Below are 71,394 nucleotides of genomic sequence, written 5' to 3' on the forward strand. Positions count from 1 at the left end.
TGAGATTTTTTCTTAAAAAAATTTTGAAATTTATTTTTTCGAAAAATATTTATTTTCTCAAAAAATGTTGTGAGAAAAATAAATAGATAATTTTCGAAAAAAACCAATTTTTTTTCTCAAAAAAAATAGTTTCGAAAAAAATCAGAAAAAAAAAAGTTATTATTTTTTTTTTGAAAACGTGGGACTATAGCCTATTAAACCCCCAAAATTTTAGGGGGGCTTACTTTCTGGGGGCCTTTTCAATTATAAAATTTTTTGACCCCTCCAACATGTGGGCATGAGCTAATAATTAGGGGTTTATCAAATTGACAGTTCTATATACAATACTGACTTTAATAATTTAAAGTCGATTTTATGGTTCAATCAATTTAGACAATAAAATTAAAAAAATAATTTTAATGTAACTTTTCACTGGCGTTTGAGGATTTAAGTTTTTGTTGTTCATTGGAATGAGTATTGCACTATTGGATCAATGGTTCAGTTTTATAAGATTCTTTTTTTTTTTTTTTTCCAAAAAAATTGTTTAGTTGTTTATTTTCATTAATAGCAAGATAACGATTTTTCCAAAAAACTTAATGATATGATAAGGTTGTTCAAATTAATGATTTTTCATTAATGACATGATAATGATTTTTGTTTGAATTGTTGTTAGTCATGATAATGATTGCGTCTTTAATGTGAGTGTCATATATATACAATTAGAACTGTCAAAAGGTCCCTCAACTATTAGGTTTCTTAACTTTTTTTTATTAAACTCTTAATATTAGATCCCTTATAAAAATTACTTTTTTTAAATTTTGGCTCATTATTTCATGGGGTTTACTAGAGGGGGCTCAGGGGGCTTGTAGGCCCCAATATTTTGATAATATTGAGATTTTTCTTAAAAAAATTTTGAAATTTATTTTTTTCGAAAAATATTTATTTTCTCAAAAAATTTTGTGAGAAAAATAAATAGATAATTTTCGAAAAAAATCGAATTTCTTTTATCGGTCAAAAAATCGAAAAAAAAAAGTTATTATTATTTTTTTGAAAACGTGGGCCTATAGCCTATTAAACCCCCAAAATTTTAGGGGGGGCTTACTTTCTGAGGGCCTTTTCAATTATAAAATTTTTTGACCACTCCAACATGTGGGTATGAGCTAATAATTAGAGGTTTGTCAAATTGACAGTTCTATATACAATACTGACTTTGAAATTTTTGTTGTGATTTCATTGTGAAGTTGTTTTGAGAGGAAGAAATGGCAAAAGCTACAATATTTTTGGTGGGGTTTTTGATTTTGCATTGTTGGGTAGCTATGGCTGAAGCTGAGTATTTGAAATACAAAGATCCAAAGCAACCATTGAATACTAGAATTAAGGATCTTGTTGGTAGGATGAGTTTGGAAGAGAAAGTTGGTCAGATGGTTCAGATTGATCGTACTGTTGCTTCTGCTGATGTGATGAAAAAGTATTATATTGGTAAGTTTTTTTCTTGTAGTATGTATTTTTAATTTAAATTTTAACAAGATTTTTAAAAATGTTTGGCTAACGCGAATTGAGTTGTGACATCAAAGGTTTTTATATCTCTGCGTTTATGTGAGTGTTATCACAACTGATTCAATGTGCATCAACCACATTTATCTGTAATTTAATGTAATATTAAAGATTTTAATGTGAGTGTTGTCACTATTTTAAACCTTAGTTTTGAATAAAAATTAATAGATATTTCAAATGGATAAATTGTTGTTTTGACTCTCGATATGTGAGGCGAGACTACTCTAACAATAATTCATGAGTTGAAAAAAATTACCTAAATATTTTTTTTTTAGTCAATTTGACTTTTGAATTAATCTATTTAGTCATTGATATTATGTTTCATTTATCAAGTTAATCCTTAAAATTATTAACAAAAAAGATACCTGATGATGTGTTTGTAATTTCAATCTATTCAGTGATCAAAATGGTTGTTCACTATCTATCGAATAATGTGAATTATAAATATATTTTTTTGTTTGTTAATAAAAAATAATAGAAATGAAAAATAGTGTGAATTAGGAAGAAAATTTTTTGTTTGTTTTTATAGGGAGTTTACTAAGTGGTGGTGGAAGTGTTCCTAAGCCACAAGCTAGTGCAAAGGATTGGGTTGATATGGTGAATGAATTTCAAAAGGGTGCTTTATCCACTAGGCTTGGAATTCCAATGATATATGGAATTGATGCTGTTCATGGCCATAACAATGTCTATAAAGCAACTATTTTTCCTCACAATATTGGTCTAGGAGCTACAAGGTAAATGACTAAAATTCTTGTATTCTTTTATGTGTGAATTTTTTTTTTTTTCAATTCTTGAGTATTAATCATTTCTTGTATTCAAAGGTCTTGTCCTGTGTGTTGAAATATTATAGTTTTATTGTCTACAAGAAATGAAAAAAAAAAAATCTTTGCAACCAAAACTTTGTCAAATTGTGCTCTCATTTTTTTTAGGTTGGTAAACTAACCAAATAAACAATTATGATTAATTATTTAATAAATAATTAATTACAAGTGGTTGATACTCATATTATACTGCAAGATCTTAATTACTTTTTAAGATTATGAGCGATGTTTATCAAACTTTTCCTCTATTAAAGTATTCATATTTTAATTGCTTTAGGTAAATGGAACATGACATTTGTGTTTAGACTATTGTTGAAAATTCTCCTTCTTTTAATTTTTTTATTTATAATTTGCCTAGTCTATTATCTCAATGACGTATCAGATGATTTTGAATTTGTTTAAAAAATTACACAAAGATAATTTATATGATATAAATTTGTAATCCAACAGTTAATTTGATACAATACATATCGTGTAAAAAGTTATTGATGAGTGTAACACTACTCAAACATTAGTTTAATGTAATTTGTTTTTGTATGCTTCTTTGTATTGATGATGAGGTTTATTTCTGAACCTATAGAGACCCTCAACTAGTGAAGAAGATTGGTGAGGCAACTGCTCTTGAAGCTAGAGCAACTGGAATTCCATATGTATTTGCGCCTTGCATTGCGGTAATTGAGATAATCACAAATTTATTTCTTGAAGACTCTTCTATTCAGTGTTGTCAAATAGCAGCAATAACGTTATAATGTAGTAGAATTTGAATAAATTGCAATTATTTCGGGATATGTTTTTTGATACAAAGTATTTCGAATAACGCAGCTATAGAGGTATTGTAGCACTGTAGTGGAATTTGAACAAATAGTTATTTTCTGATATATGTGATTGACAACACTTATCCTACCTTATAACATATTTGTTTGTATAGGTTTGTAGAGATCCAAGATGGGGTAGATGTTATGAAAGTTATAGTGAAGATCATACAGTAGTTCAATCTATGACTGAGATTATTCCAGGACTTCAAGGTGACATCCCTTCGAATTCGCCAAAGGGTGTTCCATTTGTTGCCGGAAAGTAAGAATTTATATTGTTGATGTTTTATTTATATCCTTGTTTCCTATCCTTGTTCCATTTTTCCTTACACAATCTTTCAATGTTGGTAAATAGCAGCTATAACGTTATACTATGCTAGATCTGGAACAAAACACTATTGTTCTATGATACGTTACTTGGTCTAAAATGTTGTTAAATAGTGACGATAGTGACATTATAGCACTTTAACGTAACGAAATTTGAACAAACCTCTATTTGGTGTTTAATTTTTGCTGTCATTTGCTTGCACAGCAAGAAAGTTGCAGCTTGTGCTAAGCACTTTGTTGGTGATGGTGGAACAACAAAAGGAATCAACGAGAACAACACAGTTGTAAGCAGACATGAATTGCTCAGCATTCACATGCCAGCTTACTATAACTCAATTATTCAAGGTGTGTCAACCATCATGGTCTCTTACTCAAGCTGGAATGGTGAAAAAATGCATGCTAATCGCGATTTAATCACTGGATTCCTCAAGAACACACTCCGTTTCAGGGTAATAATACTTTACCTTATGCACCTCTGATTTCAAAATTACAAATGATTACATTAAAAAGTTTAATTTCTATGTATTGTCTGTGTAAATCTTTTTTACACATATAACCAATGTTACGTGTATTGCCACATTATTTGATGAGTATGACGAGTCATAGATTTTTAAGTTTGATAAAAGGATTTGTATTCCAATAGGATTTGGATTATACACGACCTCAACCATTAATCTTATATTTAATTTTCAGATTATACAATTACAAAATCTGTTTTAAACTATTTCAGTCGTGAATTTGAGATCAGACAGTTGAGATTGAAAACCGCGTGATGCAATTACTTCACATAATTTGATTGACAATAAAATCTTCTTACACTACATTGGATAGATTTTTTATTATTATCAATCATCAAATATTAGTATATGCTTAAGATTCTATGTTTTTTTTAGGGTTTTGTCATATCAGATTTTCAAGGAATTGACAGGATAACTTCCACTCCTCATGCTAACTACACATACTCAATCCAAACTGCTGTCAATGCTGGTATTGACATGGTAAACTATTTTTTTTTCAAGTCTATTGATTATTGTTATTTGATTTTATATACATAGAATATATGATGTTTGATACTTACCATTGTAATGATGCAGATAATGATTCCATATAACTACACTGAGTTCATAGATGGCATAACCTTCCTAGTGAAGAACAATGCCATACCGATGAGTCGAATCGATGATGCAGTGAAGAGAATTTTGAGAGTCAAGTTTGTTATGGGATTATTTGAGAATCCATTGGCCGATTACAGTCTTGTCGATCAGCTCGGAAGTCAGGTCAGTCAATCAACTCAGAATTAAATATAATTTTAGTCCATATAAATTTATATGGTAATTTGATACTATATTGTCATTATAATTTACTAGCGTGCAAACAAACACAATCTACTTTTCTCGATCACGATATTAGATATACTATTAAAGTGTAGTCCATAATGTTAAACTACTATATTGGCATCATGATTTGACAGGAGCATAGAGAATTGGCAAGAGAAGCTGTGAGGAAATCATTGGTTCTATTGAAGAATGGTGAAAATGCTGATAAGCCATTGCTTCCTCTTCCTAAAAAGGCTTCAAAAATTCTTGTTGCTGGAAGCCATGCTGATAATCTAGGTTATCAATGTGGTGGATGGACTATTGAATGGCAAGGACTTAGTGGCAACCACATTACTAGTGGTATATAGTAAATTCCTTCTCTACTTTTTTTTACTTATATTTATTTTTAAGAGTCTAGCAGCAAAACTCATATACATTAAATACTGAGAAGATGGTCATTGAATTCAAATTCACACCCCAACACATCAAATGTCTCTATAGTTTTCTACTATCTTAACTGCACTTATGAGACTGTTAATTTTTTTTATTGTTTGACACTATCAAGTATAAAAAAATATCAAGAAAAATTGCACTCGTCTCGTTAAAATATGTTTAAACACAATCCCTCTATTTTGTAAAATACTTTAATTACATACGCCTCCCATTTAATAGAGGGTGTGTGTGCAATTTTTTCAACAAATACAAAGGATGATTAGTGTTCAATTAAAAACCAAAATGGCTTAGCACCAATGCTCTATATTAAAGGTATGTTTGGTGTCTGAAATATTTCGGTGTTGGACACTAACACGACACCAACAGATATGGTTACATTATGTTAGAACAACAAGCCTGACTCAAAAGAATAAAGATATAGAAGTGCACAATAAAAGAACACATAATATTTGATCAAGGAATTCGGCCAATTATGCCTACGTCTTTGACTGCAAAGTTGGTGCAATATCTTTCTATTATAAATTAAGATTAAGGTTCATAGTGTACAACTTGTATTTAAATATTATGGTCCAGATTAAAAATCGTTATCGCTCAAACGAGTTGTCCACTTATCACTAACTATGAGTCATATCTAATGCATTCAATCCCTTTCATTTTCACAAATTATTACTCGTGCCTCTATATCTGTTAGAGTCGTGTTTGATGTATGTGTTTGTGCTCACATTAGGAAGGTGAATGCAATTTTTCCAAAAATATAATGCTAACATTGCTCAACTGATATTCACAGGTACAACAATTCTCAGTGCTATAAAAAATACAGTTGACAAAGACACCGACATAATCTACAAGGAGTATCCAGATCTAGACTATGTAAAGTCAAACAACTTTTCATATGCAATAGTGGTAGTAGGAGAGAAACCATATGCTGAAACAAGTGGTGACAGCTTAAACCTAACAATTTCAAGTCATGGATATGACACAATAAACAATGTATGTGCTGGAGTGAAATGTGTTGTTGTGTTAATAACTGGTAGACCTGTTGTGATTCAACCATATCTTGACAAAATTGAAGGACTAGTTGCTGCTTGGCTTCCTGGAAGTGAAGGTCACGGTGTTACTGATGTTTTGTTTGGTGATTATGGATTTAGTGGTAAGCTTTCAAGAACATGGTTTAAGAGTGTTGATCAATTACCAATGAATGTTGGTGATTCTCATTATGATCCTTTGTTTCCATTTGGGTTTGGTCTTACAACTCAACCTTATAAGGCTACTTAGGAATTATATTAGATTTTGGTTAATCATTTACCAAATTTGTGTTCTTGGGCTAGGTTTTTGTATTATCTATTATTGTTTTATTTGCCATTTTGTGTTTCTATTTTACATGTTTGACATTACATTGGTGTTGTCATGTATATGTAGCTTGGAATTGTTGAACAATTTTGAGCTTCAATTATTAAAAACATTGAGTTATAATTAAATCTATATATGCCAGATTACCCATGTCCATATGTTAATGTCAGGTTCTGTGTTTGACAAATGTCTATATCCAACACGACACTGACACATATGATTACATTCAACCACTTTCATTTTTTAAATATCAGCGTCATTTTTTAAATTATCGTCAATTCATGCTCGGTTTTCATATCTATAGTAGTGCGTGTAATGCTGCAATTATTCGTGCTCGGTTTCCGTATCTATATCCATTTTTTTCCTTTACAATTAGTTGCTTGGCTCAATGACAGAATATTGCTATTGAGAATGAAATCGAAATGGATGAAACATGAAATTCAGCACAAATGTACCATTTGTTTATTCACATAAAACCATTCATCTAGTTCGGATTTATTATTATACAATGTATGGAAGCAAATAAAGCATATCCTGAAAAACTACTCAAATAAAGCATATCCTGGAAGCAAATAAAGCAAATAAAGCTTATCTTGTAAATTTTTGGAAAAACTGAACTTCGAAAGTTTTATGTTCATGAAAACTTTCGAAATTTAGAAAGTTAATATTTCGAAAATTTCAAAGGTTCGAAATTTATCTTACTTTTGGATTTCAAAAGTTTCAAAGGTTCGAATGTTTGCAAATGTAATTCAGACAATTCAAACTTTGGAATAAAATGGATGAAAAAAAAAAAAAAAAAAAAGAGAATTTTTTTGGGGGTTTTACTAATAATATTAGTGGCAATTTGGAATTTTCCTTGATGATGAGGGGGTGGGAGGTACAAGTGGGGGGTGCACGGTACAAAACCCTTAAGGTAAATGTTCATCTCCCTCTGATTTTGTATATCACTTTCAAATACAGTGTAGGATTTGGTAGTTTACCAGAAATCATGATTCGGTAAAAGTCAAAAAAAATTGGAGGGTTGCATCAACCTTCAATTGTGATTAATATATAAATCTCACACTATAAAAGGATTAAAATAGGACCATGCTAACATTAAATAAAATGCACAATTTATATATTAAGGATTTCATCAATAGTACACAATTTCGAATACAAAATTTATATCTTTAGTATACTAACATGTATCCTAAAAACAAATGTTAACATTTTCCTTAAAAAAATTGTAATTCAAAGTAAGTTTTACAAAACGAACTCAGTGCATTTAAACAAATTACTGCAATTTAAAGTTGTTTGAATTGAAATTACTAAAAATGAGTATGCAAATATAAAAATAAAGGGTTTAATTCTTAGTCTCTATCAAATAAAGGTCAAAGCAAGTGAGGCTAGAAGTTTATGTTTCAAAAATTTTAAGCCTCTAAATTAAACCTCAAAATAATGTACGTTATACTATCAATTTCATTTATCGATAATTCAATGGTGTTGCGAGGAATATCAATAGCAAGATCTCTAAATACATTATCCAACCCTCAAAATAAAATATCAATATTTCGTTTTTAGTTATTGTAACAAAACAAAAAAAATACAAATTTTACTCATATAAAATTATCATGTAAATAATTTTAATGTGATATTCATTAATTATAATTTTATTGTGAAATCGAAAGTTAAACTAAATGGCAACTTGTAAAAGGCTTTTGTGGATACATCGAAAGATACATGTAGTGCAATTCATGACAGCCCAACACTTCTCATACCCAAAGGAAAAACATTCATCTTGCAACCTCTATGGTTTCAAGGTCCTTGCAACTCATCTGCAACAGTTTATGTAAAGGTAAATTACAATCTATTTATTATATAATGAATTTTTTCTCTAATGTGTGACGAAATTTCAAACCTCTATTAAAATGTTTTTGGACAATATAAAATGTTAAATTGGATTAGTTATTTATTTATTTTTACAAAAGGAGATTTAATTTTTCGACAGAAATATTAACTATTTTAAAAATTAATCAACGAGATTATGATAAAATATACGTACTAAATAATAAAATTGAAGTAACAATCATTAAGTTTTTATAGACAATTATAATATAATTTTAGACTTTTTAAAAAAAAATTACAGATTTTAGTTAAGAGGAATTAAATTATTATCTAATCATTTTTCTTTCCTACATATATTATTCATTTTAAATTTTACAGAATCTCATTACATGATTTTAATTTATCTTTACAAAATTCCAATTAGAAAAAACCCTATGTAATTATCTTTTTTTTTTTTTAATCTTAATCCTCTCATTATCAAAGACCTTAATAACTCGACTAGAAGTTAAGTAAAGTTTAATCAATAACTATTTGAGTTAGAATTTTAAGTCGATATCTTTCAATAATTTATCTTTAATTAAAATTTCTTAATCACTTGAATCCAACTTCCTTTCTTAATTCCTTGCCACATTTTTGTTGTTGCAAAAGGTTAATTTACCATATAGTTGATTGTATCTATATAGTTTTATTCTCTTAGCAATCATTATATATACAATCAAAAAATAAAAAATGGATCAAGATTATACTTTTGTTTTTGTTAGCTTTTTCTCCCATCCTTTTATATTTTCAAAAGTTTTCAGAATACTTTTTTAGATTGGTCAATCTTAAGATATTTTTTCTTTGTCAAGATACATATCTGAATTAATCAATCAAAAAACATTGAAAGTGAGAGAAAAACTCTTTATTTCTTATGCAACTTATTTTATTTTATATGCATTATTGGAGTTGGCAGCTTGAGGGAACAATCAAAGCCCCAAACAAGATTGAGGCATGGAAATGGCCCAATAACAATGAGAAAGAAACATGGATCCGTTTCTCAGAGGTGGGATTGCTATTCCAATGCCAACTGTGACAGACCAACTGTGAGTTATAAAACACTAAATAAATCAAAGTCTATAAATAAATGACAAATGAAAATTACTTAATTTTAAAAAGTGAACAATATGATAATTTTATAATTAAATTGAAAAACTTAATTGAACTGAAAACACCCTTAATGTTTTAATTTAGAGATTGAGATTGAAATCTTATATGTGCAGGCTCTACATTTTCATGCTTGTGAAAATCTAATTCTTAGAGGACTGACTCACATCAATAGTCCAAGAAATCATATAAGTTTAAATGAATGTCATGGATCACATATATCTAAATTGCATATTATTGCCCCAAATGAAATCCCAAACACTGATGGTATTGACATTGCAGAATCATCTAATGTCATCATTGAGAATTCAAAAATGGAAACAGGTAATTCACAAACTGTTTCTTATGAAAATTGAAATCAAGTTGCTACACTCACATTTGTTCTTTAAAAAATTAGTTTTCGTAAAATAAGCATATTATTAAAGAAGTTAGAAATAGTATTAAAATTATTAATGATTATTTTTTTTAATTTTATTGCTTATATTTTTTTTTATAGAAAAATGTTAATTTGACCAATGTCTATATTTTTTTACCATTATTAGACTAAACCCTTGGAATTTTTATTTTTGTTTAGTTATTGATTGAAAAATATAAATTAACTATGAATATTTTGTTTAAGAAATAATTAATTCAATTGTAAATTTGAAGGAATGTATATTTAAGGAGGGAGATAATAATAATTTTTCCTTTATTTAGGCTAAAGATGAATTTTTTTAATGTCCGAAAAGCATTTTCTTTTTAAATCTTACAATTATAAAGTAATTGGGCCTTGATAGACTTTTCTAAAAACTATAGTAATGGGTCTTTCATTGACCCATCATTATTTATACATTTTGATTCAAAAACTAAACTAACATTTTTGTTTAAATTTTACTGAATTAAGGTGATGATTGCATTGCCATTACTCACGGTTCTAGTTCCATAAACATCATTGGAATTTTTTGTGGACCTGGTCATGGCATCAGGTTAGTCCAAGTTATTTTTTCTGCTTTCAACATAAATTTAAGTGTGTTTAGATCAATAATTAAATTGTTTGGGATGCATTGTAGTGTGGGGAGCCTAGGAAGAAATGGAGCAGATGAATCCGTGGAAAATATATATGTGCGAAATTGCACCTTTAACGGAACGACAAATGGAGCTAGAATTAAGACATGGATGGTAAGCTATAATTTGAATAATTTAATTAAAAGAATAAATATTTAGGGACAAATGTGCGTCCAATGAATTTTTTGACCAATATTAGTCACTAATTAAATGGAAATAAATAATATAATTATTAAAAATATATAAATTCAATTAATTAGTATTGGATATGTGATTTATTCCTATCACTCAAATTGTGACTATAACACACTTAGATATTTTGTGTATTTTTTAAATCAGGGAAGACATGGATATGCAAGAAAAGTAACATTTGAGGATATTACAGTTATTGAAGCCTATAATCCTGTGATTATTGATCAAGAATACAATCCATATGATAGTGTACATGCAGTGAAAGTGAGTGATGTAACTTTTCGCAACATAAGGGGAACATCTATTTCTAAGCATGCAATCCAATTAAATTGTGATGAAGCCATAAGTTGCACTAACATTATACTAGAAGGGATTAACATAACTTCTTCTATTGGAGAGGAAGTTCATGCATCGTGTAAAAATGCAAAGGGAATGTGCACTTCATGTATTCCATATGTTCCATGTCTTTCTCAAGAGTGATAAACTTTTAGGATTTGAATTCCTTGATGTCACAACTACATACATGCATACAATTAACATTAGAGACTATCTGATCTTAATCAAATAATAAAAAAATAAAGTAAATTTTTAAAATTTTAAAGTTTATTTTCAAATTATATGATTTTTATTGGACCGTCTTTGATGTGTTGACTGCACAATTGCGTGCAGTTGTGGCTATTCAAGATTTAAATTCAAAGTTTTTTTTTGGTAATTTGTGTCTATGTTTGTCTCAACATCTAATTTAGGCTTTTATATGTTTTATTTTTAAAGTGTTTCTTCTCTCACCTCCACTATTCTCAAATATATAAAAATATACGTATAAATTGACTAATTCAGACGTTTAAAATATATCTGAGAATATTTGAGTTGAGAGAGAAAAGAAGGTTCACTACAAGAAAAAAACTATTTGGTGGCCAACTTTATAAATATTTTGTGGCCGAATAAAACCCTCACAAATTAGTGACCGAAAAAGCCTTCACAAATACAACATTGTGATTTTGTGAGGGCTTAGGCAGCCACAAAATCCAGTTAAATGTTTAAAAATTTGTGAGGGTTTTTTCAGCCACAAAATATAAATTTTGTGAGGGGAAATGCCTCCACAAAAGACTGAAGTGACATGTCCATTTGTGGCTGCATAGGCCGCCACAAAAGCAACTGAACGTTACTAATTATATTTTTAATATTTTTTAAATTTAAACAAACAACAGACTAAATGTACTTGGAAAAGAGAGCATGATGCCGCAGTTTTGGCTTCATTTGACCATCGCTTTTCAAAGCGTCTCTCATCTATGTTGGCTTACGCACGTAATAACGGCGAGGAAAAAAGGCATAATTGGATTGGTGAAAATGTTTGGACTGCTTTGTAGAGGAAATGGAACACAGATGCTTAGCAACAGAAGAGAGAAAAAGCAAAGATTAATAGAGCATCTGAGAGGGGTACCAGTACTCATAAGGGAGGTTCCATGTCTGCTGGAGAAATTAAATATTATATGGTAATTAATTATTATTTATAATATATATTTATTAATTTACATTCAATTAATCATCACATTTCACAACTTATAAACTTGACATTAATTTAATATTTTAGGAAAAGCAACTTGGAAGGGAGGTCACTCAGGCTGAGATACATCGCTATCTTCATGTTAATCCTGAAACAAATGAGTATACTAATGAATTATCAAAAATGATTCAGGTAATTATTATATATTAATTATTATATATTAATTAGACCTATAAATTATTATATATTAATTATTAACTATTTTATTTTTTTATTTTTAATATAGGAACAACTTCAACAAATCATGAAAGAATGGGATGATTATCAATCTACTCTTCCCCCTGCTCAGCGAGCTGGTCCAGTGCAGCGGAAACAATATGAGACCGCAAGTTTTATGCATATCAGTGGTGGCAAGTACAAAGGGCGTGTGCTAGGTGCTGGTAGTTTATTATCAACCTTTGTGAAAGGTCCAACCGGCTATATTCAGACTGAGACGTCTTCTTCTTATGCTAGTACGGATCGATCTCATCATCCGTCGATAGATAATATTGACCAGTTAAAGAAGCAATGGGCAAGTGAGCAAGAAGAAAAGACACAACAGCTGATACAAGCCGCAATTGATAAATTGAATGAGGAGTGGAAACAAAAGTTTCAAGAGCAGCAGCAGCAGTTTCAGCAGCAACAACAACAATTTCAACAACAACAATTTTCATTTCCTCCTGTGTTTCGTCAGCAGTTCCCGCCTCGGCCTCAATACTTGCCTCAACAACCACTATTCCAGCAGCAACAAAATTACTCTCAATACTCCCAGCAGCAGCAACCGCCTCCAAATTTCCAACAGCAACACCAGGATCCTCCGAACTCTGCCTTCCAGCAAGTACAGCAGCAGCCGCCAATGTTTCAACAACAACAATATTTTCATAATTATCCGTATGTTCCGTCCTCTTCACATCAAATTCCTCAACCTCAACCAGATCATCAAACTGCATATCGACCAACTATGCCAACAGCTGGGTTGATCAGACCAGATTTAAATCAACCTCAACCAGCTAGGGCTCCTCCTTCGACTAGTGGTGGTGCCATTGAAGATGAAATTCAATTTCAAACCATGATGTCTCCTCCAACACAAATTAATAATACTTTTGAGGGACTTCTTTCGTCGGGTAACATTGCAGGAAATAATGGTGGGAGTGGAGCTGATCAGAGGAATTATTATGAGGATTGATGTCATTTGAATAATTTCATAATTTTTTTTTGGGTTGTATGAACACATATTAATTATGTTGTCTTAGTTAATTATTGTTAGTTTAATTTTGGGTTTGTAAGACATTATTTATAAATTTTGGGTTTGTAAGACATTATTTGTTAATTTTGGAATGCATGTTTTATTTGATTTTGTGGTAATTACTTTAATTATTATTAATATTATATTTTTATATATAATATTTATTTTAATTTTAATATTTAATTTTTTATTTAAATTAATTTAATTTTAATTTTGTTTTATTTGTAATTTAAATTAATCTTTAACTATAATTATAATTTAAATATTTCATTTTACATTTAGTTTAAATATTTAATTATATTCAGATTAGTTTATTATATATTAAATTTAATTTATAATGATATTATATTTTAAATTTAATTTAAATTTTAATTTAATTATAATTTAAATTTAAATTTTAAATTTATATTTATATTAATTTATTATATATAATATTATAATACAGTATTAATGTTGAATTTAAAAAATTAATTTTTTAATATACATAATATTTTGTGGCGGCATAAGCCATCACAAAATATTTATTTTTTAATCTGGATGGTACTTTGTGGCGGCCTAAATCCTCACATAGGAGGGATTTTGTGGCGGCCTGGGCCCTCACAAAGGCTGAATTTTTTAAAATTAGTCTGTCCTTTGTGGCGGCCTGTGCCCTCATAAAGGTAGGTTTTTGTGGCTGCAAAGGCCCTCACAAAGGCAGCCTTTTGTGACTGAAAAGACCCTCACAAATGTCAACGTGTTTTACAAACTTTGTGGATGCAAAAGCTCTCACAAAAGTTTGGGACCAGCTTATTTGTGGCTGCTATTTGCCCTTTGTGAGGGCTTTTGGCCCTCACAAATTCCTTCTTTTCTTGTAGTAGTTTGTTATTTTTATACCTTAACTCACACTATATGGTATGACCCACATAAATTGTGCTAAATCTTAAATTAATTTTACTCACTATATTTATAATTATATTATTATAATTGAGAGTTTAGATATCAAATTTTTTTTATTTGTAATTATTATTAGGCTTATTTGTAATTTTGATCCTCCTATTTTAGCTGAATCACGAAAATAGTCCATCCATTTTATTTGTTCCGAGTTTTGATCTCCAAAACTTATTGAAATGTTACTTTTATAATTATGTGTCAAAAAAAAAGATTACGTGGAAGATTTCATATGGATTAGTTACATTTTCTTATTATTCCAAATTTATAAAACACTCTTCTTCTGGTGAAGAAAAAACATGAATCGTGAAGCGATGAAGAACATGATGGAATGGGATTAGGGTTGGACTCGCATTTGACTTCTCAAACTAATGTATGTTTTTTATGAAGTCATGTTCTTTAGCTCTCAAGGTATTAGGGATTAGAATGGTATTTTCTACATCATCTTTTTTTGACACATCATTAAAAAATGACATTTCAATCAAGTTTTGGATTAATATTATGTTTGAGAGACCAAAACTGAAGACAAATAAAATAGAGGAACTATTTTTGTGATTCAGTTAAAATAGGAAGACTAAAATTACAATCAAACCTTATTATTATTATTGTTGTTGTTTTTTTCTCATGATTTCGTATCGTTGGATGATAGTTTAAGCTCTAGACAAATGTTATCTATTTTTTTTTTAAATTTCATTTTTTATTTATTTTTCATGTAAAAGTAAAAATACATAAACATAAAAGGAGAAAAACAAATAGTAATTTTTTTTGTCAAAAAAGTTGTAATTTGTTTTATTGCAATGAAATTTTTTGACGTGTAAACAAGTAACAAGAAATAGGATTCTGAATTGTGGTCATTTTTCAAGTCAGACTTTAAACTTGTTAAATTTAAGAATGTTGTGGTAAGACAAACTCTCAATTTAAATTTTGATGAAAATAGACAAAGGTTAATTAAGAACGTAAATTATAGCTCTAAATGTTATGTTAATTTAACTTGTGCTTTTAAGTGAATTAATTCCAAGATATGAATTAAGCAAGATAAAGAAATCAGATAAAAATTGTATTCATAAAGAAAGGAGAACATTCTGGACAAAATATGTGAAAATGGAGAATGTTCTCCAAGATCAAAACTGATCATCACAACCTCAAGATCAATCAATCTCTATTGGTTAAAAGAAGTTTCTGCCTCTGAATTTCATACTAATGTTATCAGTACATGACAAGGATCAAATAGGATCCATTCTAATCAAAGAAAGCATTCGAATCACAAAGAGAAAAGGTTGTGAATCAAGTAAGTTAAAACAAGTATGAACCTTATCCAGCTTATTTGTCAAGAGAGTTAAACAATCTTGAATTGTACAAAATATTCAAATTAATGAGGAAGTCATCCAGAATGATTAAGACTGAACCTCCAGATTGATCATCAATCTCCAGTAAGTTCAAAGACTGAAACTCCAGATTGATAATCAATCTCCATAATTCAGCAGAAGTTCATCATCATTCTCCAAGCTGTTTTGACAAAATCAAATCTCCAGAAGCAATATCATCAACAAATATATATGAGCTATAAAGGATCATCAAATACAAGAGAAATCTGATCAAGAACGAAGAAAAACAGTCATTCAAACATATTTCACAAACTGTTCAAAGGCTGAAATATTTTTATTCGTATATATTGATTTTGGTCAAAACTGACAGAGCACTACCAACAACTCTTTTGACCATTATTAATTGATCTAAAACGCCTATAAAAGAAAGGTCAATGCTCAGGGAAATTGCAGAAGTTCAAGTAATAACAAGTCTCATAAAAAATCATTCACATCCACATACTTGAAATTCTCACTTTCTCAAGAATCGAATCTCAAACAAGAGTTGAGACATCTCAGATTCTATCAAAACAATCTCATCATTATTATAAAACTCAAACTATAAGAGTTTATTATAGTTTGGATAGATTGTAAGAAATCCTATCAATGTTGATGGTGACCTGATTAAATCTCTTTCTAGGTAAAAATAAATTAAGTTTATAACAGATCAAGGTTGATCTGACCTAAGTGATGTAAAACCAAGAAGGTTTTTTTATTTTGAACACTTAGTGGAAAATCTCACAGTTGTGATGACTGGACGTAGCCCAAGTTGGGTGAGTTAGTATACATCCGTGTGTGGTATTATTTATCTTATCTTCTAATTTATTAAGCCTGATAAACTATTTGAGTTAAAAGCATAAATTGAATTTCTGATTTTAAGCTAACCAAAAACGTTATTTGTTTTCTGTTTTTTTAACCAATAACATTCTTGAGTTAAATCTTTAAGTTTTTCAGGAATTTTTAAATAGGAACATTTACAATTTAAACTCGCATTTCTTGTAAATCGACATTGCTACTTCACGTTGTTCTAAAAATATTGAAAAATGCTTGTACTCAAGATGTTATTCGAAATGAAATTTTGTAGACTTAAATATATGATTGGTCCTACAAATACGCGCTTTTTTGTTTTAATTTTTTGTAAGTTTTTTAGTTTGATTTTTATCCTTGTAAATATTTTTGTTTTGTTTTTTTTATCATTGTTCTTTTGTTTTAGTTTATGTAAAATTAATTTTTATTGAAATTGGTCCATGTAATTCATTATATCTCGAATAATTGAGAGTTAAAATCAAATATTATATATATTACAAGAACTCATTTCAAGAAAAACTAATTTTATATGGATTAAAATAAAAATATAATGACCAAAAACTAACAAAAGTATATTTACGATGACAAAAATCAAATAAAAAAACTTACAAATCAATCATATATTTAAATTATATAATATCAATATAATAACTTCAAGGAGTAAAAATTAGTCTCCAAATATGCACAAAGAAAATATAGAGTGAATCTTTTTCTTGTTCTTTTCATAATGAAAGTTTAAGGGAATTAAGTTGCTAATACTCACTATATATGGTGAAAACGTAAAAAGAGTTATTTTAACAAAATTGAAAAATCAAGATTTTAAAAAAACTTCGTAGAAATATTTTGATATACTGCCTATCCTTATATGATATGAGTCATATCCCTTATCTATTAGAATAACTTTGTTGGTAAAAGCAGAATAAATGAATATAAATTCATTTATATATAGGCTCAAATCATTCCTCATTAATTCATCTTCCTTAGATTGAATCTGACCTAACTGTATTTATAGTTCGTTCTCATAAGGAGTTTTTTTTTTTTTTTAACAGATATTAAGATTTGATTATAAATAAATAAAAAATATTAACAATTGTATTAAATTATCTTTATTAATTATTAAATATATTGTTAATTGGTAGTTAGGTTGTATTTGTTATTAGTAATTAGTGAAGACCTATAAATCAGTTAGATATAATCGTTTACTTTAATTTTTCTCACTTATATCATTTTTATTTTTATTTGTCATGTTTCTTCACATTAACAATTGGTTTATTTATTTATTTATTATTTCTATCTAATTGTGTATTTTTTTATCATCATAAAATTAAAAATAAGATATAATATTTTGAGAATATAATATTAATTAGATGATATAATTAAAAGAAAATAATTAATCTCACATTCAAAACAGAAAATTCAGCCACATATAAATTTTTTACTTACATGCCACTAGTTGTGATATAGATGGAGTATTGTTATTATAAAATCATGTGCAAAATCTAATTCCACTTGACTTTACTGTATGGTAATGATAATACGTGGGAAAATCCACATATATTAGTGCTTGTTTAGTTTTTAATTTTTAATTTTTAATTTTTAATTTTTATTTTTTTATGAATAGTTTTTCAACGTGTGACTTTTGAGTGTTAGTCGTTTGTGAAGCAGAATGAACAGTCACAAAAAATGAGATTTAAATTATGATTCTTTTGAAATTTAGTGAATGTACTTTAAATGATGTTTCACTCAAAATTAGAGTTGGTAATAAAATGTTGATTAATAATCTCTTTAACTAACTAAAACTTTATCGACCGTTTATATGAAGTTAGGAAGTTGTAAATAAAAATAATAACACTAAAGTGTAATATGTGTGTACAAATAATTAAAGATAAAGGATAAAAAAAATTATACACAAAAAGTATATTGGTTCACTCTAATTGGGCTAGTGCACTCTCATAATCGTGAGATTTTGACTATGTTTTATAACTAAAACGTTATCTTTCACATCTTTTTTCTTGATCAAACATTGATCAATTACAATCTTCACATTTCAACCAAGAAAGTATTTTTATAGTCACTTTCTTTCTAGAAAGGATTTTTATAAACACACTCAATCTAACATAAAAAGATAGACTTGAGTTAATTTCAATGTGTATGATAAAAAGTATTTGGGATCTAATAATTTTCAACTCTTTATTTGAGATAAATATATACAAACTCCATAAATGATAATTCACATATATAATGAATAGATCTGGAGTTTGCTTGAAGAGATTTTTGACTTGTTATTATTTGAATAAGTGATGGTAGATTGAAAATTGAACTTTTGCTTTCATCTTCAAATTGAACTTCAATTTATAGATGATGAGATGCTTTGAATATTCAGTTTAAATTTGATATAACAGTTAGACATATCAACCAAGTGTCAGATCTATTTTAAAATAATTAAACACATGTTTATATTATTGTTCGGAATGTTCTTGACAAAACCCAAAATGTTCTTACTTTTGAATCTGATGAAAAACATGAATAAGTGTGAGAGTGAGCTGCCAACTGTCATTTAACATTGTGTGTGATTAGAAGCATGTCTAACTTTATGCAAAACAGTGCTTGTACAATGCACTTGTGTTCTTTGTACTTGCTTCCAGCTAATCAATCTAGAGATCAAAACTGCAAATCAATTTGCATGTACTTTTTGCAAGAGGACATTCATTATTTGACTTCTTGAGGCTTGATTATTTTTGTGTGGCCCATGTGCGAATTATATCAATCTAGAACATGATTTTAGTGATTCTAAAGCTGTTATCATTTGTCTCTTGTCTTTTATTTAAGATAACTAGAATGAATTAAAATGTTCTACAATAATTTTGTCATCAATCTGAAGATCAATACAAGTATCATTGTGCAAAACATTGTGCATGTTTGTTTTTACAAGTAGGCTTGCAAAATTTGACTTTAATTGCTAATTAAATGTTGAAAAATTCATGTGCGAACTGACAACTGATTTACTACATTATGTCCTTCCAAAAAGATTCATATTGTCAATTGTTCTTTAATTGAACAAACGAAACATTATGGTGAATGTTCTTCCATCATTCTTTTAACAAATAACTTAATAAATGACTCAATCTTCAAATCATTTCTTCTTCAAAGCTGACTTTTTTCATTTTGTTGACCTGATATAAATATTTACGAGTGCAATGAACTTGGTCATCACGAGAACATTATTTCTAACAATTGAGAATGTTGTCTTCTATATAAGAGGATAAATCTTTTGTTCAAGTAATACTTCATATAATTTCTCTTGGTGTTACACATGTTGTGTCTTGTCCATCAAGTATCCCTGAGATGCTTTAGTATAAGTATGAATGTAATGGACATTGTCTCCATGAAGATGTTATCTTGAAGATACAATAATCATTCTCTTGAATAATTTATATATAATATGATATATTTCTTTTAAGATTCTTTCATAAAGATGTTATTTGACTTCTGTATTTATTTTCATATATGTTTGAATTTATAATATATCGTTGGACATATTTTCTAAGGTATCAAATGATCATTTTGATCATTCTCTTTATTATTTGGTTCATAACAATTTGAACACTTGTTGTATTTGATTCTTGAGATAACTTTTGATTATCACGAGTTCGTAAATCTCTTTAGAAGATTGTCTTCTAATATTTATATGAAATAATCTTTTGACGCTACTTTAATTCGTTTATGATTGAGTAAATACACATGTACTTATTAACGTGAATGATTTCTTATTTTATTATTAAGAAAATAAGGTTTCTTACGTTTATACCTTAATTCACACTATATGATATGGTCCAAGGAAATTGTGCTACACCCTGAATTAATTTTACTCACTCTATATTTATAATAATAATAAATAATAATAATAATAATAATAATAATAATAATAAATAATTTTACTCACTCTATATTTATAATAATAATAAATAATAATAATAATAATAATAATAATAATAATTATTATTATTATTATAATTATAATTATAATTATTATTATTTATTATTATTAAATTGAGGACTCTACCTTAGGACTCTAGATTTGGCCTCGACGACTCTTCTCATGATTTCTTACCATTGGATGATAGTTTAAGTTCTGGACAAATGTTATCTATTTTTTTATTTATTTTTAATTTTATTTTATTTTTTATATTAGAGTAAAAATACATAAACAAAAAAAGAGAAAAACAAATAGTAATTTTCTTTTTCTATGTCAAAAAAATTGTAATTTGTTTTATTTTAGCGAAATTTTTGAAGTGTTAACAAGTCATAAGAAATAGAATCTTGAATTGTGCCAAGTTTCCAATTCAGACTTTAAAGTTAGCCTTGTTAAGTAGAATGTTTACCTCAAAATATTGAAAAAGCTTATGTACACAAGAAGTTTATTTAATATGAAATTTTGTAGGCTTAAATATAAATTAAATCTAAATATATGATTGGTTTTACAAATACGTGTTTTTTTTTTGTGTAAATTTTTTTATTTGATTTTTATCTTTGTAAATATATTTATTTATTATTATTGTTTTTTTGTTTTAGTCCGTGTAAAATTGATTTTTATTGAAATTGATCCTTACAATTCATTATATCTCGAATAATTGAGAATTAAAATCAAATATTATATATATTACAAGAACTCATTCAAATAAAAATTAATTTTATATGAACTAAAACAAAAGAACAATGATCAAAAACTAACAAAAATATATTTACAATAACAAAAATCAAATAAAACAAAAAAACTTAGGAACACTAAAATTAAAATAACACATAATTATAAAGATGAATCATATATTTAAATCATATAATATCAATATGATAAGTTAAATGAGAATAAATTAGTCTCCAAATATGCACATAGAAAGCATAGAATAAATCTTTGGCTTAATTGCAGTTTTGGTCCCTTTATTTTAGCTGAATTGCGAAAGTAGTCCTTCCATTTTGTTTCTCCCCAATTTTGGTCCCTCAAACAGAATTTTAGTCTAAAACTTGATGAATTTTCATTTTTGAAAACTATACTACACCATTTATGATCATATATTTTAGGTACAATTGTTGCAAATGAGATCTGGAGGCATGGTGTGACTTAAATAAATGCAAAAAAAATGAAATTTCATTAAGTTTTGAACTAAACTTTTGTTTGAGGGATCAAAACTGGGGAGAAGCAAAATGGGAGGACTACTTTTGCGATTCAGCTAAAATAGGAGGACTAAAACTGCAATTAAGCCTAAATCTTTTACTTTTTCTTTTCATAAATGAATGTTTAAGGGAGTTAAGTTGCTAATACTCACTATATATGGCGAAAATATGAAAAAAAGTATTTTTTTTACCAAAATTGAAAATTCAAGATTTAAAAAATGTACTTTTTAGAAATGTTGATATAGTGTCTATACTTATATTATATGAGTCATATCACTTATCTATAATGATATGAGTCATATCACTTATCTATGAGATTAACTTTGTTGGTAAAAGTAGCTAGATTGAAGGCTTATCTTCCTTGGATTAACAAATATTAAGATTTGACTATAAATAAAAGGAAAAATAGTAATAATTTTATTAAATTACTCTTATTAACTATTAAATATATAGATAATTGGTAGTTAGCTTGTATTTGTTGCTCGTAGTTAATGAAGATCTATAAATCAATTATATGTAATCATTTACTTTAATTTTTCTCATTTGTATCCTTTTTACGTTAATTTGTAATGTTTCTTAACATTAACAATTGTTGTTTTTTATTTAATCTTTTGTGTGTTTTTTTATTATCATAAAATGAAAAGTAAGATATAATGTTTTGATAATATAATATTAATTAGATGATATAATTAAAAAAAAGTTTTTAATCCAAAGGTTCTTATCTCTTCAACTGACATTAGGGACCTTTTTTCATTAAATAATAAAAAATATTATCAACAACTTAAGAGATGAAAATATGTATTACATGTATGTGCCCTCTGTTTTTTTTTTTTTTATTCTAAATTATTATTTATTAATATCCTACATGATATTGGGTAGCCAAAAATCTTATCCATGTCATCTTTAATTCGATCAAAATCAAATAATTTGAATTTGTAAAAAAAGAGTTAAAGATAGAAGGCTAAAAGTATTAGTTTAGAAATATAATATCAAAATTGCCATATTTAAAAAGTTGAGTAGCCAAAAAGGACATTTTGGGAAAACCATATTTAATTTGGTACTTATTTAAAATTTAAAAAGTAATGTTGGTTGTTGCTTAATTTAATTGAGATAAGGATAAACCATAAACTTAATGTTTTTTTCAACTGTATCTTATAGACTCTTTTTTTTGTCTATTTATATACCAAACTCTTACTACATGACAAATCATCACATTATTACACTTTTGATACTTTTGTCTTGGAAAAGAACACATTTATGTCTCTTTCACCCTTTTTTTGTCTATAACATTGTAGACCACCAAAGTTTATTTTGTAGAAAACTCAAACTAGTAAATAGGTAGGCACCACTCTGTTTCTTGTGTACTTTGCAGATTTCATTTCAATGTTTATTTGTGATGTTAATAATGGATCTCTAAAGTCGATTTTTTGGTACAACCAATTGTTATATCATTATATTAAAAAAGAATGAACTCTTAACGTAAGGGTATTATGGTACGGTTGATTTTTCATTTGTATTGTCAAAATAATATTTTAAAGTCGATTTTATGGTTCAATCAATTTAGACAATAAAATTAAGAAAAATAATTTTAATGTAACTTTTTACTGGCGTTTGAGGATTTAAGTTTTTGTTGTTCATTGGAATGAGTATTGCACTATTGGATCAATGGTTCAGTTTTATAAGATTCTTTTTTTTTTTTTTTAATTTCCAAAAAAATTGTTTAGTTGTTTATTTTCATTAATAGCAAGATAACGATTTTTCCAAAAAAATTAATGATATGATAAGGTTGTTCAAACTAATGATTTTTCATTAATGACATGATAATGATTTTTGTTTGAATTGTTGTTAGCCATGATGATTGCGTCTTTAATGTGAGTGTCATATATATACAATTAGAACTGTGAAAAAGTCCCTCAACTATTAGGTTTCTTAATTTTTTTTTATTAAACTCTTAATATTAGATCCCTTATAAAAATTACTTTTTTTAAATTTTGGCCCATTATTTCATGGGGTTTACTAGAGGGGGCTCATGGGGATTGTAGGCCCCAATATTTTGATAATATTGAGATTTTTCTTAAAAAAATTTTGAAATTTATTTTTTTCGAAAAATATTTATTTTCTCAAAAAATTTTGTGAGAAAAATAAATAGATAATTTTCGAAAAAAATCGAATTTCTTTTATCGGTCAAAAAATCGAAAAAAAAAAGTTATTATTATTTTTTTGAAAACGTGGGCCTATAGCCTATTAAACCCCCAAAATTTTAGGGGGGGCTTACTTTCTGAGGGCCTTTTCAATTATAAAATTTTTTGACCACTCCAACATGTGGGTATGAGCTAATAATTAGAGGTTTGTCAAATTGACAGTTCTATATACAATACTGACTTTGAAATTTTTGTTGTGATTTCATTGTGAAGTTGTTTTGAGAGGAAGAAATGGCAAAAGCTACAATATTTTTGGTGGGGTTTTTGATTTTGCATTGTTGGGTAGCTATGGCTGAAGCTGAGTATTTGAAATACAAAGATCCAAAACAACCATTGAATACTAGAATTAAGGATCTTGTTGGTAGGATGAGTTTGGAAGAGAAAGTTGGTCAGATGGTTCAGATTGATCGTAGTGTTGCTTCTGTTGATGTGATGAAAAAGTATTATATTGGTAAGTTTTTTTCTTGTAGTATGTATTTTTAATTTAAATTTTAACAAGATTTTTAAAAATGTTTGGCTAACGCGAATTGAGTTGTGACATCAAATGTTTTTATATCTCTGCGTTTATGTGAGTGTTATCACAACTGATTCAATGTGCATCAACCACATTTATCTGTAATTTAATGTAATATTAAAGATTTTAATGTGAGTGTTGTCACTATTTTAAACCTTAGTTTTGAATAAAAATTAATAGATATTTCAAATGGATAAATTGTTGTTTTGACTTTCGATATGTGAGGCGAGACTGTTGTGACAATAATTCATGAGTTGAAAAAAATTACCTAAATATTTTTTTTGTTAGTCAATTTGACTTTTGAATATCTTTTGAATTAATCTATTTAGTCGTCGATATTATGTTTCGTTTATCAAGTTAATCCTTAAAATTATTAACAAAAAAGATACATAATGATGTGTTTGTAATTTCAATCTATTCACTGATCAAAATGGTTGTTCACTATTTATCAAAATGGTTGTTAATAAAAAATAATAGAAATGAAAAACAGTGTGAATTAGGAAGAAAACAAATTATATTTTTGTTTGTTTTTATAGGGAGTTTACTAAGTGGTGGTGGAAGTGTTCCTAAGCCACAAGCTAGTGCAAAGGATTGGGTTGATATGGTGAATGAATTTCAAAAGGGTGCTTTATCCACTAGGCTTGGAATTCCAATGATATATGGAATTGATGCTGTTCATGGCCATAACAATGTCTATAAAGCAACTATTTTTCCTCACAATATTGGTCTAGGAGCTACAAGGTAAATGACAAATTCTTGTATTCTTTTATGTGTGAATTTTTTTTGTTTTCCAATTCTTGAGTATTAATCATTTCTTGTATTCAAAGGTCTTGTCTTGTGTGTTGAAATATTATAGTTTTATTGTCTACAAGAAATGAAAAAAAAATATCTTTGCAACCAAAACTTTGTCAAATTGTGCTCTCATTTTTTTTAGGTTGGTACACTAACCAAATAAACAATTACGATTAATTATTAAATAAATAATTAGTTACAAATGGTTGATACTCATATTATACTGCAAGATCTTAATTACTTTTTAAGATTATGAGCGATGTTTATCAAACTTTTCCTCTATTAAAATATTCATATTTTAATTGTTTTAGGTAAATGGAACATGACATTTGTGTTTAGACTATTGTTGAAAACTCTCCTTCTTTTAATTTTTTTTTATAATTTGCCTAGTCTATTATCTCAATGACGTATCAGATGATTTTGAATTTGTTTAAAAAATTACACAAAGATAATGTATATGATATAAATTTATAATCCAACAGTTAATTTGATACAATACATATCGTGTAAAAAGTTATTGATGAGTGTAACACTACTCAAACTTTAGTTTGATGTAATTTGTTTTTCTATGCTTCTTTGTATTGATGATGAGGTTTATTTCTGAACCTATAGAGACCCTCAACTAGTGAAGAAGATTGGTGAGGCAACTGCTCTTGAAGCTAGAGCAACTGGAATTCCATATGTATTTGCGCCTTGCATTGCGGTAATCGAGATAATCACAAATTTATTTCTTGAAGACTCTTCTATATAGTGTTGTCAAATAGCAGCAATAACGTTATAATGTAGTAGAATTTGAATAAATTGCAATTATTTCGGGATATGTTTTTTGATACAAAGTATTTTGAATAACGCAGCTATAGAGGTGCTGTAGCACTGTAGTGGAATTTGAACAAATAGTTATTTTCTGATATATGTGATTGACAACACTTATCCTACCATATAACATATTTGTTTGTATAGGTTTGTAGAGATCCAAGATGGGGTAGATGTTATGAAAGTTATAGTGAAGATCATACAATAGTTCAATCTATGACTGAGATTATTCCAGGACTTCAAGGTGACATCCCTTCGAATTCGCCAAAGGGTGTTCCATTTGTTGCCGGAAAGTAAGAATTGATATTGTTGATGTTTTATTTATATCCTTGTTCCATTTTTCCTTACACAATCCTTCAATGTTGGTAAATAGCAGCTATAACGTTATACTATGCTAGATCTGGAACAAAACACTATTGTTCTATGATACGTTACTTGGTCTAAAATGTTGTTAAATAGTGACGATAGTGACATTATAGCACTTTAACGTAACGAAATTTGAACAAACCTCTATTTGGTGTTTAATTTTTGCTGTCATTTGCTTGCACAGCAAGAAAGTTGCAGCTTGTGCTAAGCACTTTGTTGGTGATGGTGGAACAACAAAAGGAATCAACGAGAACAACACAGTTGTAAGCAGACATGAATTGCTCAGCATTCACATGCCAGCTTACTATAACTCAATTATTCATGGTGTGTCAACCATCATGGTCTCTTACTCAAGCTGGAATGGCGAAAAAATGCATGCTAATCGCGATTTAATCACTGGATTCCTCAAGAACACACTCCGTTTCAGGGTAATAATACTTTACCTCATGCACCTCTGATTTCAAAATTACAAATGATTACATTAATAAGTTTAATTTCTATGTATTGTCTATGTAAATCTTTTTTACACATATAACCAATGTTACGTGTATTGCCACATTATTTGATGAGTATGACGAGTCATAGATTTTTAAGTTTGATAAAAGGATTTGTATTCCAATAGGATTTGGATTATACACGACCTCAACCATTAATCTTATATTTAATTTTCAGATTATACAATTACAAAATCTGTTTTAAAATATTTCAGTCGTGAATTTGAGATCAGACAGTTGAGATTGAAAACCGCGTGATGCAATTACTTCACAGAATTTGATTGACAATAAAATCTTCTTACACTACATTGGATAGATTTTTTATTATTTTCAATCATCAAATATTAGTATATGCTTAAGATTCTATGTATTTTTTTAGGGTTTTGTCACATCAGATTGGCAAGGAATTGACTTGATAACTTCCACTCCTCATGCTAACTACACATACTCAATCCAAACTGCAGTCAATGCTGGTATTGACATGGTAAACTATTTTTTTTTTCAAGTCTATTGATTATTGTTATTTGATTTTATATACATAGAATATATGATGTTTGATACTTACCATTGTAATGATGCAGATAATGATTCCATATAACTACACTGAGTTCATAGATGGCCTAACCTTCCTAGTGAAGAACAATGCCATACCGATGAGTCGAATCGATGATGCAGTGAAGAGAATTTTGAGAGTCAAGTTTGTTATGGGATTATTTGAGAATCCATTGGCCGATTACAGTCTTGTCGATCAGCTCGGAAGTCAGGTCAGTCAATCAACTCAGAATTAAATATAATTTTAGTCCATATAAATTTATATGGTAATTTGATAAATTATATTGTCATTATAATTTACTATTAAATATACTATTAAAGTGTAGTCCATAATGTTAAACTACTATATTGGCATCATGATTTGACAGGAGCATAGAGAATTGGCAAGAGAAGCTGTGAGGAAATCATTGGTTCTATTGAAGAATGGTGAAAATGCTGATAAGCCATTGCTTCCTCTTCCTAAAAAGGCTTCAAAAATTCTTGTTGCTGGAAGCCATGCTGATAATCTAGGTTATCAATGTGGTGGATGGACTATTGAATGGCAAGGACATAGTGGCAACCACATTACTAGTGGTATATAATAAATTCCTTCTCTACTTTTTTTTACTTATATTTATTTTTAAGAGTCTAGCGGCAAAACTCATATACATTAAATACTGAGAAGATGGTCATTGAATTCGAATTCACACCCCAACACATCAAATGTCTCTATAGTTTTCTACTATCTTAACTGCACTTATGAGCCTGTTAATTTTTTTATTGTTTGACACTATCAAGTATAAAAAAATATCAAGAAAAATTGCACTCGTCTCGTTAAAGTATGTTTAAACACAATCCCTCTATTTTGTAAAATACTTTAATTACATACGCCTCCCATTTAATAGAGGGTGTGTGTGCAATTTTTTCAATAAAATACAAAGGATGATTAGTGTTCAATTAAAAACCAAAATGGCTTAGCACCAACGCTCTATATTAAAGGTATGTTTGGTGTCTGAAATATTTCGGTGTTGGACACTAACACGACACCAACATATATGGTTACATTATGTTAGAACAACAAGCCTGACTCAAAAGAATAAAGATAAAAAAGTGCACAATAAAAGAACACATAATATTTGATCAGGGAATTCGGCCAATTATGCCTACGTCTTTGACTGCAGAGTTGGTGCAATATCTTTCTATTATAAATTAAGATTAAGGTTCATAGTGTACAACTTGTATTTAAATATTACGGTCCAGATTAAAAATCGTTATTGCTCAAACGAGTTGTCCACTTATCACTAACTATGAGTCATAGCTAATGCATTCAATCCCTTTCATTTTCACAAATTATTACTCGTGTCTCTATATCTGTTAGAGTCGTGTTTGATGTCTGTGTTTGTGCTCACATTAGGAAGGTGAATGCAATTTTTCCAAAAATATAATGCTAACATTGCTCAACTGATATTCACAGGTACAACAATTCTCAGTGCTATAAAAAATACAGTTGACAAAGACACCGACATAATCTACAAGGAGTATCCAGATCCAGACTATGTAAAGTCAAACAACTTTTCATATGCAATAGTGGTAGTAGGAGAGAAACCATATGCTGAAACAAGTGGTGACAGCTTAAACCTAACAATTTCAAGTCATGGATATGACACAATAAACAATGTATGTGCTGGAGTGAAATGTGTTGTTGTGTTAATAACTGGTAGACCTGTTGTGATTCAACCATATCTTGACAAAATTGAAGGACTAGTTGCTGCTTGGCTTCCTGGAAGTGAAGGTCACGGTGTTACTGATGTTTTGTTTGGTGATTATGGATTTAGTGGTAAGCTTTCAAGAACATGGTTTAAGAGTGTTGATCAATTACCAATGAATGTTGGTGATTCTCATTATGATCCTTTGTTTCCATTTGGGTTTGGTCTTACAACTCAACCTTATAAGGCTACTTAGGAATTATATTAGATTTTGGTTAATCATTTACCAAATTTGTGTTCTTGGGCTAGGTTTTTGTATTATCTATTATTGTTTTATTTGCCATTTTGTGTTTCTATTTTACATGTTTGACATTACATTGGTGTTGTCATGTATATGTAGCTTGGAATTGTTGAACAATTTTGGGCTTCAATTATTAAAAACATTGAGTTATAATTAAATCTATATACGCCAAATTACCCATGTCCATATGTTAATGTCAGATTTTGTGTTTGACAAATGTCTATATCCAACACGACACTGACACATATGATTACATTCAACCACTTTCATTTTTTAAATATTAGTGTCATTTTTCAAATTATCATTAGTGTCATGCTCGGTTTTCATATCTATAGTAGTGCGTGTAAGGCTGCAATTATTCGTGCTCAATTTCCGTATCTATATCCATTTTTTTCCTTTTACAATTAGTTGCTTGGCTCAATGACAGAATATTGCTATTGAGAATGAAATCGAAATGGATGAAACATGAAATTCAGCACACATGTACCATTTGTTTATTGACATAAAACCATTCAACTAGTTCAGATTTATTATTATACAATGTATGCAAACAAATAAAGCATATCCTGAAAAACTACTCAACCGCATCTTTGGTCTTCTCCACCACTACATTACCTTCATCTTCTGCTTCTTTTATCTGTTTTTCTATCTCTGCCTTTTGTTCAAGAAGTGCTTCTACTTTGCCATTGATCTTTTCAAGCTTTTGCTTCAGCTTGCTGAGATCCTTGGACTTGTCTTTTCCAGTTAACTTTCTCTTCTTCCCACCTTTGTCCTTATCTTCTTTTTTGTTCTTCTCTTTCACTTCATCTCTGTCGTCTTCGTCGTCAATCTTTTGTTCGACTAACTCCCTCGAAACAACTTCATCTTCCTTGTCATCTTTACCTTTCTCTTTATCTTCAGGTTTCTTCTCTTTCTTTATGATTGCTTTTTTACTGTCTTTCTCACCCTCTTCTTCCTCACCCTTGTCTTTTTTTTCTTTTTTCTTCTTATCCTTCTTCTCTTTTCCTTCATCGGTTTTATCATCGTCTTTCTTTGGCTTGATTTTCCCATCCTTGTCCTTCTCTTTTTCTTTCTTATCCTTCTTCTTTGTCTTCTTATTCTCTTCACCATCATTCTCTTCTCCCTTTTCCTTCAATGTCTCCACATCTTCATCCTTGTGTTTTTTCTTATCCTTCTTCTTTTCTCCTTCATCGGTTTTTTCATCGTCTTTCTTTGGCTTGACTTTCTCATCCTTTTCTTTTTCTTTCTTATCCTTCTTATTCGTCTTCTCATTCTCTTCTCCCTTTCCCTTCAACGTCTCCACAGCTTCATCCTTGTTCTTTTTCTTCTCCTTTTTGCTTTTTTCGTTCTTCTCTTCACTTTCCTCACCTCCATCTTCCTTCCCCTTATTCACCTTTGTTACGATTTCTTCGTCTTTCTCCTTTTTCTTCTTCTTCTTCTTCTTCTCATCCTTCTTTTTCTCTTCGTTACCATCATCATCTTTGGTCTCTTTTCCCTTTTTATCATCGGCAACTACTTCGCCCTTGCCTTTATTTTCCTTACTCTTCACCTTTTCTTTCTTTTCGGTACTCTCCTCGCCGTCCTTGCCATTTTTCTCTTTGTGCCTTTGTGTGCCACTTTTGTCATCTTTTTCTTTCTTTTCCTTTTTCTTCTTATCCTTTTCGTCCTCATCACCGTGTTTATTCTCACGGTTATGTTCTGAATCATCTACTTTCTTTTCATCCTTATGTTTTTTCTTTTTCTCTACTGATTTGTTCTTCACCTTCAGTTCTACTTCTAACTCGCTCTTATCTTCCTTCACATCACCTGGTTTTTCATCCTCAGTCTTGATCTTCAGAGTGATATTTGATTTGTCTTCCATGTCTAAATAATCACAAAACAATTAAATAAACTTTGTTTGAATAAACAACTTAATTAAACACTTATAGCATAAAAATTTATCATATAACTATTTTGTATAAGCTATTATTATAACAAAAGATAAAATAAAGTCAGTCTGTTTACTATTCTTATCATAAGAGGCCTAGGATTAGAAATCAGAATAGTCAATAAAACAGGTAATCTATCATTTTCTTTTTTTTTTGACAGAAAGTCTATCATCTTATTTACCATCAATTTGGATATTTACAGAATATTATAGTTTATTAATCCAACAAGTTTATCAAGCACTGCTAAAGTTTTAAGTTAAAAAATATTTGCACAATATCCAACATTATACACAAAAATATGCAAGAAAAAATCATCTCTCAATTGGCAAACAAAAAGTTAATAATCTTAATGCAACCCAACATAGAACAGTTGAACTCTAATGCATGAGGCCAGACTTTATTACTATTCAATTTTTCATGACACATCCAAGCACTACAAAACAGAAAGCTAAAGATTGCAAACAAGGAAATAGATAATAAATCTCAATTTTCTTAACTTATCATAGTTCACAAAGGTAATATTCATTCTGGAGCTATAAATCTGCTTATGCTTCTGTTACAGCACATGTTAATTTGTCTATTTACTATATATAGAACAATGATTTATGGTGCCATGTGTTCGACCACCCACCATATTATCCACACATCAAGTCTAATAATGTTAATAACAAATAGAGATACCCCTTACCTTACAAGCATGTTTTGCAACGTTGAGTTAGGTCTTATATAGAAAAGGCAGAACTACAACATCGATCCTTCAACTTAATTTAAAGTTTCAAACACACCATTTATCTTTTTTCATGTCAAATTAAAGCCATATCTCACTAAGTACCATCGGCTACATGGATCAAATGACGCATTAACGTTATAGCATATATCTTTCCAGCTCATTAATCTCTAAATCTTTCCTAATAGTTTCTCTTATAGTTTTCCTAGATCTTCTCCCGCCTCTAGCTATTTGACTACCCTCCATTTGATCCACTCTCCTCACTACAGAGTCTATAGGTCTCCTCTTCACATGTCCAATTCACCTAAGTCAAGTTTCTACCATCTTTTCTACTAATCATATCTCTAATGTTGTCATTCTTAATCCTATCTCATCTAATCTTTCCACACATCCAATGCAAAATTCGCATCTCTATCACACTTATTTTATCCTCATGTTGGTTCAAACAACAATGTTTGACCAAAATTCATTTTTTTATCTATGTATATAATGGAAAGTCTTGATCATTCAAAAAGATAAATTACTCCTTCAACTCATCAAGATAACATTTAAATTACCTCATAATGACCATTAAAATATCTAATTTATCAAAATTAACAAGATATTTTTTGAATTAACAAGATATAGAGAGAGAGAGAGAGGATAATTACGAATTATGAATTAATCAAATGGATGAATATGAATCGAATTGAATTGTTGAATTGAAGAGAAATTAAAGGATATACCTGTTGAGTGTGAATTGTTGTTAGATTCAAGAAATTGGAATTGGAAGTGTTGTATCTAGATAGAATAGGAAACCTTAGAAACACTTTTTCGGTGACTCCAGCGGTTCTATTTGTCGTATTCTCAAACGCGCAAAGATTTGTCCTCTAAGTTTAATAATATTAATTATTTACGGTAAAATCGGTTTTGATATTTTTTTTGTCCAAAGAGTAAATAAATTTGCATGATATTTAGTTTAATAATTTTGGTATTTATGGTTTGAGTTAAGTGTCAATTAGTTGATATATTTATTTTATCAACTTTTTATTTTAAAAAGCTAATTTCTTATTTATTATCATAATAGTTGAATTGAATTTATTTAAAATAAATAATTAGTAAAATGAATCAATTGATATTTCGTATTATAATCACTTATGTTTATGAGTATGAATAAAATCATAAATCTGTTTATTTAATTTAATCTAACTGCATTTTAATTCAGTTCATTCAAGTTGGGTCTAATTCGAACCACCAACTCATTTAAGTTTGGTCTAATCCGAACCAATTCATTGGAACTCAATTGTGTTCAGTTTGAGCAATAAATTTAACTTTTTGAACTTATGAATTTGCAAATCCAACTCATTGACGTGACATATATATTTTTACTATTGATGTATAGCTAAAATTTAGTTGTTGGATTATGTTTGAAAATTTGTTGCTAATTTAACTAATTTAAGTGTTTTGTTGTGTGTGTGGATGTATTTTAAGTATTAAATGATATGTCGTGATATAGTTTTATTATTTTTAGATGTTTAAATATTTAAATTTAATTATATTTTTTTTAAATAATTTTTTTTTATTACCTGTGAACCCAATCCAATCTGTTTATAATCGGGTTAGTTTGGTTCAAATTTGATAGAAAAATCATGGGTTGAAAACTCAACTCAACACAAATAAAATTAATCGATTTGAATATTAGATTTGGCAAAAATAAGACCCAATTTAACCCGTGTGCACTTCTAATCACTTATAATTGATCATTCATGTACTATATATTCATTAATAATTGATTATTCGTTTTATTATTTAAAGAAGGAATTAGATCTATTATATTTTTAGTCTAAATTACATATTTTTTACTCAAAATAACACCTTGATTTGGAAGAGATTTGGTAAGTGATTTCGAAGATGTTTTTTCCCACAAAAATCTAAGTGTTTTTCATGAAGTTTGAATTTAATAGTAACTTTTTTATACTGGAAGTAAGTATTGAATGATAATTGAATAATAACAAAATTAATTTTGACTATAAAGTGGTACACAAGAACATTTACTTTACTTTTCTATATAAAAAAAAATAAGAAATCTTTTTTAATTTTTTGACTTGAATTTAAAGAAATGAGCTAAACTTTTATAACAAAATAAACTAAGATTTAAGTCTTAGTTCAAAATGTACCGTGTTTGAAGTGTCTCATTTCAGATTATTTTTATTTGATGAATATATTTTTTGTTTAAAAAAATTATTTGTTTTATTTTGAACTTTTAAATTATAAATGTTATATAGTTTTGATATTGGTCTCTTTAAGTTATAAAATTAGACAATTTGATCTCTTAAATTACAAATGTCATACACCGATAAAAAGGACTAAAGTGTCTTACATTTGTAATTGAAGAATCAACTTCCGATAAAAAGACTAAAGTGTCTTACATTTGTAATTGAAGAATCAACTTTTTATTATCAAGATTATAATCCGTCTAGTCTAATGAAGGTCGATAAAGAGGACCCCCTCCACAACATCCATGTGCCAACTATCATTCATCACATAAATTGAGAGAGAGAACTCCTCTTGGATGATTGGAATACTGTCAGGGCAATAATCACAGTTGATGTCACCCCCAAAAGTCCAACTATCCTTCCAAAAGTGGGTGTCTTGGTTATTCTGCACCATCCACAATATGTTGCACTCCACATTCAACCACGTTCGAGAGATAGCATGTCAAATGTGAGAAGTACTACCCCTAGGTGAAATCTTGGGCATAACATGTGCAATACAACCATATTTAGCTCTCATTAACCGAACCCAAAGTTTATTAGGACAAGCAAAAAGGTTATAGGCTAGCTTTAACATATACACTTCGTTGAGGACATTCATGCTTCTCAAACCAAAGCCACATTTTTCCTTAGGAGAATATATCTTATCCTGAGGGATTAAACGACATTTGTGGTGCTCCTCTGTACTACTCCAAATGAAGTTCAGACAAATAATCTCAACTTGATCACAAACAGAAATTGGAATAGCATATGCTTGCATCGTGTAATCAAGAATGCAAGATAGGGAGAATTGTACTAGTGTAACTCTATCAACAAAATACAAACTATTCATTTCTAGCTAGTCAGTTTGTTCCTCATTCAAAAAGAATACTTTGGATTTATAAAGATTGTTTTTTTTACCCGACTTCATACAAAACTTCTGCAAGTTATCACAAATTAAAAAAAGATTAATCAAAAAATGCTTCAACGAGAAACATGATATCATCTACAAAACAAACATGATAAATTTTTGGACCATGCCCAATGTTAAGGGGTTTCCAAACGTTAGTATTAGTTTAATTATCAATATGATGCCCCAACTTCTCCAATTGCAAGCACAAAAAAGGTATGGTGATATGGGATCCCCTTGACTAAGTCCATGGGATGAAACAAAGGAATAAATTTGGCCACCATTCCAATTTATACGCATAAAAAAGGAAATAAAATTACATTTTCAAGTAAAGAAGAAATATCAAGCATAAGATGAGGGTCAAAAATAAAATTCCACTACAATTTGTCTCACGTCTTCTCTAAGTCAAGTTTAATAATCATGTACCCCAATTTATCTTTCATGTTATTAATCAAGTTGATTCATTTTTTAATAACCAAATTGTTATCCACAATAAATTTACAAGGGATAAAACTACTTTAAGTATGACCTACTATATAAAGGAGGATAGCTCTCAGCCTTTGAGAGATCACTTTAGTAATCACTTTATAGACAATATTTCAAAGAACTATAAACCAAAAATGAGAGGCTTTAACACGATCATCACACTTAGGAATAAGGGTGATGAGTGTTTGGTTACTTCAAGTCTACTAAAAATATGTTGTTTTCTTCTAAAATTGTTGAGAACACATGAATCGTGGAGAACAATATAAAAGGAAGCCGAAATACTTTTAATACATAGTTTAAAATTGCCAGAGGCTCATCAATTGGTTAGCTCCTTAACCAAGGACAAGTACCTGAACACATCATCTCTAGTTGTGACAACAACACTAACTTTATGCACGACAAGATCTTATCATCCACCACGCCACCTTCAATGCGTTGTTTAAGAATCACATCGAGGCCAAAATAGTTGCCAAAGCTCCATCATAATCACTTACTGTCGGTGACCACTATTCACTCAAGAGTTCCAACATCCCTTCCCGAACCAACACTTATCATGCACGACTGAGCCGTTTTTTTTACTGTGGGGTAAATATTTTTTAGGGATAAAGTTGAAGCGCAAAGACACTATATGACAGAAAAAGGTATGTCAACAATGTTGGCACCCAAAACCATCATTTATCATTAGCAACACCTCAATAAATTTATTATAATAAAAATAAAAGGAATAACACAAAAACTTAGAGGACTAGACAAAACTCGAGGAAAAAAAATGCATAACAAAAAGTGACTCCGTTAAAAATCTTATTAAAAAAATTCAATGACATAAAATCATTGTGAAGGAAAAAAAAGTACAGTAAAACAAAAAACTAAAAGTAACTAGAGTATTAAAAAGAAACATTACCTAAACTGAAAAAAAGGAAGACTATTTGTATTCTGGAAGAAGTCTCAGTAATAAATGAACGCAGGTATAGTGTTCCACCTAGTAAATCCATGTAAGTTGAGAGTAAAATCAACAAGTTTATCTTCAGAATGATAATACTTTTTATAGATATGGAACACAATAAAGGAGAAATCATTTGTAATAGTTAAGCAATGAAGCCAATTATTCACAAGTTGCCAAAGCACAGTATGACTAGACGTGAAAGCTAAAACCACCAAAAGAAAATCAATTTCAAGCCAAAGTTTGTTCCAATCTTTCGAAGAAGCAATCTCGATAGATGTTATAGCTCTAATGAACTCGACCTAAAAACAAAAAGTGGAGTTAATATGCAAAGGAACCAAACCAAAATTACCAATGTAAAATTACCAAACCAAAATCTTAATTCTAACAATCAAACTAATTTCTTCTACATATGACTAATGGTAATGAATAATGCAAGATTCACATTCTTTAATATCATCCATCTACAAAAGAAAAAAAATATTTATTGATATTCGCTCATATCAATTATATATGGTCTTTGACATGACCAGTCCAACCACATGTTGACAAATTACATGGAAAAGTGAAAGAGTGATGAATCTGTGATAGTCTTCATAAGTCTTTTACTCATTATATTAATACCGACTAAACAGATCTTTCTCAAACATCTCGGACAAACACATGAACGACAACTTGAAACTAACTAAAACACCACAATAAAACGGTAGTAATTTATTTTATACCTTTAAATTCTATATCCTAATTGTTAATTGCAATTAACTAGTCGATTTTTCACTAGACAAATCTTTAACTTAGAAGATGAACATGTGTGAATGCACAAGTATCTTTTGAGTTAGTAAAATTAGTGTTTCTTTTAATATTGTCAACATAAAAGTAAAATTTTACACTTTAATCTTTTCACTATATTTTTTTTTCTTTTGAAAATGAGTTATTAGTATTTTTTGATATCTATCTTCTAAACAAATAATTATAATATACTAATTTGTGTTTATTATAAAAATTATACATAATACAAATATTTTTCATAAAAGAATTAGTAAAAAACAATCCATATATATAAAAGAAAAAATTAAGACTTCATTGGGGAGATTTTGTGACAATTATAACTTCCAATCAAAATATATTATATCCTATTTAAATTTGTCAAAAAAAATTCAAAATTTGTGTCATGTCTTTAAAATTTATTTTTTATCATCCATTTTTATTTGACAAAAAGATTTTTATATAGTTAACAACTTTAGGCCATGAGTTGTCATCAGATTTAAATTTTCTAAATTTAATCTTAATAATAATGTTGTGCATGTTTTCCCACTCAACGGAGCATATGAATTTTGCCTCCTTCATCTTCGCACGCAGCTCATCGTGAAAATCTGCATCCGCCTCCGTTTTATAGAAGATGTAAAATTAGGTTTTGTTGGCCACAATTGGGCTCGAGTTTTTTTGCCCGCACCCGCACTCACTTATATATATAAAATTATAAATTTAAAAATTATATCTATTATAATTAATATAATAAAATAATTATTAGACAATAATAAAATTAAAAAAATATTATTTATAAAAATAAAATTATAATTTTTAATATTTAAAAAATATTAAATATATTCAATACATATATTATGGGAAAATTTTACACCCACACTTAACTACGGGTTTGTCCCATTTCGAGTAGATACCCGTAAATGTGGATTTTGTTTTCATTCCTAATTCAAATTAATGTATAAAAGAAAACATTTTTATTACACATTTATAATAATATCTTTTACCAAATACAACTATGCCTAATATAAATATATTCAATTGTTTTTTCGTCACAATTATATCATAAATAAAGTTATGTATATTAATATGAACTATTCTCAAACTATTTAATAGGAGAGATCTCTTACTAGCAAAAGTATTAACTAACCAAAAAAAAAGTTGAAGAAAAGTTAATGATCTATTTCCAAACTTTACGTCTTCCATTAACAAATTATAACTAAACAAAAAAAGAAAGTAGAAGAAAAGTTAACGATCTATTTCCAAACTTTACGTTTTATATTAACAAATTATTTCGTTTTTGTTGAAATCTTAACAAGTTATTTTACATATGTAGAATTTATTTAAAAAAATATTCCTAAATCTTGACTGAATCGATAAATACCACGTCTAATCTCGAGTTTGAGTGTAAGGTTTAGAAGAAGTTGCATAAATTTATGATGTTATTTATAATCTTTCTATTTCAAAAAATTAGTAAAATGAAATAAAAAATTCTAAAATTTAAAATATAAACAGAATCTTTAGTAAAATATAAAAAGGAAAAAAAATAAAAATAAAACACGTTGTTTCTTCTTCTTCATCTCTCTGTTTATGGCCTGGTTTGTTTTTAACCAGGTCTTTTCCAGCTCAAACTCCTTTTTCTCACATTCCATTTTTTCCATTTAGGTTTCAATTTTCTAACCTTTCTTCAACAATGAACGATCTTCTAACGGTAATGTTCAATTCTCTTTTTAATTTTTCATTTTAATTTTAATTTTTTTACAATTTTTTATTCAAGTTTTGTTGTTTTTATGGAGTTTTATTCAGATCTTGCTTTATGCATAATGGATACTCTTTCTTTTCTTTTCTTTTCTCTTTTTTGTTGTTGTTGGGTAATCTAGATTTCAAAAGGTTTTGTTTTTTCTCTTATGCTTGTTTCCCAAGAAAATGTTGGATTATTGGATTTAGAAATGTGGTTTTTAGGTATTTTTTATTTCAGAATTATTTATATATGAGTTATACTGCAATGTAATTGTGTTTAGCTGCTGGTTAATATTGGTTGATGTTTCATGGTTTGATGCAGAATTTGATATGTTTCTGTTTTGGAATTGGTTTTGATTTATCTTTTATGGTTTGATATTTTGTTATTGATCTGTGTTATGAGATCTTTTTTTATTTATAAAAAAGATAGAGGGAGAAATATAGTAGCATAAGAAGTCGAGAGAGTGATTGAGAGAGCTTATGACATGTATATAAGTTGTTTTCAGCTTATTTCAGCTCTCCAGAATAGTTTATGAAAACGCTTTATAGCTTATATGATAATTGTTGATGACTTAAATGTTTAATTAAGTTATTTATTCAAATAGGTATTAAGTATTGACATGGATTGTGACAATGACATTAATTAATCTAGATTTAAGTATCCACTTGGTTTTAATTATTGTTTTGTGACTTTGTCAACAATGGAATTATATAAAATAAAAGTTATATAATAGATGCAACATTTTAAGATGTTTTTTATTGGAATTCGATGGAAGGATGTGGATGAGAATCCTTTTCCTGTAGCCTCATATTGTCATGAGAAAAGGTTGGTGGTTTTAAGCAGAGCCCAAAATTGGGTTTCTAGTGGACATCTTTGGTAAGACAGTAACTTAGTAGATGTTCTGTAAGGAATGGTAGGAAGCAAATGTATAGGAAAGAAAGACCTTTTTTTATATTTACAAAGTTTCATGTAATGTTCACAGAAATCATGTTTGCAATTCTTAATTTCCAATACTCGTGTAAAATGCAATTGGATTAACGACTCTAAAATATGCAATCACTTCTATTTTTTGAAATTATTACTAGTGCCAACATGTCAGTGCCGTGTTTGTGTTAGTGTTTGAAAGGTTTTGAATGTGAATTCAATACTTGAATGGACTATTCTTGGAGGGTGGGGGGGACAGAAGCAAAATGCATGTGCACTAAGGAAGATTCAAAGAACAACATTCATACTAATTTAGGTTTTTAAAATATTTTATTACTAATGAAATGTAATATTTGAAGTGCGGGGTGTGTAGTACCAGTAAAGACATGGCTATATATTAATTTGATGGTTCTTTTATCAGGAATCGTTTGATATCCCCCGTGGCCAAGGTCATCGAGGTGGTGACATTGAGTTGGGAGAATATGCAAGGAATTCAGGAGAGCTGGGCTTGGATACTTTCTTCAAAAAGGTGTTCACCTATATATATATATGTAAACAAGCACATTCAGTGTTGTCAAATAGCGACTATAGCCTAGTGGAATTTTCTGCATCCATTGCTAGTGTTTCACGATACGCAATTTAGTATAAATTATTGTCAAATAGTAGCTACAGCAGCAAAAACATACTGCTATTTTCTGCAATCCACGATTGATAACACTGAAAGCATTTAGTTTGTCTTTCATTAGTTATTTTATTCCTATTCCTTAATTAAATTATTTAGTATAAATAGTGAATAGTTTTAACATTCATGTTGAATTATTTTTGTCCAACTCATTGAATCCACATGGCTTAATTGTTCAATAGGTTCAAGAGCTTGATAAACAATATGCTAAGCTGGATAGTCTTTTGAGAAAGCTCCAGGTAACTTGTCTTTCACACAGTTTGACTACTAACTATTGGCTCTAGAACCAACATTTAGTACCTTTAAGCATTGCCAATCTTATGGTTGTATGGTAAAATTTTCCTTTAAACTTGAGTTGTAACTTTCAATTACAAGCAATACTTGATGCATTCCTATATTCTATGATATATACCTAACTTAGATCTAATGGTTTACATCTCTTAGTTACTTTACACGATAAATTCAACATACCTAAACTATGCTACTTGTGATATGGTATAATCTTCAATTTTCATCTTCATGCCATTGTTAGCTTTCCTTGATGAATTGATATTGCATATATTCCGTCCTATTTCTACTTAACGAAAATCAGATGATTCCAGAACTTCTCTTTACAACTATAGTAACCATTTATTCCCTCTCTTTTTCCCACTACAACTATATCATATGCAAAACCAAGATAAAAAGATAACACTCTAAGTTGACCTTGATGTAATCCTATAGTTATAGTCCGTGAAATGTTAGCTTATTGGTAAGAACAAGTGTAACCTGAAGGAACAAAGTTCAAATTTCCCTAGAGTCAGTTGTAAAATTAACATCAGTGTCACTTTTTTAAATAAATTATGTAAAGGCATCGTGCTTAGTTTTTAGTTTATATGTTGAACTAAAAATTACTTTAAATTTGTTCTCAGTGCTCACCATTTTTATGCAAATCTGTATGCAGGGTGCCCATGAGGAGTCCAAAGCTGTTACCAAAGCTCCTGCCATGAAGGGTTAGTATGATACTTTTTATCTTTTTCTGGATTATCTGTTTTATGTTTCCTTACCTTTAACTTAAAATAGTAAAAGAATATTGACTCAAGCATCATGTTTGTTGTCTGACACCGACACGACACTAACGCATGTAGTTGCATTCAATCACTTCCAATTTTTCAAATTATTAGCAGTGTTCGGTGTATGTGTCTTTACCGCTGCTTCTTTAGTGGGAATATATGAAGTTTATGAGCATTAAACAAATTAATTATGCTTGATCCTTCGTCTGCAGCTATAAAGCAGAGAATGGAGAAAGATGTCGATGAAGTTAAGAAAACTGCACATTACCTAAAGACCAAAGTTGAAGAACTCGACAAAGAGGTAAGAACTCTACTGCGTTTTATTCAATACCTAGATTCATGTTATTATCTCCGTGACTTCACCCCTTACTCGATTATGTATTGTAGAATTTGGCTAATAGGCAGAAGCCTGGTTGTGGAAAAGGATCAGCTGTTGACCGGTCAAGAACAGCAACGACAATGTCAGTAATTATCCATCTTTTTAAATTTTCAACTTTTTGTTGCTCAATTTCTTTCACTGGATAAATAGAACCTTTTAGAAAGTTAATAAAATACAATACAAGTTTACAAGAATCTCGGTCTAACATTCTTACTTATTTTTCATATAGTTTTTTTTACACAAAGCACAAACACACATAAAAGACTCATACATTAAACATTTAAGACTGAGATTACATTAAGTCAAAACATACTTCTAGTGTTTTTTAATGAAAAAAACTAATCTGTACCTTGTTTTTTGTGTACTATAATTCTGTAGTTCCTTGAAAAAGAAATTGAAGGACAAGATTGCTGAATTTCAGGTAGGTTTGTTTCATTTTTTATTCGAGATTTTTTAGTCTCTTAATCTTCCACTTAATTGCGTTATTTGTTAAAATCTTTGCAGACCCTAAGAGAATCCATCCATGAAGAATATCGTGAGGTTGTTGAGAGACGTGTATTTACAGGTTTGAGTTGTTTTCATTTTTATGCAAATTGAGGCCATTGAATTACTTACCTCGAATTGGTGTTAATAATAATATTATGTATTATTTGGTCTTCATGATTTTGTCAGTAACGGGCACGAGAGCTGACGAGGAGGTAAATTTTTTAACCGAATTTTCATTAATGGAAGAAAATGTGTGCTTTAGAAGTTTTTCTTCTAATCATTTATTAATGTACAGACAATTGACAGATTAATTGAGACTGGAGACAGTGAACAAATTTTCCAGAAGGCGATTCAGGAACAAGGGCGTGGCCAGGTTCATCACTCCTTACTTTCTTCATAATTTTTAGAAAGCAATGTTTGTTTAGATTTAAATGTTGGGCTGTCAAAAGCGTACAAAAAAGTAAACTTTGTGTTGCAGAGATGAGTAATTGTTGGGTACGGCTCATAGTTAGTAATTTGTGGGCAGGTCACTCGAGTAGTGATAAGTGGTTACATGTCAGGTGTAATATTGCAAATTGGGGCGTAGTATTTAAACACAAGTTGTACACTATAAATTCTAAGTTTGAATCATAATAGAAAGATATTATAGCTACTCTGTAGGTGGAGGCGTAAGCCTAATTGACCGAACTCCGTGATCAAATCTCATGTGTTATTTGTTTTCATATTTTGTATCTATTTTTTTTGAACCGGGATTGTTGTTCTAAAAGTAGTCACTAAAGACAAGATAGAATTCGGAATACAATTATTAGAGATAAAATTGGGATAGCTCTTCTTAATAGAAAAATGGCCATCTCATCTTTAGGGGATTTGGACATTTGTCCAGAAGAAGTATTAGTTTGGATGATTGACTAGATGCCGATTTAGTCTAAATGATTACGAGATTTAGAGGAGTTTCTATTTCTGAACCTGATATTATGGTGTTATTTGATTCATGTAGTTGACTTCACCTAGTGAGAAAATACTTGGTTGTAGTTGTTGCTACCTTTCTCAATTTCTTTTGTAAGGTTACCTCTCACACATTTGAGTTATTTTTGTAGATAGTGGACACCCTTGCAGAAATTCACGAACGACACGAAGCAGTCAGAGATGTTGAGAAGAAGCTGCTCGATTTACAACAGGTATTTAATCGGTCCATTCAATTAATTCAACTGTGATACATGTATGGCGTACTGCAACAAATTAATTCAATTTAGGTAGAATGGTGCGACATTTTAACTGTAAATGGTGAAATCTGTTATTACTAGTTTACGTATTGATACGCCTAAAGTTAAACATTATAATATATATGCTTTAGGGCTTCTTTGGATGAGTTTATTTGAGTTTATCTACTGACGTAAACATTTGTGAGTTTGTCTGAATTAACTTATTTGAAAATAGTTTGACTAAGTGATGGTATCACTCACTTCTAAAGGAATTCCATGTTACCATTTTGCTGTCTTAGATAGTTAGAATAGTTTTTCATGTTCCCAATTTATGCACATTTTTTTGTTTTGCATAAAGTTTGCACACATTTTGCATTAGCACATGGAGAGAAATAAATATATTAGTTTGGTTGATTATAACTTTCATGCCTTTGCAGATATTCATGGATATTGCAGTGTTAGTTGATGCACAAGGAGACATGCTTGACAACATAGAATCAATGGTATTTTTTTTCTTTCACTTTTGCCCATAAGTTTATCAAGTGTTGTCAAATGCTGATAACAAAAAATAGTGATTTGTTCAAATTATGCTACGCTATAATGATATAGCTGCTTTGACAACACATTGTACTAAATAGCATATAATGTTATTTGATGAAGGAGGTATTATATTTGTGATCAAATTTGGTTTCCACTCCATTTGCATCAGGTTTCAAGTGCAGCAGATCATATACAGCAAGGCAATAATACCCTCCACAAAGCAAAGAAACTGCAAAGAAACTCTAGAAAATGGATGTGCATTGCCATCATGATACTTCTAATCGTCGTTATAATCATCGTTGTTTCCGTCATCAAACCATGGGTTAATAACAACGGCGCTTAATTACTGATTAGTAACACATAATTACACAACAATTGCATATTAATTTTCATATTCATATAGTCCATTCTTTTTGTGATTTATTTAACTTGAAAGAAGCATTGGACCAAATATATAAATTTGTATCCTTTGAAAGTGAAGAATGTACTAAAGAAAAACTTCAGTCTATTATACATGTATTTATCACATTTAAAAATATCTTCGATAATAGATTATACATAAATTCTATCGTATAATTGTGTTGAGGTTGTTGATTTTCTTTGACATAGACATTGTGACTTGTCACTCTTATAATCTGAATTTTTCTTTGTTAGAAAAGAAAATAATGTATTGATATTGATTATTTATTAGTGAACATTTTAGATCTCATGAACAATTATCTTTTGTAGGTTAACAACCTAGTTGTATTTCCCTTCTATGACAAAACATATTATCATTCGATTCAAAAAATTGTAATTTAGTCCTAATTTTATAATATATTCTCTGATATAATTAGAAAATAATTTTAAGTTTAGAGAATCAATTAAGAACAATTTAATTCATTGACTTAATTACAAATTATTAACAAGTTCATTAATTTAATAAAATCTTTTTTTAATTAAGGGTTCTAATTAAAAAAATCCTCAAATTATTTAGGAACCGTAAATGTAATTAAATTTAATTTATTTTACAAAAAATGTTTATTGATCCCTAGATTGTTGCAAATACATTTAATTTTTTTTATTAAATACATTTTAATTACTATTTAGGATTTTGTAGTTGTAATATTTTCTAGAATCTTCATAAAAATAATGCAAATTGAGTATCACTAATTGGTGCCATCAAAATGATGGTACTAGATTATTCTAACTTTGGTAAAGTCCACACTTTCAACTTTTGCTTAATGATTCGATTTTCAATTTTCAATTTTCAAAATATGCTTAATCTTGCAATTATTGTTAACAACATAACATGATTGGTTAAATATTGTAGTCATTACAAATAAATAATAACACGAATTGGATAGATTTTCCAAGATACCATTGCCATGTAGATATAACCAACTTGTTCAATATAGTAATACTTGTGTCCCTTGCGTATATTATGAAATTCAGTGATTGAATACTTTGTGGGCACGCAATATTTATTCATCAAATTTCATTTCATCATACAAAATAAATAAAAAGGAAAATAAGATTCAACGTTTAAGGCTTTGTTTGTCAAATTCAAATCACTAGCATATAATTGTTAACTTATAGTATTGTTTGATCACATTTTCATCTGAATTTTATCCTTATTATTTTAATCGGAAAAAAGCTTAGGTGTAATTGCAGTTTTGATATCTCATATTTTCATCAATTAATGAAATTAGTTCTTTTATCATAAAATCCGACAATTTTAATTTATCTATTGAAGTGTTAACCAATAAATAGTGATACGATGTATTTGAAATAACGTGACATATAATACAGTGTTGAATGATTAATACCGATAAAATGATAATATAACTTCTAAAATTATTTATTTTTATAATTTAATTAATAATATATAAATAATTAATATATCTTATAGCAATAAATAATTAATACATATAAATAATTCTACATCATAAAATCATATGCCATAATATATGTAAGATCATCATTTTTATAGTTAAAAAATTGAGAAAAAGATCAAAAGTGTAAAATATTAGAAAAATCAAAGAGTCAAAAATTTAATATCACTAAAAAATATAATTTTATCTTATTTGATAATTATCATATATTTTTATGTTATATTTAATAATTATCAGTTACTTATCTGCCATCCACTACTTTTCATCCGACTGAGCCTAATTCAAATTGAAATGCCTTTTGTAGTTTTCTTATTGCCTTTTTAAGTCAATTGACAAAGAAGACAATGACAATGTCTTATGAATCATAAACATTGGAATGGTTGAAAATGGTAAAGAAAAAAAAGTATAAAAATTGAGTATAAAGTTGTGTTTGTCGGTGACGTGAGGAGAAGGTTGCAATTTACAACAAACGTAGTCCACACGATATGATAGAATGTTTATTTAAAATTTAAAATATTAATGTATTTATGTATGTGGTCATATAAGTATAAGGTGAAAAATGACTTGGTCCACCTAAGTGCCAAACATGAAAATTTTAAGTCCTAGTATATGGATGCATATCAAAATCAATTTTGAGCTTCCAAGTGGAGGCTATTTATGCCATTACCACCATCTTTTCATATGCTTTGACCTAGACAAATTTATTTAAGGGAATAATAGGGACAAACACTACACTAGCTTCTTTGTTTTGTTATTGGTTTTGTTTAATGTTGTTTGGGTATTCCATCTTCTTCACTCTAGCTTTAAGAACATTATCAATTTGATATTGACAAATAATGCATTTTTGTTGAACTTTTTTTTTTAATTTACCCAATAAAAAAATTACAATAATAGTTGTTATTGAGTTGAGGAGATGTCCGATACGTGCATTATTAAAATGTACATCTAATAGAATTGACCTAATAGAAACATGTTAGGTTGGTTAATTAATAGAATATATGTAGATATTTTTTGATGAGAAATCTATGTTTCTATTGTTATTTTGTTGGTATAAAACCAAATTATCTCTAATAAGAAGATAGTCGTTAGTTTTATCTAATAAAAAAAAATTTATGCCTTAAACGAAGTTTATGTATATATTTTAATTAAGAAATGCATGCAATTCTATATATATAATATTTATTTATTTATTTGTGTGTGGTGGTGAAACTTATGTTATAATGTGAAACTATGCTTGTTTTCTTAGGGATGGATTAAAAGGATAAGCACAATATATACTTGTTTATATATGCCAAAATTTATATTCATACCTTTATTTATTTCATTTTCTTTTGTTAAAAAAAGTATTAATAAAACAACTAAAATTACATAAAATTGATTATCTTTTTGGTTCAACATCTAACATGAAACTTGACCTTGTCACTAATGTCATGCCAACAAATAAGACAGATATATCGGTCATTTTAAACAAAGTTAGGAGAGAATTAATTGAATATGTATGTCAAGTTGTCTTAATCATTCAAATTTTAAAATATTTGTTAAAAAATTAAAATCGAAAAACTATAAGAAATATTCTTATAGTGTATATTATATTAAGCCCACTTGACACCTTTTCCCATTCATATATCTGATTCACAATCACAAATTTCTAGCACCAACATGAAAATTGAGAAATAAACTTTGCACTATACATTATAGCTCATACATATTAATTTCTCCTATTCAATGGAAATTCAATTTGAGGAACCAAAGAAGAGTTTGAGACCAAAAAGTGACAACAAATTCAAAGGTAGAATCAAAAAATATGAAACAAAAAACAAGTTTGTTGGGGTGAGACAAAGACCATCAGGAAGGTATGTTGCTGAGATTAAGGACACAACACAAAACATAAGAATGTGGCTTGGAACATTTGAAACAGCTGAGGAAGCGGCTAGGGCTTACGACGAAGCCGCAACACTTCTTCGAGGTTCCAACACTCGCACCAACTTCGTCACGCGTGTTTCTTTAGATTCTCCTCTCGCTTCTCGGATTAAAAATCTTCTAAACAACCGAATAAAAGGTACCAAACCACAACAAGAACATATGAATGTCAAGAGCAAAACCATTGATCATGTCAACACGGTTAGTGATATTACTAATAGTACCACTAATCGTGTCAGCACGATCCATGATATGACTATTAGCAATAGTGCTAACAGTGTGAGCATCAATAGTACTATTGATGGTACTAGTGCTAGGAGTGTAACTAGCACTAATAGTCTTATTAGTACAAACTCAAGCAATAACAACGTCGATGAAAAGAGTGATTCAATTTCAAGTATTATGACAATAGAAAATAAAAGACTATTTGATGATGCATATAGGCCAGATTTGAGCAATTTCAATGAGTTAAGTTCCAAGTCCAATGTTTCATGTGGTTTTGATCCATTTTTTGATAATTTTATGTCAAACAATGATGGAATATTATGTGATTTGGTTGAGTTGGGAGATTCACAATTTGAAAGGATGAAAGTTGAAAGACAAATATCAGCTTCACTTTATGCAATTAATGGTGTGCATGAGTACATGGAAACTTTTCAAGATTGCAATGAAGCTCTATGGAATCTTCCACCCTTTTGCTCATTTTTATGTTAAATAATATGTAATAAGTCTAAATATTTCTTCCTTTTTAAGTATAAATTCAGTACATCTTCGCACTTAATTGCATAGACTAACATTTCGAGTTAGATAGAATTATATAAAAACCAAAATTACATTCGATAGTTTCGATGTTATTGTATTCTAATACTACATGAAGTCTGAATACAAAGATACAAACATTTTGTCTCCAATATATCTACTCGAAATGACAAAAATAACCCAGATTGGACGAGTTCTACTTGAAAAAACAATGTAGATAAAATAAGAAACACAATTAAATACAAGAATATTGCTTAGAAAACTCCTAAATCGAAGAAAAATCACGACCGTTATTTAACGACAACTAGAGAATCACACTACGTAAAACTTTTTACAATACATAGATTTTTCTCAAACACTCCATGATCTCTACCCACAATCTAAAAGGCAAATATCTAAATTACATCTCATAATACTTTAAAAAAAGAGCAAAAGAGAAAAGAAGAAAAATCATATAAAAATTAAAGTATTTTTAAATAGTATATCTTGTAACAAAGAACTAGAACCAATATATATAGTTTTAGGTTTCCTTTTCCTTTCCCATACCGGACAATGTCGTACTTTTTCAAAATATTTGAATCAATTCCAACAAAATCTATTTTGCATAATCAATTAATTTTATATAGATAAAGATAAACAACCAATTGATGGAAAAATAACAATTACACTACTTTCATTTTTATACATGAATTACAAACACAACAATTCTTTCATACTTTTTAAATTTGAAACAATCATGAGAAAATACATACATGACACATCAATACAACATATAGAAATATAGATACATATAAAGTTGATGATAATAAATAAATACATTAATCCTTTTCAATAATCTTCTACACCTTCATCTACACCATCCTCACCAACTTCATCATAATCCTTTTCAAGAGCAGCAAGATTCTCCCTAGCTTCTGAGAATTCACCTTCTTCCATTCCTTCACTCACATACCAATGAACAAATGCTCTTTTTGCATACATGAGATCAAATTTGTGATCAATTCTTGAAAATACCTCAGATACAGCTGTGTTGTTGCTTATCATACAAACTGCTCTCCTCACCTTTGCTAGATCGCCTCCTGGTACAACTGTTGGTGGTTGGTAGTTTATTCCACACTTGAATCCAGTTGGACACCTAAAAAATATAATTTAGTCACATTAACCTAAAAAATATAATTTAGTCACATTAACCTAAGAATAGAATAGGATTCTTGAACCTATACATCATTAGTTTTTCTTATCACTTCATTACTAGTATCTAACTATGAAACACTACACTGACACAAACATTAACACCAAACACGACACTGACACAAAAATACTAATCATAATTTACAAAAATGAAATGCAGACATTGATACAAACACCGAATAGTGACACTTATATATGCACGTGCCATGTTATTATCGGACGGACACTAGCATGTGCAAAGTCAGTTTCAGATACTAACATGTGCTCAACACAAAACAAGCCATTGAAAAATAACTTGTTTTATTAGGCTAGGATAAGAAGTTAGTTTGCCACAACATGATGAATCATAATTTAAAAGTGATTTATTTTTATTGAACCTGCAAGACTCCTACTAGAGGCAATTCTTCTCAAAGAGTCATCACACACTTAATATGAAGGAGTCAATCTGCCACAAAATTGAGAACCACATTTCAAAACCCTATTAGAAGTGGTGTTCACATTTAATGTCTGGTGACTCCTTGAATAGGATCGCCTATAATATGCTTGATAGGAGTCTTGCATGCAGGTATCAACAAAAATAAAAATCACTCTTAGAATATCCTAATGATCAACAAGAATTAAAACAAAGAAAGAAAAAAAACAGAATTACCAGTCAACAAATTGAACTGTCCTCTTAGTCTTGATACTTGAAACAGCAAGATTAACATCTTTCGGAACGATATCGCCACGATACATCAAACAACAAGCCATATACTTCCCATGTCTTGGATCACACTTAACCATCATACTAGAAGGCTCAAAAACAGCTCTAGTGATCTCAGGAACTGATAACTGTTCATGAAAAGCCTTGGCAGATGATATAACAGGTGCATAAGATGAAAGCATGAAATGGATTCGAGGATATGGAACTAAATTAGTTTGGAATTCAGAAATATCAACGTTCATTGCGCCATCGAATCTCAATGAAGTTGTTAAAGACGATATACTTTGCGATATTAATCGGTTTAAGTTAGTGTATGTTGGTCTTTCTATGTCTAATGATCTTCTGCAGATGTCATATATTGCTTCATTGTCTAGAAGAACAACTACATCACTATGTTCAATGTGTGAATGGTTTGAAAGGACAGTATTGTATGGTTCAACAACTGCAGTTGATACCTGCATTTTGATATCAACATTACCATAAGGACATTAATTTCACTAAATATAGCTATTAATGAAAGCACAATCGAACATGAATTAATAAAAATCATAACATATACAACAAATTTCAATGCATCCTTAGCAATGTTACATCATGCGTTGGAGAGTATTTTGATTCCGCGATGTTATTATAGTCTTTGAATGTAGCAAAATTACTAAAACATCCCTGAATCTTTATTTTGTTCGTCAATTTAGTTCTTAAATATGTCTTTGATTAGTTAGTTTGGTCCTCAAATGCATTTTTTGCTACTCAGTATGGTCGACAATATTGTTAACAAAAGACATACTTGAGGATGTTTTTGTAATTTTGATTCATTTGAGGACTTAGCGACATCGTAACACATTTAGAGACCAAAATGATTGTTGACTATGTATTGGAATATGCAACTAAAAGAAGAAAGAAAGAAAATTGACATTGAGAGGATGGTAAGAAATTACTAGTAAATATTCATTTTGGTATTTAAATGTGTAAGTCGTTGTCACTATAGCCTCTGGATTTATTGAAATTACAAACACATCTCAATGTGTCTCTTTTATTAATAACTTTGTGGACTAAATTAACTAACACAAAACTCATTTGATGACCAAAATAACTAGCAAAAGACAAATTTATATATTTTTTTAAACTGTTGATAGATTTAACGACTATTGTGATAACGTCTCACACATTTAAGGACCAAAGTAACTCTTTACTAAAAAAATTACCATTATTTCTTATTAATATTCTTTCAATATTTTTTTCGTACAAACAATCATTTTCATTTTGGTCCCTAAATGTGTGAAGCACAATCACTAGTCTTTAAATCTATCGAAATTGCAAACACATCCTAGAGCCTCTTTTGTTAGTCATTTTCTAAACTAAAATGAACCAACAAAAAACACATCCGACGACTAAATTGATTTTCTAAAAACATATATGAGGACAAAAATGAATAATAAAAGATACATTTGTGCATGTGTTTGCAATTTTAATACATTCAAGAACTATAGTAATAGCGTCTCACACGCAAGACAAAAATGGTCAAATTAATTAAATGCCATAAAATCATTACAAGTTGTAAATATAACAAATGTTTGATATGCTTCAACATAAATAGTTTCCTTAGCCTAATACCTGAGGAGAAGGATAAATGATGAAGCCAAGTTTTGACTTTTTTCCATAATCTACAGACAATCTCTCAAGAAGTAATGATCCCAAACCAGAACCAGTTCCACCACCAACAGCATTGAAAACCAAGAATCCTTGCAATCCAGTGCAATTGTCTGCAAGTTTTCGAATGCGGTCGAGGCATAGTTCTTCAACTTGTTTTCCAACTGCAGCATATATAGACAATCAAATAAGTCACTTTTTTTGAAAAACAGCTTACATCAAAAGCACTAATCATATAAGTGCTTATGGATAAACAACTTCTATAACAAAAAATAAAATAAAGTCAAATTGTTTTTATTGACGCTATAAATTGTTTTTATAAGCTACTATGTAAAGCTTACAGAAATAAACTGAAAATAGTTTATCAATATGTCATAAACTATTTTCATAAACTCTCTTAAATAGTCACATAAATAATTATGTCAGCAGATAAACTCAAATAAAAATCCTGATTCAAATTAAAATATAAACAAAAACACAAATCAAAGAAGACACGATGTTTGATCACGGAGTTCGGCCAATTATACTTACATATCTGACTGCAATATCTTTCTATTAACTTATGATTTACCATGTACAACAGATTTTTATATTCTACGATCTAGTTTACAATATTACCCCTCACTAACTATGATCCATACCTAACAATATCATATACCAAATTAATTTGAGATAAAAATTGACAAACCTGTATAATGTCCTCTTGCAAAATTATTGGCAGCATCTTCTTTTCCAGAAATTAATTGTTCTGGATGAAAGAGTTGTCGATAAGAACCGGTTCTAATTTCATCAATAACAGTAGGCTCTAGATCAACAAGTAAAGCCCTTGGAACATATTGGCCAGTTCCAATTTCACTAAAGAATGTGTTAAATGCATCATCATGTGTTGTCTCATTAGAGGCATCACTGCAAAAAATATATGAATCAGAATTTAGTTGTGCCAAAAATTAAAGGGAGAAACAATTTTGTCATAACAAAAACTTCCGATCATAAGAAAATAGATTAAAAAAACACATATAACGAATGCATGAGATTTGATCACGAAATTTAGTCAATTTGAAATGCAATAATAAAAGTTTTCACCTAAACAAGAAAATAATAATTGACTCTAACGTTCTCCTTCAATCAATTCTTCAAGAATCTCATACACAATCTTCATTCCATTTATGAAATGTTATTCGACTAATATGCTATAATTTGTATCTACAAATGATCTATAATTATAGATTTTGGTTAAATACATCTTGAAATCTTAATTACATCAATAACTTTTCATCTAGTCCATTAAAACGTGACACGTAAATATAAAATTAAATAACTTATATAGATATTAATTTTATGAGCATTTTTGTTCAATGTTTTAAACAAAATTCTTGAAGAGAAATTCAAGATTGCACAATATACACATAATCTAACATTGCAATCAATTACACATAGAATAAATGTACATATGAAATTCTTGAAACATAATAATAAAATAATATATACTAAAATTGAAATAAATAAATAAAAAAAAAAAGATAAAATATAAACCTGGGCATTGTTCCATCAGGTTGAATGCCATGTTCAAGACAATATAACTCCCAACATGAATTACCAACCTGAATTCCAGCTTGTCCAATATGAATGCTTATAATTTCTCTCATTTTCTTATATATCTTTTTCTTCTTGTAATTTTATTTATTATGCATAATAACAAAGAAAACAATTAGAATAAACAATAATCACAATGAAGAAGGAAATGAAAAATAGAGAAAACAAAGAAGAAACAATATTTAAGAATATTTTATCAAGAAACAATTAAGGTTGAAATTAAGAGAAAGTTCAATATTAATTTGGTAATGGATTAGTTCAATATTTTATACTTAAATTAATGAGCGGTAATGGATTAGTATTAATTTGGTGCCTTTCATTTGGAAACAACTATTTGGTGGGTTTGTTAAGAATGAAAGCAAAATTGTTAATCCACATTTGTTACTTATATATATAGATATAATATAGAATGTATGTTTGGACAAAATGAATGTTAAACGAGGAATAATGGAAATAAAAAAATTTCATATGTGATTTTCATGAGAGGATAAAGTACTATATGCCAACATGAATTTGAATGATAAGAGATTGCACTTTATCTTTTTAAGATGACAACTATTTTTAATATAAGCTAAAATTTCTTTTTTTTTTTCGATTTTTTAATTCAGGCTTTTGTAATTTGCATAAAATTGCCATGTTTAGAGTTTGATATAGTTTTGGCATTTCAGATAATAACGTATAAATAGTTTTATTTTTTCTTAGATAAAGAAATAGTCTATCAATTCAATTCTATAATAAAAAGAAAACAACAATAAAATGTAATTAAGGAAAATAAATAAGATACATTTAAAGAAATACTCTTTTTGTGAAGTGCTATAAGCAAAAACAACTAATTTTATAAATATAAAGATAAATATCATCTATGGTCCCTTAACTTAATTTCAGTTAATATTTTAGTTTTTTATCTTCTCGATTTAATTCTTTATTTTAATTTTAAGTGATAATTTGATCTTTTATGTTTTAAAATGTCAACAATGTTATCCTTTTTTTTGAAAAAATTATCAAAAATTTTAAACAAAATCCATAAAATTAATTATCATTCTCAGTATAATACAAATATCATCAAATTCATAACTAAATTTTTAAATAAAGTAATATTTTCATCTCTAACAACATCAAATAAAGAATAAAAATATGAGTTTATTTAAAGATTTGAGTTACGAATTTGATTAAATTTATATTATATTGAAGAATATAATGAATTTTATGAGTTTTGTTTGAAATTTTAATGAATTTTTGTAATAAAAATGATAACATTGTTGACATTTTAAAATATAAAAGATCAAATTGTCACTTAAAATTAAAATAAATGACTAAATTGGAAAGAAGAAAAAAAAAAGACTAAAACGTTAACGAAAATTAAGTTAAGGGTCCACGGTTGGTATTTAGTCCAAATATAATCAAGTTTAATTAATTTTTTAAATTTTATGTAAAAGATAAATCAAATTTATTAAATTATCAATTTTAATGTCAAACATTCATCATTAAATGCCTGATAAATTGCATTTATCTTCACTAATGTCTTTATAAATAACACTCACATCTTCTAGTTTTTAAAATGTATTTACTCTCTTTATTCACTAAAATTACTGTGCATAATATTTTTTTTAACATAGTTACAATTTTATTTTTTACTTATCAAAAAGACATTAAAATATACAATTAAATTGTATCATTAAGAATATATTCATACCTTCTAAAATTGAAAATACTAGATATACAACCGTACCTCTATAAATTAAAAATATAAGAATACATGTAAGTGATGTAATTAAAAATAATAACATTAAATAATTCAATAGTAACTGGATTAATTGTGAAAACAGTTATTTGATAAAATTTCCTAAAAGTAGACATGAAAATATTTTTATTCTTGTATTTAATTTGATAATTGAAAAAAAAATCACTTGTACTTATCTGCAACAGCAATAATATTATTTTAGAAATTATATATAAAAAAATGTAATTTTGGAATAGAAGAAACTTGGACCAAAAATATAATAATTAAAAAATGACCCCTGTTTTGAGATTTTGTCTTTTAAATTTATCCATTGTTTTGCTTTTTTTTTTTGCTGACAACCCATTTTTTTTCCCAGAAATACTGACATGGAAGCTGCAAAGGGGAGTGTGAAAGCTGTGGCTCTCATCATCGGAGATAACAACGTTAGAGGTTCTCTTCAGTTTGTTCAATACACAAATGGTTCTCTCTCTCTCTCTCTCTCTCTAGCTTCTTGTTTTTTGGTGGGTTTTGTGAAACATGAAAGTTATCTAAATCTTTATGAATATATGTTTCTTTTTGTATAGGAAAATATCAGTTTATATTGTATCCTTGAATATAGCATACGGTGTCACTATAGTATCTGAATGTATCCAAAATTAAAGAAACGTCACAAAACGTGTCTTCTGTTTATCAGTTTGGTCATAAAATTACTATTAGAAGATTCATTAATCAATGTTTTTGATGTTTCGATATATTCCTTGACTGTATCGACACTTATGAAATGAAGCATGAATACTAATACTTACATTGATATTGGTAGTTGACACGGGTAATAATTTGAAAAAATAAATTAATTGTATGTAATAATCAATGTGTCGGTATCCTATCGATGACAAACACTGATAAAAAGAGTTTATCGGATACTGGGACACGTCTTCGATCAAAAGTGTCGGTGCTATAAATTCGACACCACTTATGTTTAGGGACCAAAATTAGTGAGGAAATGGGAATTTTGGTCTTCGAAATCGTTGGAGTTGGGCAATTTAGTGTCTCAAATCCTTTAAATTAGAGAAAGTTAATCAATTTAATGTTCCACCTAAATATCTCCTTAGGAAGCCGTCGTCAAAACCAATGAAAGACCTACATATTGCTTTGGATAGTCACATGTTGCATCAAGATGACATAGAACCTCTAAATTGTGATGCTAAATTTGAAAAACAAAATGTGTAAATTGACTTATGTTCTTTAATTTCAGGGACTTCATTGTAATTTCGTAAGTTTAAGAGAATAAATTCTCCAACCTTTACAATTTCAAGAACTGAAATGTCGATTTGCTCTAAATTAGTTGTTATGTGATAGTTTACAGGGTTTGAATCTTGGAACTTCTGGTTAGAACTTCTTCTATATTCTTCGGTTCACCAACCGAACTACCAGTTTGGGACATATGTGTTTCATTGTAAGTAATTATGATTGTGATTGTGCAGGGAATTATACACATGTAACTGGAAAGATAACAGGGTTGTCCCCAGGTCTTCATGGATTTCATATTCATGCTCTCGGTGACACCACCAACGGCTGCAACTCCACTGGTTGGTTTCCACTTTTCTCTTTATTCAATATATTAGCAACAATGTAGCACCGACACTTCAAGTTTAAGATGTATCCAGTGGCAGATACTGACACGACACAAACATGTGTGGTTACATTCAATCACTTCTATTTTCTCAAAGGATTACTGGTATCGACATGTTTGGGTAAGTGTCGTATTTGGTGTCCGTGATCGTGTCTTCAAATTGCTATATAGTTAATTCAACTATAGGACTATAAAAAATAAAAAAAAGAACTAGAACCAAATATTTGAAATGAAAAGTAATTTTTTCTTTCAAAGTAATCTAACTCTTAACTGCAAGTCTTTCAATTCAGTTTTGGCTTTGACTTCTTTACCTCAGGTCCTCACTTCAATCCATTGAAGAAGGATCATGGAGCTCCTACAGATGATGAGCGACATGCTGGTGATTTGGGTAACATTGTTGCAGGCCCTGATGGTATTACCTGCTTTCATTTTTTTATGTGTTTTGATATTCTAACAGTGTATCAGTTGTCCCTTGTGAAATCTACTTGAGAGTTGAGATTTTTCTGTTTTGCAGGTGTTGCTGAGATTTCTATAAGAGATAAACATGTAAAGAATTTAACTTTGGCTAATTTTATTATCTCTTTTCTTTTAGTATCATATCACTTCATCTGATTTACTTATCTGCTCAATTAAATGAATCATGGTTCTGTTTGGATAAATAGTTTAATTAAGTGTTTATAGTATAAGGGTTTATTGTATAAGTGTTTATGTATAAGCTATTTCTATAACGAAAGATAAAATAAAGTCAAACTGTTTTTATGTAAGGTATAAGCTGTTTCATAAACTATTCTGGAAAGTTTACAAAAATAAGCTAAAAATAGCTTATGGGCATGTAATAAATTGTTTCTATAAGTCCTCCCAAACAGTCTCACTAGTGCTTATTCTAATAGATAAGTTCAAATAAGTTAATTCAACATACTCCTATAATCATATTACTTGATCTCATTTACTTCTTTGCACAATTAAATGAATCAATATGTTCTAATGTACTTGTGTCGTCCAATACTTGCTCTTCTTTTGTATTATGTTCATTTGGTTGATACTTGATAGAGTCAACATGTCATTTTGGTCCTTAAATGTTTGAGACTTTGTCAGAATAGTCCTTGAAATAATGCATCAAAATTATAAGAACATAACTGGATGTTTCTTTTGTTAGTCATTTTGGTCTTCAAATGTGTCTTTTGTTAGTTAAGTTAGTTCTCGAATCTATCTTTCATTAGTCAATTCCATAAAATTACTATCAAAAGAGACACTTGAGAACGTGTTTGTAACTTTGATACATTCAGAGATTATAGTAATAGCGTCTCACACTAAAGATCAAAATAATTGTTTACTCTTCTTGATAATTTCATTGAATAACTTTCTTGATATTTTCGCCGAATAACTTTGAATGAAGTTTAATGGGTCCAGTGTACTTACTCCTTTCTCACTTTCAATATGTAGATTCCATTAAGTGGAGTTCATTCCATACTTGGGAGGGCTGTTGTTGTCCATGCTGATTCTGATGATCTTGGAAGAGGTAAGAATTTGAAAGTTTGGTCCAAGAATTGATGAACTTGTTTGATTATTTGCTTCTGTTTCCCTTTTCATATAGTTTTTATACAATAATTCATTGGAGTAATTTTTCTATGATAAAGCTGTACGAAGTACCTTATTTCTTGAAATGAAAAGCTTAAAGTGAAAATTACTTACATGATCCAAGTTGATAGATATTGTTCCATGAAAAATACACCTTTATATTTTCTACCCCCTAGCTTGGCTTCATATATTTCCTCCTCATGCGAGATGCTTACTTTTTAGTATTAACTGTCACTTAGGAACTATAAAGCACCAAGACTGACACGCAGACCTAGTAATAATTTAAAAACGTAGAAGTGATTGGACGTAAACTACATGTGTTAGTGTCATGTTGGTGTCAGTGTCAAACACCTGACATGGTTTCAATTTGAAATTTTAGTTCCACTTAGTTGTGACAATGTCGTCTCTGATATTTATGTTTGTATTTGTGCTTCAAATCAGGACCAGTAAATACGCTATCTAGTCTCTAGAATTATCCATTTTTCATAGTTCAATCTTTGAATTATTTGTGTATGAACTAGTCCTTGAGTAACTTACAAATATGTGCCGGTGTAGTCCTTTTTAAGGACTGATTTGAGATACAAAAAAGGACCAACTTGTACATATAAATAAGTTTTAGGTACTTAACTGCAAATGGAGGCTAATTCCAACGACTGAGTTTTGATTGAGCCAAAAGACTAGATAGTAGAAATTTCTTTGAAATTCTGAACTTCCAGGATGGACTGCTGCTCTTTCATCACTTATCACGGCATGTTAGCCTTTATTTATAATTTAATACCAGTTAGGATAAAGGGAAGAGTGACAAATACGAAGTACACAGACACCAAACAGGCCGTTGACACTGACACGTAAACACTGATAATAATTTAAGAAACTGGAAGTAGTTGAATGCAACCACTTTTGTCGGCCTCGTGTTGATGTTTAACGCTGACACATATTGGATACCGAACTCACCTTCCATGTAAAGTGTTGATGCTACATACCGACAGCTATAGAATCTAGTTAGTCAGTTTTCTGTAACTCAGTTAGAACAAGTTGGAGAAGTTGTATGGTTAGAGGAATTATTCTGTGAATTTAGGAAGTTTGTGTGAACGGAGAAATCCTTTTGCGAAGGGAAATTATTGAAGGAGAGGCCTCTCACCTATGCTCAATCATTCAATAAAAGTTTTCAATTTTAGTCATCTGTTTCTATCAATTTACTACTTCCCCTCTTTGGATTCACAGCAACAATTTTCATTGCCTTGTTTTTATATCTTATACCCATTTTTGAGCTTTTATTTTTTTTAATAATGAAACAGGTGGACATGAACTTAGCAAGACTACTGGGAATGCAGGTGCAAGAGTAGCATGTGGTAATACTTCTATTATTCAAATTGTTTACTGATAGAAATTCCCAATAATAAATCATAATCCATTCTATGAGTTAGGTCCATTGCATGCATAATTACTCCCTCTGTTCCTTTTTAACTGTCACTTGTTGTAGAAGAATTTTGTTCTTATATATTTGTTGTTTTCAAAGTTTAAGGAAACATTAACTATTCTTTTGTCAATAATACCCTTAACTATTTATTGCAGAGAGGGAAATAGGTGCAATAAGATGAGAAATAGTCAAATGTGTCATAGGAAAAAAAGACAGTTAATTTATCAAAAAATAACAATTTTTTTGTTTCAATTATTTGCGTAAAACAACCTTAATCGACACTTAAAAAGGAATGGAGGTAGGAGTTAGTAGCTTAATATTTCTATAGTATGAATCTTTTTTTTGTCAAAATATTAGATTGGTAGGATCATAGTAACCTCATTGACTCATACCATACATTTCAATAAGTAAATGAAGTAGGTTAGACATCGACCCTCGGCAGCCTCTCCAGCCAAATTTTGGCAGTTGGATTAATATAACTACTGAGAATATTTGATCTTGACCGTTAGATTAACCCTGATGCCGAGGTTTGGTTAGAGGCTACACAGGATCCAAGGTGGACGTCAGTTCAGCTCAACATTACAGGAATGGCAGGATATCACATGATCAAGTTGATTTTAATATTTTATCTCAGTCGTTAGATTAGTCCAGATATTTCTTGGTCTATACATTGAAGTCTGACAATTGCTAATTGTTGAGCAGGTATCATTGGACTCCAGTCATCTGTTTAAGGATAACTGGACTACAAATAATTGATAGATTCATTTGTGGTGTATACAATGTTTGTTGATGATTTCTCGATGAAATTACAATCATGATGTAACTACATTTATACCAACTCTAATGACTAGCCAAAAAGTTCTACATTGTTAAGTAGTTTTATCCCGCATGTTCTCTTCTTAATGTTCTCTTCTTAAGAATTGTTATATTTACAAAAATAGACTTTCTACAGTTAGATATTAATAAGATTTCACCAATGATTAAGATCAGATAGTTGAGATTTCAAATTTTCAATTTGTTTAAATCATTGTGTGAGTTATTACACTATATTATTTTAACCGATGAATAGAGTGTTTGATAGCCATTGTTTCCATGTTTCAAAAAGAAGACAAAATACCCTGGTTTATTTAATATGGTCATCAAGACTTTGTTACTAGCACTACATATTTGCAAAGTATGTTATAAACATCTTATGTACAGGTATTTCTATAAAACCCAAATTATGCACTTGTACACATTTTCTTTTTTCTTTACTTGTTTTAACATTTGATCTTCTCGTACAATTTGTAGGACCTTTATAAATATTCCTTGTAATAATAATACTTGAGTGCTTGTCTTAATTTGACTTAGTTTTGATTTAAATTGAGTCAAATTCAAATTTATATTCGTGTAATTACCATTAGCGTGTTTGTAATGCCAACAAACTAGGTGGTGCATATACTCCATGTTTTAGTTACAAACCCACCTCTAAATTTAATAACAGTTGGTGATCTCTTGCCACCTCTAAAGTTGTCTGCTTGTAATATTCACAGAACCTCTTTGAACCCTCATTTGTACATCTTTTGTTGCAACATTCTCTGTAGCCGCCGCAACCCTTCTTCATCTTATTCCCATTACAATGTTGAACCTGCCAAAACACTCATGAAACACAACTTCTCTAGCATCATCATCTCTTATGAAGCAATTAAAAACAAAAGCCTCATCAGTGCAATTGTCTAGTGTGCAATCGACATCAAATTCTTGTATAATGTCTCAGACTGTTTTCAAGATTATCGATTGTCTCTACAAACTAATTCAAGTCTTTCCAACATGTTCACTTTTCACTAGAATATTACCCATCAATACTCTAAATCAGACTCGCTTAGCTACGAAGAACTTGTAGTCTAAACTCTTCAAAAAAGATACACTTTATTAGTATAGGTAGTATCAATCAATTAAGTCATTATTCAATTGTATAGCACCTCAATATCTCTCACCTCAAAGTGACTTCAACTAATTATTCTTGTGATCATTAGTCTAAAAGTATAATAAGAACCACTCATTGGACATTGTCATACAAAGACGTCACTCTCCAACCTCTTCAGTATTTGTCGCCATAAACAAAAGTTATTATAATCCTCAACCCCTTTATTCTTCATCATCCCCCATTCCAAAATCTTGCATGCTCTTCACTCTCAGAAGCCCAAAATCCCCAATCTTAAACCTGAATCACATTTTGCTTCAGTTTGTTACTTTCAAATACGAAAGAACCTCACGATATGGTCAAAAAGACGCACATTTTTAAGAATAAATTTTTTCAAATATCAAACACACTTTAAGCTATAGGAAGAAGTGCACGAGGATGAGGGTGAGTGTTGTAAATCCCAGAATACTAAGTTCAATTCCTACTCATTTTGCGCATATTAATAATTCCTAATATATTGTAATAATACTTCTCCAATTGAAGGATTAATGCAATCATGTTAAAATATGCTACAAGAGCAATCTATCATCTGGATGAAAAAAGCCATATTTCTTTCCTTCAGCAAGGTGAAAAGTAATAGGAGTAACGTTATTTACAACAACTAAGACAAAACACAAATTATAGAGTTTTTCTTTAACAACAAACACAAGTTATAGAGTGAATCCTCAAGTAACCAAATGAAACTGCATAAAGCAGTCAATTCAAAAGTCAGAACCAGTCTCGAAAACACCCAACACCATCATTAGACTGTGGCCAGTGATTAAAAGGAGGCAGCGTGAAGCTGCACCAGAATACAATAGCTACAGCAGAGGCAACTCGGACAAACACGGTTGTACCTCTAGCCTCTCAACCAAGTGTTCCTGTAAGAAGAATTGTCTCGCAGAGAAGCGTCATGGGGTTTGTACTCCATAACATAGCTGTGAGGAAGCTTTAAGTGACGCTTAATTGAGTCTCTCAAAGCCATTACAGCCTGTGTAAGAAACCAGGAATATATTATTAAGGACAAGAAAGAATATAACGAGAACAAAGAGGTTCGGTGATGATGCCAAACCTGGTGATCAGATGCATTGCGATTCCAGACACTCAATATATCCTCGTTGAACCGAATGCTTAGTACCGCACCACATACATTATCCCCATAATCCAATTGGTTACCCACTAGTGCAAGCACCTGCAGTTGCCATTTAATACTATTACAAATTTTAGGTCTCCAACAATAGACAACAGAAATGTAGTTTCAATCCAGTGCATAGATCACGAGATCAAATTCACCAAGCAAGAGAGATACCTGAGGGTAATGTGGCTGATTCCTAACTAACATCATAAATGAATAAATAAACAAACTTAAAACATAGCAAGGACTTTTAGATCAACAAAATCAGGCCGAAACCAAAGAAAGATCCTAACCATATCATTTGTTAAACTGCAACGACATTTTTCAATAACAAGCTCCCAGAGCCGAGATTGCAATTCAAAAGAAAAACCACCAGGTCCTGATCCTAGCGACAATTCAGCATGCAGAAGGGGCCACAACTCATAGGATCTGATCTCATGATCCTATGAGCATGAGGTTCCTCACAATTTTGACCACACCGGTTTACATCATAGAGTGAAAAGGAGATGATTGGGTGGAGAATAAAATTTTAAGGTTTCTTTTATGCGAATTTTAAGTAAAACTATTTAGAGCAACAAATTTGAAGAATTATTCAATGAATTAAAGTGTTAAACATTATCCATAATCATGACAGGAATTTATCAACAGACAAAACAAGCCTTAGGAAAATATTTTCACTAACCAGATCCTCCCAAAAACGACCTGAGACCGCCTTTTTGAATCGTATAATCCATTTTCCACCATTGCAGTTAGCCGAGTCCTTCAAAAAAACACACAGTAAGTCATAGCAATTTAAAAAAACATTTAGCACAAACTTCTCTCTTTCTCCGTCAAGAACAGAACAACTCAAGAATTATCAATACCAAGAAAATGCAACATCAGCTAAGGCAATTAAGTATCTACCTCCCACAAAGGACGAATTCCTTCTTTAAAAAGATGCAAATCTGTTGGACTAGGCAAAGAAGAAGGACGAGCAATATGGCAATAACAGACCCAAAATCCTTCAATCTATGAACACAAACAATTGCCAGAGTAAGAAAATTTACAATCAAGCATGAACTTAAATCCAACACACGACCTCCAATATAGCAGACATCTTACCGTACTAAATTCAACAATCTTCTTTATGTTGTCCTCATATGATTGATTTCGAATTCCAGGTGTTCGACGAGTGTACCAAAATACAAATTTGCTCTGATCAAGGATATCACCACCAACAGAATAAATCAACCAAATGTCAAATTTCACTACAAGCTCAACCCAGCAAAATAAAAGAAATAGAAATAAATAAACATAAACCATTACACACAATCAACAAGACTGATAATTCATTACGAGCCTAACTATCTGAAGTTCTTAACATATCTGCTTCAAAGAAAGAAAGAAAAAAACCAATACAGCAAACATACCATTCAATCAACTCTTCCACAAGTACAATAATTAATTTCTAAAGACAAATTGAAAGATTCTGGGAGGCATAGTAATATATCAAAGCAAGATACTGTTACTCAAAACCTCAACAAAAAAGAATCCAAAGTCTTAATTTATCCATCATCCTTCACGAGCACTAAGTCTAAGTTCATAATAACAATACCTTACAACCAAAATATTAAGGCAGATCTTGATCAATAACCAATACCCACAACCCAAAACTTTAATTTTGGTCATCAAAATTGCAACTCAACGTGTCTATAAGTAAATATCTACCAAGCATTGACACAAACATCAAACACCGTGCTGATCATACCACTAATAATTTGAGAAAATGGAAGTGTGATTATGCAACCACATGTGTCAGTGTCGAACACCAAAATCTATCAGACATAGGATACACCTTTAATATGAAGTATCACCTTTAATATGAAGTATCGGTGCTAAATATGTTAAAGGCAAAAATCCAATAAACTGTGCCAAATTTCTTAATACCCAAATAGCACAACATTCATATATATACAACAATCTACAGTGAAAGCAACTACTTAATGAATCTTAATCGTCAGAATCTAACTCCTATGACATATACAAGTCCAAATTTCAATTACCCCTTAAATCTCATATAAAGTCACAAACTTTTTCAAAAAATATCGAAAAATAAACTAAAATAAAAACTCCAAGGTATCCATCAACAACTTTTTCATTCACACATCGCATATATTGCAAATAAAAAATTGAAATTACATAGATTATACTCAATGTCAAAATTGACCTAACAAAATTCAATGATAATAATAATAATAATAAATTAGGGTTTTTGAAGTGTTTGAGAGAGTTGGTTAAGGAAGAGATGAACCTTAAGAGGATGAAGACCAGCTTTGAGTTCACGAGCTTGTCGCTCTTCGGTTTCTTTGGTACTGTAAGAATCCGATGCAAATTGAGATGAAGAGTCTACGATTTGGTGAGCATTTTCGGAGTTGGTATTGTTGTTCTCTGATGCATTCTTCCCTGATGTGAAATCCATTAAACCCTAATTCTCCTTTTTGTTTTCGATTTCCGCTTTCAATGTTGAGTTTTTCGGACCAGAGAAGGAGATAGAGAAAATGGGTTGTTTTGATTTATATATTCTTTTTTTTTTCTTGTAAAAAAAAATACTTTTATTTTTATTTTGAGAAAAATGAATTTTTTTATCAATAAGAAAAAATAGAATATTTTGTTTGAGAAAATAGAATATGTATTATTTTGGTGTAAAATAATTTTAAAATTTTTTAATGCATATCTTGTATTTCGTTATGTTATAAAGATATTTTGAAATTCATCTTATAACATAATAGAATTCTTATTAAATTAAAATATTGACGTAAAAAAAGATATCATTGTCTATGTAACTTTAAATTAATTTTCTATTAATGTTTAATAAAATGAAAGTGCAATAATTTAATGTTATCTTAAAAATTAGTGTGTGGATAAATATTTATTTTGTTTTTTTGGCGTAACCTGAACTAACAAAGACATTGAAATAAACATTCATAGAGATACTATGTGAACTAATCTTATATATAGAAAAAGATTAATCGGATGGAAAAAGGTAGAAAGTGTACTTTGTTAATGGAAAAATTTATATAAGACTGAATGTTCTTTAATGTCCCACGAGATAAGGAAGTGAGTACAAATCACCGAAAAATGAGCATAAAATAGTAAGGTTTTCTAGTGGCTATGGAGGTTTTGCAAAGAACTTTTGGGAAAAATCTATCCTCTATTTATAGAAATCAAAATAGATTGAAAAGTGCAAGACACGATTGATCCAAGGATCACGATGCATCGCAGAGTTACCTTTAAACAACGCAATCTAAAGCACTCAAACACTTTATGATACTCAAGTGCTACAATATATGGGCACTCGCTTGTCCTTCGAGGCCAATGAAATGTCTCCTCAAAACGCTTTGCTTCAGAATATCCATGCTCTTTCAAAATGTCTATTCAATTTTAAAGTAAAAAGTTGAGCCCTTTAATCTTAGAAATTCGAAGGGGAAACAAGCCTGCCAACCCGATTCACTAAACAATTGCAACATCTTCTTATTATAAATTATAACTACATTGAACTAAAAGGAAATAATTTGGGAAGATATCAAGTTGGCATCTCGTCATTCAAGTCAGACGATCTCAACTATCATATTGTCCTGCAAAAACGTGTGCAAATATATACAATCAAAACAAATAATAAAGTAGAAGAAAAGATCATTCTTGTGACATCCTCTATCCTAAAATAATTTAAAATATAAATATAATAAAAATACAGATAAATATGTAATGTGTCTTTCAACTAATATAAAATAGAGACTTGCTAAGACCTCTTATATATAATAAACATTATGTGGTCACCTTATGGTTCATTAAGTTCTCTTTGTATCTAATAAGCCTGATGCATTCACCCTTTGGTTTTAGACATCATGTCTAATAACCTAAACTAAGTAATATGTTTGTTCTTTAGTCTATCATGTTAGATAATTCCTTTAAAATCATTTAACCAAACTTTCTCAATATTTAATGAACTCTTATCTAAATCTAACCATTTAGTTTTAGACATCATATCTAATAAGCATTATGTGGCCACCTTATGCTTCATTAAGTTTTATTTGTATCTAATGAGCATGGGGCATTCACCCTTTGGTTTTAGACATCATGTCTAATAACCTAAGCTAAGTAATATGTTTGTTCCTTAGTCTACCATATTAGATAATTCCGTTAAAATCATTTAATCAAACTTTGTCAATATTTAATGATATGTCATCTAAATCTAAGTGATCAAGTTAACTGCAAATCCTTGTTATGCCACCATACTATTAGCTTAATTGTTTTTATTAATCTTTTAATAGAATTTAGTAGTATGATGCTCACTTGGAAGCTCTCATTTAATAATATCACATGGATTAAACATACTGAAAATTTAAACTAAATATGTTTGGATGAAGTAATTTTTTTAGGGGAATTCAAACTCTTCAAGCAAATTACCTTGTTTGGATAATAAATTTTGAGAATTTTTAAAATGAAGGAAATTTATGAGGTATTTTGTCAAAACTAAATATAAAGAATTTTAAATACCATGTAAAACATAAAAATTTCAAATTCCCTCTTTATTTTATAGTGTATAAATCATAAAATGATTTCTATAATTTTTGCAAATTTACAAGTTTGACCCTATATGTTTTAAAATTTACATATTAATCCATTTTTTTAAATTGGTCACTAAAAATTTTCAAATTGGTTCTTAAAAATTGCAAAATAGTCCCTTAACTTATATAAAATTTCAATTTTGATCCAAATATAGTATTCATTTTTGCCCCAAAATTTTAAAAATTTATAAAAAAAAATACATCAATTTTTAAAGAACAATTTTGTTATTCAACCAACAAAATTTAGAAATGATAGGAATTCAATTAAATCATTTGAATTGTTTGAACTTTTAATTTCCTTAGAATTTTCAATTCTCCAAACACACTCTAAAGATTCCACATTTTAACTAAAGAAAATTAGTATGTGGTCCATCTTACAAATAACCAAATAAGTAGAATAAGAGTTAAATGTCATTACAACTTGAATACATGATGACTCAACAAGGAAAGTCTAAGTAAATTAGATAATAAGAACCAAGATATGAGCTCATTTGACGAGTCACTTCTCTAGTGTTGAAGCACTACTCTAAAAGTTGTCAAAAATGGCAGAAAGGTAAGGAACAGTGGTGAGCTAAGATTGATGATGGTTATGACTCATATGAGTGGATGAAGGCACAACATCTGAGTCTGAGGCCAATGTGTCCTCGTGTTCCTTGATGACATAATATATACTTTCTTTTTCCTCTATATTTTGGGTCAACCTTAAAATGATACTAAGGCATACAAGACCAAAAAACAAGGAATATTCCTTCCACAAATGTTGTTGTACCTAAACTTAAAAACCATCTTTGTCCTTACGCCAATATTCGATATTTCCTCTTCACACGTAGTTGGTACAACATCCTACAATACCCTACAACAATATGTCTTGGAGTGAATTCATTTGTAAAATAACTAACAAGTGATATTCACAAGTAGACGACACTTTAATGTGTTTAGACCTCACTAAACTATCCAACTATTAACTCCATTAACTGATCCTAAAATGCATATGTGATCCAAGTATTGGATAATTAAATAAAGCTTAAAAGGAGAAATAACTCTTATTTCTAAGAGTTATCACATATCTCAAAATGAATTATCTCGCTCATAAGTCATTACCTCGTCAAATAGGACCCAGTGACCTCAAGAGCAATTGTTCGGACTAAACCAAGGTCCATTCATCGTTGACTCTACCAATGATGTCCATAAGTGCATGAAAAACCCATAATCAACACATGCATCTTTCACTTGATCCTGCCATCCTTATTTTTATCAAAATTTAACAATGATTTGTTGACCTAATGATGCATAACCCGTTTAATCAAATTGACAATAACTATCCTAAATGGCCCGTTTATAAAAGAAAACTTTCATTGGTGAAAGTGCACATTAATGTTCATTTTAACTGACACTCATTTCATTCTCCCACCATCTCAAGTTTTTGAGTGCTCACATGTACACCACCCTAGGGATGGATAAGTAGCTGAAGCCCGACCGAAAACCAATATATTCGAGTATAAAAATAAGGGCACGGGTGTGTAGAAATGGGTATACATCAATGTGACAATATAGAGCAATCAAGTTCGATGTCCAAAACACAACTAACAGGCGACCAAACTAAGTCACAATTGGTATTGAAAAAGGGCGATGTAACAACATAGAGCATTGGTAATGATAAATTGTCTTGACACCCACATAATTTTCCTCGTAAGTGTAGAAGAGTAATAGCTTGACATCTAAATCTCCTTTTACAAGAAGTAGACTAATTTTTCTTGGCATTGGAATCTAACATAGTAAATTCATAAATTTGCTCATTGTTTTTTCAACTTTTCTTCTCCAACAACTTTCTCGTCCCCACGAACACACAAGAGTCACAAACAATCAATATTAAAGTGACCATTATGAGCATGGTTTCTTCTCTTTGAGTGAAGGCCTTGAGTGGAGCGGGCAATTGCAACTAGCCATGGTTGCAAGCAGTGATGTCGATGACATAAATCTGAGCAAAACCAATCGCCCCAAATGTTTGTCCACCCTTACATACCTAGTCAAAGAGCTACCACCATCATCCTCAACCACATTACAAACACTTTAACCACCACACGATATTCACCTCATATGGGTGTACACATACATGTAACCTATCCAAAATCATCCAATCAAAACACAAAAAACATGCACTCAGACATAGGGAAACGAGTTGCCGACCCATCTGGTTCACTTTGCAGTTGTAGGTGGGTGCAAACGATCGACTTTGGTTTCTAAAAAAGACTCATACAACACATTGTATATAAATTTATACTATTATTTTCAAATATTAAACTTTGTTGTGAACATGTACACGAGATAGTTGAAACATGTTAGAGAACTTTAAAAACTACTATAAGACTAAAACAATAGATTAAAGATTTGCATTGATTTTATTTATATTTCCAAGACAACATTTCTCTTTTACTACTTTTATATAAAAATTTATAATAATAGTTATAAATTATTATTCTAAGGGGAAAAGATGAATGGAGAGGCTCTTTTAGTAGACAAAGAAAATTTGAGAAGAAAATGAAAGATAAAATACATGTCGATGTCTTTTATATTTTATGAAAGTAACAATTTGATTCTTTATATTTTTTATGTGCAACACAAATTAAATCACCAAATTATTATTATAAAAGCTGATTTTATCTAAAATATAATAATTATTATTTTTGACAAAATTTCCAATTATATATGCTACTATCAACGTACATCTGTCCCTAGTTTGGATAGTAAACTCACTACGTTGCTTAGATTAGATGGAACTGCAATCCGACTAGCATGAGGATCTCCAAAGAATGATATACACTTTTGACCCATAGAATTTAACATATTTACTTACTAAGAAGATATTGAGTAAAACGGTGCCATCTTTATTAAGAAATGATGCGCGCTTTAATTTTGCTACCAAATTTGGCTCTACACCCAACAATCAAATCTGTTTGGCGGTAATGTTCACGAAGCTGTTAGAACAAATCTATACTTCTAGTGCTTGATCTATGTTTTTCTTCTTATGTTATGTGTGTTTTTAAGTTAGATCTATTTGTTCTTATAATTTTGTAAGTTAGATTTATA

At 29.4% G+C, this 71,394-nt stretch overlaps 8 protein-coding genes and 1 pseudogene across 13 annotated transcripts in view; 6 read left to right on the forward strand and 3 right to left on the reverse strand.

Annotated features, from left to right (window-relative positions):
* The window catches only part of LOC113785395 (uncharacterized), a 7,568-nt gene extending 833 nt beyond the window's left edge, over positions 1–6,735 (forward strand). The window contains exons 2-10 of the mRNA XM_027331706.2: positions 1,221–1,458; positions 2,063–2,267; positions 2,935–3,025; positions 3,283–3,428; positions 3,699–3,942; positions 4,387–4,491; positions 4,588–4,770; positions 4,965–5,169; positions 6,050–6,735. Coding sequence (XP_027187507.1) covers positions 1,239–1,458; positions 2,063–2,267; positions 2,935–3,025; positions 3,283–3,428; positions 3,699–3,942; positions 4,387–4,491; positions 4,588–4,770; positions 4,965–5,169; positions 6,050–6,537 — 1,887 coding nt within the window. The 5' untranslated portion in view covers positions 1,221–1,238 and the 3' untranslated portion in view covers positions 6,538–6,735. The remainder of the gene's footprint in view (positions 1–1,220; positions 1,459–2,062; positions 2,268–2,934; positions 3,026–3,282; positions 3,429–3,698; positions 3,943–4,386; positions 4,492–4,587; positions 4,771–4,964; positions 5,170–6,049) is intronic.
* Positions 6,736–7,474: 739 nt separating this feature from the next.
* On the forward strand, positions 7,475–11,295 carry LOC113785472 (probable polygalacturonase At3g15720; annotated as a pseudogene).
* An 11,807-nt stretch (positions 11,296–23,102) lies between these two features.
* LOC101507649 (uncharacterized) lies at positions 23,103–29,727 on the forward strand. The gene is made up of 10 exons (XM_027331866.2): positions 23,103–23,212; positions 24,289–24,526; positions 25,126–25,330; positions 25,994–26,084; positions 26,342–26,487; positions 26,745–26,988; positions 27,434–27,538; positions 27,636–27,818; positions 27,975–28,179; positions 29,060–29,727. The coding sequence occupies exons 2-10, from the start codon at positions 24,307–24,309 to the stop codon at positions 29,545–29,547; spliced, it is 1,887 nt and encodes a 628-aa protein (XP_027187667.1). The 5' UTR covers positions 23,103–23,212; positions 24,289–24,306; the 3' UTR covers positions 29,548–29,727.
* A 324-nt stretch (positions 29,728–30,051) lies between these two features.
* Positions 30,052–33,126, reverse strand: LOC101503676 (uncharacterized). Of its 2 annotated transcripts, none has more exons than XM_004489632.4 (2): positions 32,973–33,126; positions 30,052–31,455 (listed from the first exon to the last, which is right to left on the reverse strand). In XM_004489632.4, exon 2 carries the CDS (start codon positions 31,451–31,453, stop codon positions 30,167–30,169), a length of 1,287 nt encoding a protein of 428 aa, XP_004489689.1. In that variant the 5' UTR covers positions 31,454–31,455; positions 32,973–33,126; the 3' UTR covers positions 30,052–30,166. The 2 variants fall into 2 exon arrangements, with proteins under 2 accessions (XP_004489689.1, XP_027187668.1); XM_027331867.2 differs by lacking the exon at positions 32,973–33,126 and adding an exon at positions 32,898–32,921.
* Positions 33,127–39,123: 5,997 nt separating this feature from the next.
* Positions 39,124–45,118, forward strand: LOC101504003 (syntaxin-132-like). Its single transcript, XM_004489633.4, has 13 exons — positions 39,124–39,287; positions 40,663–40,770; positions 41,106–41,162; positions 41,867–41,915; positions 42,188–42,276; positions 42,363–42,436; positions 42,733–42,775; positions 42,859–42,919; positions 43,027–43,052; positions 43,136–43,213; positions 43,938–44,018; positions 44,480–44,545; positions 44,752–45,118. Exons 1-13 carry the CDS (start codon positions 39,270–39,272, stop codon positions 44,923–44,925), a joined length of 924 nt encoding a protein of 307 aa, XP_004489690.1. The 5' UTR covers positions 39,124–39,269; the 3' UTR covers positions 44,926–45,118.
* Positions 45,119–48,069: 2,951 nt separating this feature from the next.
* On the forward strand, positions 48,070–49,157 carry LOC101504322 (ethylene-responsive transcription factor ERN2-like). The gene has a single exon (XM_004489634.4). It carries the CDS (start codon positions 48,182–48,184, stop codon positions 49,088–49,090), a length of 909 nt encoding a protein of 302 aa, XP_004489691.1. The 5' UTR covers positions 48,070–48,181; the 3' UTR covers positions 49,091–49,157.
* A 622-nt stretch (positions 49,158–49,779) lies between these two features.
* On the reverse strand, positions 49,780–54,656 carry LOC101504652 (tubulin alpha-3 chain-like). Its single transcript, XM_004489635.4, has 5 exons — positions 54,213–54,656; positions 53,368–53,585; positions 52,644–52,843; positions 50,976–51,484; positions 49,780–50,270 (listed from the first exon to the last, which is right to left on the reverse strand). The coding sequence occupies exons 1-5, from the start codon at positions 54,323–54,325 to the stop codon at positions 49,964–49,966; spliced, it is 1,347 nt and encodes a 448-aa protein (XP_004489692.1). The 5' UTR covers positions 54,326–54,656; the 3' UTR covers positions 49,780–49,963.
* Positions 54,657–56,314: 1,658 nt separating this feature from the next.
* LOC101504969 (superoxide dismutase [Cu-Zn] 2) lies at positions 56,315–61,496 on the forward strand. 5 transcript variants are annotated; one of them, XM_004489636.4, is made up of 8 exons: positions 56,315–56,472; positions 57,477–57,581; positions 57,660–57,746; positions 57,942–58,037; positions 58,140–58,171; positions 59,069–59,144; positions 60,502–60,555; positions 61,326–61,496. In XM_004489636.4, the coding sequence occupies exons 1-8, from the start codon at positions 56,379–56,381 to the stop codon at positions 61,352–61,354; spliced, it is 573 nt and encodes a 190-aa protein (XP_004489693.1). In that variant the 5' UTR covers positions 56,315–56,378; the 3' UTR covers positions 61,355–61,496. The 5 variants fall into 5 exon arrangements, with proteins under 5 accessions (XP_004489693.1, XP_073221219.1, XP_004489694.1 ...); XM_073365118.1 differs by lacking the exon at positions 61,326–61,496 and adding an exon at positions 61,161–61,319; XM_004489637.4 differs by lacking the exon at positions 61,326–61,496 and adding an exon at positions 61,133–61,251.
* Positions 61,497–63,116: 1,620 nt separating this feature from the next.
* On the reverse strand, positions 63,117–66,216 carry LOC101505726 (eukaryotic translation initiation factor NCBP). The gene is made up of 6 exons (NM_001364900.1): positions 65,991–66,216; positions 64,802–64,894; positions 64,604–64,708; positions 64,383–64,460; positions 63,638–63,757; positions 63,117–63,556 (listed from the first exon to the last, which is right to left on the reverse strand). The coding sequence occupies exons 1-6, from the start codon at positions 66,156–66,158 to the stop codon at positions 63,425–63,427; spliced, it is 696 nt and encodes a 231-aa protein (NP_001351829.1). The 5' UTR covers positions 66,159–66,216; the 3' UTR covers positions 63,117–63,424.
* Positions 66,217–71,394: the final 5,178 nt, after the last annotated feature.

The sequence above is a fragment of the Cicer arietinum genome, chromosome 2 (genome assembly GCF_000331145.2).
Source record: "Cicer arietinum cultivar CDC Frontier isolate Library 1 chromosome 2, Cicar.CDCFrontier_v2.0, whole genome shotgun sequence".
In the NCBI taxonomy this organism is placed as follows: Eukaryota; Viridiplantae; Streptophyta; class Magnoliopsida; order Fabales; family Fabaceae; genus Cicer; species Cicer arietinum.

What these genes read in the sequence shown, in the direction of transcription:
- LOC101507649 (XM_027331866.2), top strand. Translation starts at nt 24,307, where the DNA reads ATGGCAAAAGCTACAATATTTTTGGTGGGGTTTTTGATTTTGCATTGT. An exon ending in TCAATGCTGGTATTGACATG is followed by an intron (nt 27,539 to 27,635) that starts GTAAACTATTTT and finishes GTAATGATGCAG; the next exon opens with ATAATGATTCCATATAACTA. An exon ending in TCGATCAGCTCGGAAGTCAG is followed by an intron (nt 27,819 to 27,974) that starts GTCAGTCAATCA and finishes ATGATTTGACAG; the next exon opens with GAGCATAGAGAATTGGCAAG.
- LOC101503676 (XM_004489632.4), bottom strand. Translation starts at nt 31,453, where the DNA reads ATGGAAGACAAATCAAATATCACTCTGAAGATCAAGACTGAGGATGAA.
- LOC101504003 (XM_004489633.4), top strand. An exon ending in TGGATACTTTCTTCAAAAAG is followed by an intron (nt 40,771 to 41,105) that starts GTGTTCACCTAT and finishes ATTGTTCAATAG; the next exon opens with GTTCAAGAGCTTGATAAACA. An exon ending in AGGAACAAGGGCGTGGCCAG is followed by an intron (nt 43,214 to 43,937) that starts GTTCATCACTCC and finishes TTATTTTTGTAG; the next exon opens with ATAGTGGACACCCTTGCAGA.
- LOC101504322 (XM_004489634.4), top strand. Translation starts at nt 48,182, where the DNA reads ATGGAAATTCAATTTGAGGAACCAAAGAAGAGTTTGAGACCAAAAAGT.
- LOC101504652 (XM_004489635.4), bottom strand. Translation starts at nt 54,325, where the DNA reads ATGAGAGAAATTATAAGCATTCATATTGGACAAGCTGGAATTCAGGTT. An exon ending in CCTGATGGAACAATGCCCAG is followed by an intron (nt 53,586 to 54,212) that starts GTTTATATTTTA and finishes TATTTTTTGCAG; the next exon opens with TGATGCCTCTAATGAGACAA. An exon ending in TGCAAGAGGACATTATACAG is followed by an intron (nt 52,844 to 53,367) that starts GTTTGTCAATTT and finishes TATATGCTGCAG; the next exon opens with TTGGAAAACAAGTTGAAGAA.
- LOC101504969 (XM_073365118.1), top strand. Translation starts at nt 56,379, where the DNA reads ATGGAAGCTGCAAAGGGGAGTGTGAAAGCTGTGGCTCTCATCATCGGA. An exon ending in ACTGGTATCGACATGTTTGG is followed by an intron (nt 57,747 to 57,941) that starts GTAAGTGTCGTA and finishes TCTTTACCTCAG; the next exon opens with GTCCTCACTTCAATCCATTG. An exon ending in AGGTGCAAGAGTAGCATGTG is followed by an intron (nt 60,556 to 61,160) that starts GTAATACTTCTA and finishes AGGTTTGGTTAG; the next exon opens with AGGCTACACAGGATCCAAGG.
- LOC101505726 (NM_001364900.1), bottom strand. Translation starts at nt 66,158, where the DNA reads ATGGATTTCACATCAGGGAAGAATGCATCAGAGAACAACAATACCAAC. An exon ending in AGATTGTTGAATTTAGTACG is followed by an intron (nt 64,709 to 64,801) that starts GTAAGATGTCTG and finishes TTGTGTTCATAG; the next exon opens with ATTGAAGGATTTTGGGTCTG. An exon ending in GTCGTTTTTGGGAGGATCTG is followed by an intron (nt 63,758 to 64,382) that starts GTTAGTGAAAAT and finishes TGGCAACTGCAG; the next exon opens with GTGCTTGCACTAGTGGGTAA.